The following is a 70,931-nucleotide window of genomic DNA, read 5'->3' on the forward strand; positions in this document are numbered from 1 at the left end:
TCTCATTCCCTCAGGCCACACCGCTGGCCACATGCCAGGCAGACAGTGCCAGCTTCCTAGAGGAGGCCGCTGATAGCAGGCCTGGTGGAATAGTGAGTCCTGACGGTCCGTGGAGAAATGAACCTGTAGCTTGTGCTCCAGGAGGGCTGAGATTAGCTGGAACCTGCACCCAGGGGATGAGGGAAAATTTGATTCAGAAAGAGTGGTGTCCTTAGGGGGACAGCTGGGGAGTAGCGTGCCAGTGCCCTGGGTTTCTTGAGCAATGTAGTGGGGATGGAGGGTGAGGTAGCATTGATTGTGCTTGTTAGCTTGCTGGCCAGATTCCCATCTTTGGCCTCTACCTATAACAATATAAAGGTCCATATCAGGGTTCTGGCTCCTTGCAGTCCCCATGGGCTGATCCCTGGTCCGAAGCCACCCACATCTTGTTTCTAAATCCTAGTGAGGGAAACTGTCTAGGGATGTATGATCTGCGGCCTTGACTTGGGTTCTTGTGTAGGACATGAGGTTTCCATCCCAGAGAATTATTTGGTTTGGTATTTGAGATACTCCCCTGCTTCATCTCTCTCCATAGAGAAGGGACTAATTTGGGGATGGAGCTATGCCTTATCATCTCCGATGTTAGAGTTTTCCTGAGCTGTCATAAGGGGCTTTCAGGATGCAGAATTAACAGAGGGCATATAGACTTTCTGGATGTGATCCATGTCTCCTGAAAGGCTGGCACAACCCATACTCTGTTGGTTGAATCTGAAAGGTCTCCCACAGGCTATTGTGTTTTAACACGTGGTTGCAGCAACTGGTACTGTTTGATGAGGTTGTGGGATACAAGGTTTGAGGCACGAGGCCTCGCAAATCAAAACAAGCTACTAGGGACAGGCCTCAGAGGTTATACATGACTCTGTTTCTGTCCTGCTCTGATGCTTGCTTGCTTGATGTAACCAACCACCCACGCTCCCGCATGGACGGAGATGCTCTAGCCGGAATGCCCTGTGCACCACGGTAGACTGCACCCTCTCAAACCATGACCATGCTCCCGCATGGATGGAGATGCTCTAGCTGGAATGCCCTGCGCACCACAGTAGACTGCACCCTCTCAAACCATGAGCCCAAACGTTTTCTTCCTCTCTCGTTACTTCTCTTAGGCATTTTTTTAAAAAAAAAATCACAACCGTGACAGAAGTAACAGATGAGAACATCGGTGTAGAGAAGAGGGGTCGTTAGTGTAACTAAATCTGACATTATGGCCCTTGTATCTCTAGAACCAGTTTGTTATAAAGACAGCCGTGGAAGGATTTGGAGGAGTCTGCGGATGCTGGAGGAGCCCCAGAAGGTGGAAACAGAGCACTCAGGACTAATGTGGTGGAAAATCGAAGGCCAAAATGCCACTAGAAATGTGGACAATGGAGACCGTACTTACGAGCTTTCAGGCAGGAACAAGGACTTGGGAACAGGGGTAAAGGCCATTTATGCTACATTCTGGCTAAGACTCTTACTCCGTGCTGCCCATGAACAGTTTAATTAGGCGAGGCTGAATCTAACAGGAACGGAGTGATTCGTTTGGTAGAGGGATTATCACTGGCTGGCTCTAGTCAGGCATGTGGCGGGAAGGGAGCGAGGAAGTAGGAACCACATGCAGGTTGGGGCTCGAGAACATTTGAAGCCTCAGACAAGGTGAGAGCGAATAGAACAGATGGAATTATTTTAAAAACCAGGGAAGCTTCGCACATAGGAAAGGCACCCCAGGGAAGAGGCTCAGCCAGACACGGAGCAAGAAGGAAAGAGAAGGTATACAGGGACAGAGGAAGATAAAAGCCCCAAGCCCAAAGCTAGATGGGATAATATAAGCTAAGAAAAGCTGGCAGAAACAAGCCAAGCCAAGACTGGGCGTTCATAACTAAGAATAAGCCTCTGTGTGTGATTTATCTGGGAGCTGGACAGTGGGCCCCTCAAAAAGCTAAAACAGTAAAACCTCAAACAATGGTCCTGATTACCTGGGCCACATCTTGAGTTGGCAGAACCTGGCATCTTGCATGCGGTGCTGCTTTGGCCATGATGCATGAAGGCCGCAGTAGTGATGTGGTCATGGAAGCTTGCACAAGGCTCCAGGGGAAGAAAAAAACTTCTATCAGGCACGGTCTATGTGGCAGAGATGGAATCCATGTAGGGCAGCCCTCCCAGGTCAGTGCCTGAGGTAGTAGAACTAAGGTCCAAGTTACCATGGGAACTCAAGAATGGTGGTGGTGCCAGAAGCATTGCATGTATGTCAAGGAAAGCCACAGGCACTGACTGGAGCCAGAGTGAAAGGTCATGAGTGTTGCAATGGCGAGGCCACAGGGGTAAGGATGACCAAGCCCTTAAGAACCCAGATGGTGCCAATTGTGTGATCTGAGTTCTGGGCTCTAGTGGTAATGTTTAAGATTTGCCCTCTGGTTTGGGATATGACTTTGCTCCAGTCCTTCCTTACCCCCCTCCTCTGAACAGGAATGTTTAATCTGGGCCACTGGGTGTTGGAAGAATGTTAATGTTTTGTTTTTTTAAGGGCTCATAGCTAACAGTGCCTTGAGTCTCAGAAGAGATCGTTGGACTTGTGGCTAACACTGAAACTCTGGGGACCCTTGAAGTTGGATTAATCACTTTGCATGATCAGGTGGCCACGGGTCTACTAGGACCAGCGGTGGACTTCTAGGGTTTGAAACTGAAATGCCCCAAAGGATGTGTTTGAACGCCTCTGTGTAAGGAGTGTTTCACTGCTGTGACGAAAGTGGCAGCCTGAGGAGGGAGCTGAAGGTGTGTTCAGCTCACAGGAGTGCTGACTTCAGTCCATGCTCACCTGGGTCCATTGATTTTTCAGCTAGTGGCAAGTCACCAGTGTCACGGCAGTGGGACAGGGCAGAAGGAAACATTAGTGGGGGCTTTCAAGGGTATGTCCTCAGTGACCTCGTTTCCTCAACCAGGCTCTGCCCCTTAGTCTCCGTCACCTACCAATAACTCCATAAAATCATAAATGCGCTAACAGACTAACCCAGTGATAAAGTCATAAATTGCTTGGGGAACTGAGGCCAGGAAGGCAGATGTGAAGCGAAGAAAATGATGGCGGTATCCTAGCCTTGTCTCCGACCGAAGGCAGTTATGAGGAGCTGCTGCAGTTGAACTCTCTCTGCGGTATCGGGAGCTGAGGGGCCAGGGACCGTTCTCATTGCTGCACATGCACACCCATGAGGGATCTGCCTCCAACAGAGAGCCCGGCTTACTTATCATACCTCCTGCGTTGTGGTTGACCCTATCTTGTGGGCTCTTCAAGAGGATCATGGGAAGAAAAGCTCTAAAAGGGAGATCCAGTCTGCTATGACTTGAGAGGGGAAAGGCCACCTTATTTCCAAGACAATCCTATCCGACTAATGTGTGTTTAAATGTGTCAAAACCCTCTTCTATAAATATCAAACCTAAGATTTCATACTACTGTCTTCTCATTTGGGTCAGCCTGTCCCATGCTCTCATGAGGGCTGTCCTTTTGCCTGGCTTTGCTTAACAAACTTCTTAAGCTCTCCTTTCTGAGTAGAAAGATTTCTTTCAAGAACAGAGAACAGAGGAAAAGCTCCAGCCCAGCCATAGCTCCGGTAGCACGCAGTGTGAGCACGGAGCCATGCTTTCTGTGAGGTCTTGGGTTCCACGTGCACTCTCCATCCTGGCTTGTTTTGCAATCCTTTCCTGTAGGGTTTTCAAGGACCGCACGCTTCATGTGAGTTGGCCGTCCTTGTGGAGAGGAGAATCTTCTGGGGTACCGGCAGCAGCAATGCTGAGCCCCATCTCCCCACTGTCACAGAGAACCACCCAGTACTTAGCGAAGGCCTCTATGCTGAATATAGGGAACTCTGGGGAGATTTCCATTCCCCAGTCCTGAGTTAGATGGGATAGTAGTGTCTTGCTTGAGAGGATATGGCCAGTGGAGGTTCGTCTTCCCCGCAATGCCCTGAGTTACTCTCTTGTGCTGATAAAAGTGAGGCCAGCCACGCGAGACCCTGCGGAGATGAGACAGCTCTGAAATGATGCCACAGTGATGCTCTGATCAGCGCAGGGTGGTGGCCAGGCTTGCTCTCCAGAGCCTGCCTGCAATCCTTTGCCGGCAACCCTCTCTGCCTCGCTTTTGACACTGTGTACAGCCCTGCTTATCTCTGCTCCCACCAGGCTGTATCATTGATTTGCCTGCTCTCACAGGCATACAAACCCAGATGCTCAGCATTTTACCAAAGCCTCGTGTAAAATGTGTGTGTGCACATATGCACAAGCCATGTGAGCAGTTTGGCTATAGTCCTCCTTGAAGCAGGTCCAGGATCTCAGCTCATCCCTTCCTCTCATGCTGAGTCGGATGCCTGATGCCCTGATGTCGGGGAGTTATCTGTGCTGAGGAGGAGTGGGTGTGGCTCTGTTCAGCCTGGATGGACTCTATCTGTGCTTTCCCTAGGCTGTTAAGTCTCTGACCCCAGGGGAGCATATTGTGTTATATTTTTCTCTTTTTGCTTGTTTTGGGGTGGAGGAGGGTCACCACCCAGCTCCCAAATAAATTACACACAGAGACTTATTCTTAGTTATGAATGCCTGGCCTTAGCTTGGCTTGTTTCTTACCAGCTTTTCTTAATGTAGATTATCCCAATTACCTTTTTCCTCTGGGCTTTTTATCTTTCCCTATTTCTGTACCTTTCTTTCTTCTTACTCCATGCCTGGCTGGGTGACTGGCCCCTGATGTCCTCCTCTCCTTGTTCTTTTGTTCCTCATTCTCTCTCCTCCCAGAGTTTCTCCTTCTATTTATCCTCTCTGCCTGCCAGCCCCACCTATCCTTGCTTCTGCCTTGCTATTGGCCATTCATCTCTTTGTTAGGACCATCAGGTGTTTTAGACAGGCACAGCAGCACAGCTTCACAGAGCTAAACAAATGCAGCGTAAACAAAAGTCACACACCTGAAGATAATATTCCCCAACATGCACACTCTCATGTCTTGCCATTTTAAGGGACCTTGGGATAACAAAAGGGGACAGAGCCGGCAGGATGCCCAATCTCAGGGATCTTAGGCAGCCCAGTTAGTTGTTGCATGCACAGGTGGAAGCATAAGGGAGCAGATGACTAAATCTGGGGCTACCCAGGGAAGAGGCTGCTCTCACCTCTGCTCTGGGAACAAGGCCTGAGTAAGGGACACCTTTCTCCTTACAGTATTCTGTTTGTCTCTTCTGTGTGAGGAACCGTTCATCCCCCAGGACTTTATTCCTGGTAGCAAGCCTACTCCATTACTTACATATCACTGGACAGACATTTGGTGGAGAATGACATTAAGTATAATCTCAGTTTACAAAGGTCCACTTTGAAAAGCATTACAGGGTCCCTATAAGACCAACCCCCCAGTTCCTGATAGTGTTTCACTATTCCTGGTTGGAAAGGAAGATCATCCAGGTGGGAGAATGGGGGGATGAACAATTAGATAGATGCTAAGTCCTGAGATCGACATCCCAAAAATACTGCAGATGCCGGGACCAGGGGACCAATTCCAAGACACCGGAATTCACAAGTTCATGGGCTACCACTAGCTAGTTCTTGGTTAAGTGGAAGATACTGTATAAAGGGCAAATGTTCTGGGATCATCTTTCCATCACGACCCTGGCAGTGAGGTTCCGATCCAGCTTGGATCACAGTATTCTCCTTCCCCTAAGTCTTCATGAAAACAATAGCCATTTGCTGTGTCCTCCAGCTCCACAGAGGAACCTGCTGTATCCTAAGCTGCAGTTATAGGGGTAATGCGCAATCCCCCCTTTTTTCCTTGTGTATTTTCTCTTCCTTCTGCTCTTCCTTGCTGGTAGTTGGGAGGTAGTTGGTAGGTAGTAAGTGACTATTACAGTTTGGTGTCCTTTGTCCTTTGGAAGTTTTGTTGTCACGGGAAGTTTTTGCTGGACGTCAACGTGCTAGATAGATTAGCCCATAGCTTAGACTCTGAAGAGGAGGATTCTGCTCAAGGCCCACAGCAGGCAAGAATATATACTCTAAAGTGTTAGTGGACAGCTGACTGTCATTTATTGTATTCTGACTTCAACTTCCCTCTTTCATATTCAAGTTCATAAACTATGGATATTTTCACAAACTTGTGTGTCATCCTCCTGCAGGGAGCATGGTAATCTTCTGTGTATTGTTCCAATTTTAGTATATATGTTGCCGAAGCGAGCCCTTGGCTTCCTTTGAATAGGTTGGTGAACTTTGTGGTGTTGCTCTGTCTCACTAAGGAAAAGGGTACAAAGTAGGAAGGAGCCAAGCAGGGGAAGGGTGTAGAGAAGGATATAGGAGGTGTTTGGGTAAGAAAAAGCAAAAAGAGCTGGACAGTGATGGTGCATGCCTTTAATCCCAGCACTCGGGAGGCAGAGGCAGGCGGATCTCTGTGAGTTCGAGGCCAACCTGGTCTACAGAGTGAGTTCCAGGACAGCCAGGGCTGTTAACAGAGAAACCCTGTCTAGGAAAACCAACCAACCAAACAAACAAACAAACAAAGGAGAGGGTAAAAAGAAAAGACAATATTTTTCATCAAAGAAGGATTTTGTACGGTAAAGTAAGATTTCTGTTAAAATGAAATGCCTGGATTCTTTCCAGAATGGAAAAGGTGAAGGCAAACCAGAAGCCATAGCAAGCTGCAGAAGGTCCAGGTGGTAGACAACGAAGCTTCACACACACACACACACACACACACACACCACACTCTTAAAGGATTCAGATTTCTTGCTGGGCAATAGTGGCGCACACCTTTAATCCCAGCATTGGAGAGACAGAGGCAGACAGATCTCTGTGAGTTTGAGGCCAGCCTGGTCTACAGAGTGAGTTCCAGAACAGACAGGGCTAAGCAGAGAAAAAAAGGTTTAAATTTCATAATGTCAAAATGCAGCATATTGACATAAAACAGGAACCTGGTTCTTTATTTAGAACAAGGAGGTTTTCTTAAGATATTGATCTGTTCTTGGTAACATTTATAAGAACTGGCTTAAAGAACAAGTGTTTCATGCTTATCAAGATAATTACTTGTGTTTTCTGTTGCTTATCAGCCTTTTTAACTGTGAAGGAACCCGAGTCTTAATAAAATCAGGACTCGTTTCCAAACACGTTCACTGCGAGCTGTAAGAGGAGCTGGAACGAAGGCCGCTGCCTCCTCCTCAGGATGAGCGCACGTTTCCTGGGGGCGGGGGAGGGGGTCAACCAAAGCTTGGGGGTCAAAGCTGAAGAGGGTAAGGGACCACGAAGACAGCCAGTGTTTTGGCCCTTGCCCTGAAAGGTCATCCAGGACCTAGGAGGACACGACGTCTCTAAAATGGTCCTAAAACTCTGATGTCACCTGTCCTATTGATCAGAGAGGCCGTGGAGTCACCAGGGCTTAGATGTCAAGGGTGTCCATCCTGGAAAAAGGAGAGTCACCAAGGGAAGAAATGTCCCCTAGGTGTCCAAGAGAAGCCACAAGGTCAGCAAGACCCTGGCACACCAGCACAGCTGAAAGAAGAAAAGCCATGGGTCTAATTAGGGGGCACCCCTGAGAGTAACCCTACTGGGTCTCTATTCTCCTAACAGTAAAAGGTGGATTGTCGCCAGCTGCATGGACTCCAGCACCCAGCAGGAAAGGACAACTCCAGAGGGCAGCGAGGGCCAGTGAGGGGCAGGGGCAGTGCTTCCCACCAGCCCAGACTTCCTGAGCAACCCAAAGGGTGAAAGGGAGAACCAACTCCCACAAGTGCTCGCTCCCTTTCTTTCTCTCTCTCTCTTTCTTATGTAACAGAAAGTAAAATTAACTGATAATAGTAAGGGATCTACAAGTACCTGACCAAGATTCTGACCTTGGCCTGGTTGAGCAGAGTGCCCCAGGCCCTCCGAGGATGGCACTCAGACCAGGGGTTCCAGCACGCTAAGTCCTCCAATGGCGGTCAAGCATTCAGGACATTACTAATTTGGTTCTTCTGTCCTTCAGAAAACCCTAGCTTTTAGAAAGTGATCATGGTGAGTGCTCTTCAGAGCAGGAAACCAATTGAGAACTTATATATCTTCTTTAAAAGGAACCTCAAGGGCCAACGTCAAATGAAAACCTATTGGCTCATATCCTAACTCCTGAGTTGTAGTGACATCTTGTTTGTAATCTAACAAATAAAGCTTGCCTGAGAGATCAGAGAAGCAGTGCAGTTAGCCACTAGAGAGACATTATGCCTCTACTAACACTCAGACCAAAGGGGTGATCCTGCCTCTAGGAATCCTCTCTGTGAAACCTCAGACTGCGTGCCCAGACTGAATCCTTAGACTGTATCTGAGCTCCTGTCTCCTCCCGCCTTATATTCCTCTCTCTGCCCAGACATATCCCTTCCTGTCTCCACCTCCCTAGTGCTGGGATTAAAGGCATGTGACTCCCAAGTACTGGGAATAAAGGTGTGAACCATTGCTACCTGGCTCTCTTGCTGTCTTAGACTGGATCAATTTTGTGTAGCCCAGGGTGGCACTGACCTCACAGAGAGCCGTCTGCCTTTGTCTCCTGAGTGCTGGAATTAAAGGTGTGTGCTACCACTGCCTGGCCTCTGACCTTGAGGCAAGCTTTATTTGTTAAAGCACAAAAAAGACATCACTATACCACGTTTGGGGCTTCTCTTCCAGGGTGTGTCTGGACAATATTTGTGCCTACATGTACCCACGCCTCACTAAACAAATGCTGCCTAGACTTCTTTGAGCATGCTTTTAAGATACTGTATTTCTTTTCTGTGAAAAACTAATTTATCTGGCTCCGAGTGAATGCAGCCCACGCTCTGTTTAGGATCTCCTCGGCTGGGGATATTCTCTGGGGGGAATGTCACCCCAGCTAGGTCTGCCATCCTCATCCTCACACTCAATCTACAATCTCCATTTTATTCCAGTCTTCAAAATATATCCATTAACTTTCAGTCCAGGGACCCTCCGGGTTTAACTGCGTAGCTAGCAATACTGAGTAGCTATACTCAATGGCCATAGATCAGTCTATCTCCTATCCTGGTTCCTTTTGCTTTATGAGGGCTTACAGAAAAACAAAACAAAACAAGAACTAAACATTTGGCTACTCCTTGTGGTACAGCAGACTTTTAATTCCTGTTATCTTCCCTCCTGGGTATTCCTATCCCCGGGTCCCTTTTTCTCAGTGCTAGAATTTCCCAATCACTCCGTGGATGGATATGGCCACGGCTGGCCTTTCTATTGTAAAATATATTTTACTCTGCATGCAGTTCTGGTCCCTGCTTCCTGTAATGGCTACCCTGGTTTGGTTCTTCCAGAACTCAGTAGATTCAACTTCAAATGGTCATACGACGAAGATATTGCTGCATCTTTCCTGGGCCAGATCTCAAAGCATCATCTTCTACACTAGATCAAACGGGACAGCATTTCTGTGGGACTTGCCGGCCAACAAAACAAGGCAGGTATTTTATATCAATGACTTCCGCAGCTGCCTTGCTTCCTGATGTAGCTAGCGTTAAGACTGGGGCCCTAGGCAGGGTCTATGTCTTAGCAAGTGCTGAAGGGAGAGGTCTCTACTTTGCCCTCCTAGAAGAATATGAGCCTCCATATTGGCTGAGAGAGGAATGAGACCAGGTAGGCAGGGGTTAGACATGGTGGGAGAAATCGCAGCTGTGGCTTTTGATTGTCAAAAATATCCCTTGATGATTGAACATCCTTGATGCTACAATTAGGTCTTCCCACTGTATCAAAAACAGAGACTTTCGGGAATTTCCCAGTTGCCACATATGCACGCCAGGGGAGGGTTTGCATGGTCAAAAGATCCTGACTTCATTATAATATCATTTGCATTGCAACTTTGTCTTCGTGCCTCCCCAGACGTTTCAAGGGAATCGTGGGAAGAAATACTTTAAAAGGGTGAACTGGTGCACCATGATTTGGGAGAGAAAAAAGGTCATCTTATTCTCATAAATCTATCTCCTACATATTCCTATCTCATATCACTTATCTCCAACATATTCATAAAAAACAGCCAATCCGCCGTCTCTTGCTGCTGCTCGCCCTCCCCGGGTCCGCCCACTCTAAGCTCTCAAATATGTGCTCACTTTGCTTTGCCCGATATACTTCAGCTTAAAGAGTTAATGTTTCTCAGCTGAATTCTTCCCTTCGCGGGGAAGAAATGAACTCTGCAGTGCAGTAACAGAGTCGCTGCCCGCAGGCCACCTCTGAACATGTGTTCCAGGTTGAGCCATGAGCATGCCACAGTTTGAGTGGCATTTCCTGCCCAAACAGTAACACCATCTGCAGCTTCTTTTCTCTCTGCTGCTCTAAACAGCCCCTGCTCTCCTTTGTAGAGGACTTTCCAGTCTGCCATGCCCAGCAGTAACAAAGTACCCAACAATGTACCCAGGTAGAACAGATAAGACTCCTAGCCCTTGCTCTTCCTGGCATGCTGGCATCCTTCCTCCATGGTCCCTTAGTCACAGGCATCCAGAAAGATCTACTCCCATCCTTATGATTAGCATACTAACCCCCAAGCTTTCCCAACACACTCCTCCAATCATGATGCTTCTTCGAATTCCAGTAGGTCCCCTGAACACTGTGGCTTCTCAGTGCCTGGCTTTCCTCTCGTCCAGTGATCATGTCCTCAAGCCAAGCTGTCAATCACATTATTACACTTATGCTTTATGGTGGGAATCCAGTGGTGGGGATAACCCTAGAGGTCCCAGCCTGTTCATCTCTAGGCGGCATCAGTTCCTGAACTACAGACGGCCCAGAGACTCAGCTCCAGGCACCTCACTTTCTGACCCCCAGCTTCTGCATCTCCACCTTATTCTCTTTAGTACCAGTACTCCAAACAACCTTCCGTCCCAACCTCCATTAGCTGGCTGTAAACTTATGGTCCTGCACCTCCTTCTGACTGAGCTGCCCTCAGCACTCATCCAGATCCCCACCCCAAATCACACACCTTCACTCACCTCCTCAAACTGTAAACTGACTCCAGCTCTCGGACTCTGCCAGCCCTCTAGAAGCCCGATGTAGACGGATAAAATACAGGGCCACTCTGGCTACTTTGTAGCAAAGCTCCTTGAAAGGAACTTTTGTACTTCCTGTCTTTGTTTCATAGCTGCTTCTGGGACTCTTTCCAACCAAGCTTTCCCGCCTATCAACTGACCAAAACTCACAAAAGACCTCCATGTTACCCAAACCACAGAGGCCTTTCCTGCTATCTTAAAGCAGCAGCCTTTGCCATGCTCTTCTGCTTAGCCTTCTTGTTTTCCTCCTAGCTTTCAATGGCCTCCATCAGCTTCTCTGTTCATTTGCCTTGTTGACTGAACTCGGGAACTAAATCATCACTCCAACTCTGAGAAAATCCAAGCCTTTGTTCTATTTACAGGTGATGGAACCAAGTCAGGGAGGAAGCAGTCGACTCACCAGGATTGTCAATGGTAAAGCCAGAATCTCTCTCTCTGTCTCCCTCCCTCCCTCCCTCCCCCCCCCCCTCCCTCCCTCCCTCCCTCCCTCCCTCCCTCCCTCCCCCCACCCTCCACCTCTTCCCCCATCCTGTCCTCCATCATTTCACCATCCACTCCTCTAGTCCCCTGTCTCTATGACTCCCGATCTCCCCAGTGCTTCCCCACTCTGGCCATCTGCTCCTTCACCTGCCGAGCCCCACATATGAGCCCCCTTCCTCTCCTAGTAGACGCCCGCCATAGACGCCACCATCATCCATGTCTCCACTGTGGGGAGGAAGCTGGGGAGACAGCAGGAGGCAGACACACTGGCACACAGCTTGGGTCAAGACATTTACTCAATGCTTTCAGATGTGGCCTCAGTGGCTCAGCAAGGGGGAGGGACAGGGAAGGGGCACACAGGGCACCCTTCAATCACTGTAGCTTCTGGAAGATGCAGCTCTTGAAGTGTCCATTGCCGGTGCTGGCTGATTAGCTGGAACTGCAAGAGACAGACACTTGGCACTTCATGCTGCAGACTAAGTACCCACCCGCCCACACTGCCTCCTCCCCCAGTCCCCTAAAGTCTGGCGTCCACTCTCCAGCCTCACCATGGGGAGAAGTCCTGTGCTTCCCATTTCTCCATTGATGTGTTCTCCTGAGAGCCAAACTTATCATTGTTCTGGTCCCCATCGAAGTTTCCACAGGCCCCACACAGGATGCCCGCATGGTCATCACCGACCATCACATCCAGATGCCCATCTATTCCAAGCCGGACCTGGACCCCTCCCTCCTGGTGGATGAGCATGGAGCCATCAGGGAGCCTCTTCACAGACACAGATGTTAACACGCTAGCTGGGAGATCCACTCGGAGACCGTTCACCTGGTGGGGGGGAGGGGAGATGGAGAAGTGAGACCTGAGTGACAGAAGAGCCGAGGGACCACCACGCTGGCGTCCTCATCACAGTAATGATTCAAGCAAAGGGACAGGCAGGCGCGGGAAGGGATGGGGGCCTGGAGAGGAGCCGTACATGAGGGATGGACAGGTGGGAAGACAGCTGGAGCTGTGCTGCTCTAATATAAAATTAATTAATGTGTACGCTCATGCGCTGATACAAACGTGGAGGTCGGTTGGCAGCTTATGGGAGTTAGTTGTGGGTTCCAGGGATCAAATTCAGGTCCCATTAGGCTTGGTGGCTCATTTCCTCACTAAACCATTTCACCTGCCCAATAGCAACTTACGAGTTTGGGGAGGATATCTTTCTGATACACTGATCAGAATAGAAAGAGGAGGAGAGGGGAATGGATCAAAATTTCTCCACAGCTTTCCAAGGTCTGGTGCAAAACATTCTGTACCAGACAGAGAAGCAAACCAGGAATTCCAGATGTGAAATATTAAATCATAATGTTCAAAGGGAACGACCCTACGGGTTGTCTGCAAGTAACTGGGTCTCCAGCAAATGCAACCACATCAGCTCCTCTTCTGGGCTTGTGTCTGAATGAAGGTGACGATCCTGGCAGTGTAATGACCATGCGGGAAATTTCCAGTTTCTTGTCAGAGGTTGCAGACTCAGCAGCCTTGTGACTGTCTCCCAGCATCTGTCTGTTCTCCCCGATGGGTTTAGCTTTCTTATGTTAGATTCCTCGGTGAAACTCTTTGGAAAGAGATGTTCCCACTCTTTCTCAAATGTTAATCCCTTGAGTCTCCCCCATGTAATCAGGGATGTAGGTACATAGGTGGGAAAGACAGATCTCAGAAAACAGAAGGGTGGTGGGAGGGAGGGAGGGAGGGAGGAAGGGGCAAAGAATGAGTAGGTGCAGACGCTGGAAGCGAGGAGGGGAACAAGGGATGACTGCAGCAGAGGACACACAGACGCAGCGGATGGACAGACTTGCTGGCTACAAACTCTGCAGTAAGAATTGGCTGAGTTGTTTCAGTGACCCAGCATGGTGCCTTGAGAAGGCTGAGCTTATTCACAAAAGTCAGGATTTCCTGGTACCTCCAGGCTGTCAGGCTGTGGTCTAGGTACTGGCAGGAAGTGATGATCTGGACTGGCCTCTCATGATGGTAACAGTGGGAGCCATTGTTGTCCATGACAGGCAGACAGTGCCAATGTAACCAGCATCACTGGAAACTTGAAGTGATGCTCATATGAACTTCCCTGAAGATACTTCCCAGGCTTTGTCATGACTGTTTTTGGAGGATTTAAGGACTCCGTGATTCCAGTAGGGGACCCTTGGGAGCGAGTGCCTGGGTCTTTAAGATTGCACTAGGTGGCTCCTTCCTCTTGCTGGTTTGGCCTCATGTCCTTTTCACTGTGATCTTTCTTAGTTATTAGCATAACTATATGCCGAGTCCTCTGAGGGAATCATGGTGCCTCTCTAAAAATGGCTCAGGGGGAATCCTGATATATGACCCCAGCCTGGCCAATTATAGCATGCTATGCTTAAGATCACATTAACTAATTCCAGTATTGGGCACACGGCATAAACCAGCCTCGTGAGATGCACCACAGGGACTTTCGTTAGATCACTTTGTACTAAGGTAGCAAAGGTAGCAGACTAAGGCCTGAGGCAGACACTGGTCATCTTTGCTCTCTGGGAATGAAGCCGAACAATTGGTCAGCAAGTCTGAAACCTAGAGGTGTGAACTGACAGGGTAGCTGGGGTTTCCCACATATGGACCCAGTCCATTCATTTCCCCTAGGGCAGTTTGTCTTTGTTTCCTGCCACTGGTAACCAGCGGAGGCTTGATTAAGACCAACAACAAAGCTATGCAGTTAGTGTAAGAACTCAGGCCAAGGAGAGGGGCCCAGGCTGACCTCTGGAGACAGGTAAAAATCCAGAAAAAAGTGCAGAGACCTAGATGAGGGAAACACCACAAAACCACTGGATAGCCAGGATGTAGGATACCGTGATAGGAAGAAGGAAAGCCCAGGGAAAACGTCCGTGCCCTCTGTACCCAGGCTTACCCACACGCCGTTGTTTCGGGTCACAGTCACAAGTCCATCCTCGAAGAAGATGTGGACTTTGTCCACGATCTTGTCATTGCCATCGCAAGACTGGACATCAGCAACCACACGGTACCAGGGCACAGGCTTCTGGATTCCCGGGCAGCGAGAAGAAAGCTCATAGACACCAGGGGAGCTGATGGCATTGTAAGCCCCATCGAAGGTGGTGAGGTTGGCCCCCACAGTGATGGAGCAAACACCTTGGGCAGGCTGGCAGCTCCGGACTCCGTCTTGGAGCTTACAGACTTGGCCAGATGGGCAGCTGGTTGGGTGGCATGACAGGCCGGTGTTTCCGGAGCAGCAACAGAGCTGGCTGCAGTCTGAGGTCAACAGTGAGGAGTTCACCTGTGCACAGAAAAGGGTGGATGGTGTGCATTCACATGGGCGAGAGATGCTGTGTGTCCTCTCCCCAACGGTAGTCTCAATGGCCCTCAGAGGTCAGGCAGTTCATCCGGTCACCACTCTGTCTCTGCCTCAGATTGTGCCCAGTTATTGTGGGAACAAGCCGGAGTTAGACCAACCAGAGAATGAGAGACCACATGGCGATAATGCTACAGACTCTAGGCTATTTGTTACGGCTTGAATATGGCTTGTCTGCCTGAACCCATGCAGGAGTTTATTCCTCAAAGTGGTATGTATGAAGAGATTGGAAACTTCATTTTTAGAAGTGAGGACTCCACGGGGTGATTAGATTAACAGAGTCACCAAAGTAGAACTCCCAGGATTGATACGTGGTGGCCTTTAAAGGCTAGGGAGGGCCTACACCTTGACAGAGGCAGACACATGCTCCTGCCATAACCTCATGCAGAGGGGGCTTCATGAGCGCCCGCATCACGAGTGCTCTTTAGACTTCTAGCCTCCAAAACTGTGAGCTTTATAAGCCCATTTCCTCCATGAAGTAGCTTGCATTAGCTGTTTTCTTGCAGCGACAGAGTAAATTCATGAGCCTAGAAACCAAGCAAACGTCACGGGACCCATCAAGTGAGTATAACGCCCAAAAGCTAAGTGAGGAGACAGCATCCTTGGCTCAGACTGGAAACACACGGCTATAAAGAACCAAATAAAACAGGCCTAAGTGACCCATTAGACGTGATCTGTAACGCTGTAAGAGCTAACGATATGTGTAAGGGTGGGCAGTGCACCCCACAGGGTACAGGTAGACAGCACAGATGCATTCCCATGTGTACCAGGCCCCCATGTAAGAGAAACCATTCTGACCTTAGAGCCTAGCATGTAGGTCCTGAAACCTGCCGAAATGGAAACAAAGACCTAATCCATTGAAGTCCTGGTCCATAGTTCCAGAAAATTCCCTATATGTACTGACCTTGCTTTCTAACTTCTGCAGTTCTGCTTCTTGCTAACTGAAGTGGGACAACCAGGATGTGGTTTTAGTACACAAAAGAGACGAAGGACTGCAAGACTCGGGGCTACATGATTTGGACAAGTTCCCCATGCAGATGCCGGCTGACAGTAAAGACTCTGATTTCAGCTTTGTGCATGTCTGCATGGTGGCCCCTGCAGGACTCACCCCAGTCACACATCGACCTCCCCTGTGTCTCGTCCCTCACCAGCTGCTCCTTCTCCATGCCCCTCTCAGGCTCCCTTGGCTCCCAGAGCCCCGACTCTGGTCCTAGGCTATGCAGACAGTTTCTCTTCTACCTTCTTTCACTCTCTGGTGAGGTCATCAGACCCAGAGAGAAGTAACTGCTACAGCCGGCTTTCCTGGAACAGCCAGTGAACTATGGTTAAGATCTACAGATTAGATAACAGTGTGGAGTCAACAGTACTTTCCTGGTTTTGATAATAGTAGTCTGTCATATAAAAAAATTTCCTTATTTTTAAATGTGAGATTAGGAGGTGCAGGTAGATGCTCTGGAATAAGGCAAAAGGTAAAAGAAGGGGATCAGCACTGGGCTGGGGTGCACAGCTGATTGTGAGAGCACTGGGAGGCTGCCGAGCTAACCTGGGGGACCCTGGACGACTTCCAGGAAACAGTAAGACCCGAAGGAAGAAGAGCTTGGCTCCTTTTGCAAATGGCAGACATTGTCTGGGAAGTCTCTGTAAAAAGGGGGAACAGCCAGCATATCTACCTTGCTGGACTGCTACAACTAAGACGAATTAATATTTCAAACAAACTTGGCCACACAAGGAGCTTTCGAGAAGCATCAACAAGGAAAAATTAACTATTAAATCCCAGGTCACGCTGTTGAATGTTGGCAGCTGAGCCACCCATCGCACTGCTATAGATTCTATTCTTGCTGAATGTGATGTACGGGAGGATGATCCTGTGCTCACTGGGTACCAACTGTCCCGAGCATCCAATGTGTATGGAGCCAGGATGCTGATCCAACCATTCTGCAGGTGAAGAAGCTCAGAGAGGGAAGGGTAGTGGAGGAATGTCCCACACCAAAAGATAGCAATTGCCAATTCCCGGGACCAAGCATGCTACCTTAAATGGAAATGTGTGTTTGCGGTGTGATTAATGTTGTTTAGATTGTCTAGGTGGGGAATCCCATGGGCACTCATAAAAGGACTATGCAGGGAGATGTCAGGTCACCCGGAGAAGCGATGGCAGGACTGGAGTGGTGTGGCCAAGCCCAGGAATGACCAAAGCCACCAGAGGGTGGGAGAACAAGGAGTAGATTTTCCTCCAGAACCTCTTAAGACGGTGTCAGCCTTGCATCGCATTGACTTTAGTGCAGTGAGCCTGACCCCAGAACTGTGGGGCATTACGTTCTCTTGCTCTGACCTGCTGAGTCTGGGGTGACTCAGTACAGCAGACCCAGCTGGGGACAGGTGATGGTCCCCATGTCCCCATCCTTGAACAAAGACCCAGAGCACAGTAACTCTGAACATCCCTCCAGCTTCTCCACCCGCACCGCCTGCTTGGAGTCCCTGCTCACCGGCATATAGTGGCCGTTGTAGGTGCAGCCGCATTGTTGGGCAGGAACGCACACACCCTGGGAGAGCAGGAAGTGATCGTCACACTCACATCCTTCAAAGCAGCGAGTGCTGCATTGGGTGAGGCCAGCGAGAGCAGCGCAGGAGCCCTTGCAGGAGTTTGTGCAGACAGAGTAGTGGCTGTGGGCCGGACACTGGAGAGCTGTAGAGAGAGGAGGCAAGGGGGTCACACCTGCTGTAGGATGCTGATGACCTGCATCTACTGAATCTTAGGTCTGGGATGAGTGATAATTGTAATCTGGATGTGAGGTGCCCCTCTCCTCATTCACAGAAAAAAGAGTGGGTCTCCAGCTGCTGTATGCGATGAGTGAGAGGCCTCTGACTTGGTCAATAGATTCATGATTTGCACAGCATACCCACAGACTCGACAGCCTTAGGTGAGACACATACTTAGTTGTATGTAGTTTACTAGGGTTCTATCTTGTCTCTGGTTTTCCTTTTCTTTCTGATTCTTGGCTACCATGAAATGGGCAACTCTGCTGGTCATTGCTGTGGGACCGTGATCTTTACCCTGTCACTTGTAGTTTAAATAAACGCTGATTGGCCAGTAGCCAGGCAGGAAGTAGAGGCGGGGCAACCAGGCAGGAAGTAGAGGCGGGGCAAGGAGAATTCTGGGAAGAGAAAGATTCAGTCTGAAGTCGTCACCCAGACACAGAGGAAGCCAGACACAGAGCAAGCAAGATGTGACTGCCTCGCCGATAAAGGTACCATGCCATCTGGCTAACACAGACAAGTATTATAGACTAATATAATTTATAAGAGTTAATAAGAAGCCTGAGATACTAGCTAATCAGTTTATAATTAATGTAGACCTCTGTGTGATTTCTTTGGGATTTAACGACTACGGGAACTGGGTAGGACAGAAACCTCAGTCAACAGGTCATGCCCTCTCTTCCATGATCAGCCTCAGCACAGGCCCCCTTGACAGACAAGTCACTCCCACACAGAAACCTGTGATCCCACAAACCAGAGCAAAGCCACCCTCCTCTTCAGATGTCCAGGTACTTCTCATGGCCACGAGGAACTAACACAAAAATTGCTAAGGAGATGTAAGGCTGATTTGCAACTCTGGCAATGTGACTCACATGGAAAGTGTTTGGAGAAGTGGGCTAGAGAAACCTGGAGCCCTGTGAGTGGAGTTCATAGGAATTCTGGTGTGAGCTCAGAACAGACAGTATGTTTGAGAGGTGTCGGGTGGAAAGCTCCACCTGACAGAGGACATACCAAGGCTGCAGAGTCTTCCGCCTATAGCATAGTGTTCCTGGCCGGTTTTGTCAGGTTTATAGTCAGTATCGAGAACAAAATCAGAGCATAAATATTTGACAAATAGTTTCTAATGAGATCAGAGGTTCTAGAATGAAACCAGGAACATTGAACTTGGAGAACAAGGACCATGATCTGAGGATGTCTGGGAGTCATCAAGACCGGGCTATCATAATCTGAAAAGGGGGAAGTGTGAACTTGAAAGACCTTTCCCTTGAGGAAAGAGAGCAACTGGGACACCTTATTCACTCAGGGCCACCTAGATGCTTGTTTACCCAGAGTTAAGTTCACTATGCTTACCCTCCCAGGCACTCCGAGACAACTCAGACAACTGTCTGAGCTGGTGATAGACACTGAAGTCATCTGCATGGAGGTGAGTTTGTGAAAACGTAGAGTGCAAGAGTTATGGGGGTCAGTGGCTTCCACCCAGATTTTAAAAATATCCTTGAGAGGCCGGGCCATGGGTAGCGAGGATAGGATCTGTATGTGGACCCCTGAGCGGGTGAGGCAAGAGCTATGAGGATGAAGCTGAAGATGCCAGAGAGTTAGAGAAAGCAGGGATGTGGGGCACGTAGAGGAAAACAGCAGGAGAGAAAACTGGGCAGGAGCAAAGGCACTCAGGAGGCAGAGGCAGGCAGATCTCTGAGTTTGAGGCCAGGATGGTCTACAGAATGACAGCCAGAGCTATAGAAAAACCCTGCCTTAAAAAAAAACAAAAAATGAGGAGGAAGAAGGAGGAAGGAGAAAGAAAAGAAGGAGGAGGAAGAAAAAGAGGAAGAGAAAGAGGAAGAAGAAGAGGAAGAGGAAGGAGAAGAAGAAGAAGAAGAAGAAGAAGAAGAAGAAGAAGAAGAAGAAGAAGAAGAAGAAGAAGAAGAAGAAGAAGAAGAAGAAGAAGAAGAAAACAGAAGCCATGAGGCCTGTAGCTGACAAGGCCTACAGACTAGGGGCTCCCACACTCTTTGGAGCTCACACAGTGTCAATATTTCCCCTGCTAGATTTTGATCTTACTTTGGTTCAATTTTCCCCTTATATGCGTCCAATCTTCCTTTTTAGTACAGGAATGTGCACCCCATTATACCAATGGATGTTGGAAATGTGTAATTGTATTTTGTTTGTTTGCTTGCAGAGGCTCACATCTAAGGGTCTACATTGAGTCTTGTTTAGACTCTGGATTCGGGCATTTAAGCAATGTGGGAACTATAAAGACTTTGGGGCGTTTTGGAGATGAATTGGACACAGTTTTTGTTATGACATGGATATGAGTCTGCTGGTAACAGGGGTAGAATGTTTGGAGATGAACTGTTCCCGCAAAGACTCATACCCTGAAGACTTGGTCTTCTTGGTGGTCTAGTGATTGACTGGTACTTGAGTCACAAACGCTCTGACTTTACCAATGGCCAATCCACTGATGGATATATGGTTTTATGTGTTACTGAGGAATAATGGAGATTTTTGGAGGTTGGGCTTGGTTGAAGAAAGTATATCAGCTAGACCGAGCCTTTCAAGAATATCTGTTGCCTGATCCCGGCTTTGATCTCTGTGCTGTCTCTGTCACCTCTGTCTGCTTCTGCCATAACCCCATCCTACCTCAGGCTCAAGCATGCATTCAGTCATCCTGAACACAAATGACTGACACCTTGAGCCAATGTAAATCCTCAAAAACGGTTGCTTTCAAGCATTTGCCACAGTACAAAACCTACCACAATGCTGCAGGGGGCACAGCGCTGAGGACCCTGTGCTAAAGAGCGTGTGTCCAGTGGGATCGACAGCTCGAGTGGCCATGGCTGGTGGCTGGTTGAGAACATCAGATACAGGCTTGAATGGGATGGGGAGTCATGGGCCGAGGCTTGAAGCAAGGAGAGTAGAAAGATGGGCATAACTCTGGGCTCTAACTAAGCAATATCAGAGTGGTGTGGCTGTCATCGGATGGGCATTGGGATAGAGAAGAAAGATCGGGTTTGGCATAAAATGCTGTACTCAGATTTAAGGATCACCAGGAAATAACCCAGGAGGCCATGGAAGTCCAGAGCTGGAGATGGTGTCTAGTATTATCACCGGGACAGTTGCTATGCTGTGGAGGGGTTGATGGTGCTGTGTTTAGTTCCTGCCCTTAGGAGACTGAGGAGAAATGACTCTGCCATGAAACAAACATCAGCCTTGTCATACAGAGTCTGGCATGGCTTGTCCCTGTCCTGCAAACTGGAAAGAGGTGTGTGGTCCAGGATTGGGGTCTATCGGTTGCCAACGTGTATGAGGGAGGGGTCAGTGAGCCACAGCTCAGGACTCTTGTGGGCTCTCAATCCATCCAACTCCCTTCCAGGTCACTGCAGAAAGCTGAAAACAGCCCTGGGAAGAGGTGAGTGTGAGGTCTGGGGAGAGTAAACTCTTCACTAGAGTCTGAGAAACTGGGTCAGAAGTAAAGGGGAAAGCCACAGAGGATGCTGGGGCAGGACTGGAGGAGGCCCTGTCACAGGCGGGGATTTCTCCATAGCCCAGAAGGTTCCAAGAGGGGTTCCCAGACACTCACGGCAGAAGTCTTCTGTCCTCCAGGGCTGCACGGTTGCACCAGCTGCCTGACAGGCTGCGGTATAGGCTGCCAGGCTTTGACAAAGGTATGTTTTGTTGCCCTTATTGGCACACAGGTCATACACACATTGGCGGAAGTATTCCAAGGGACTCAGAACCTGGTGGCAGGCCGCGAAGGGGCCTTTGGGGTCCTGCATCTTCCCACAGGCTTCGTTTTTCTCATATTCTTTTGTCTCCTCTGCCAAGCACACAGGACAGCCTTGGTCCCCACAGCCCTCACCACAGTCCGCGGAGGAGCCGGGAGCTCGCCAGGCTTCTCCAAAGGCCTCAGTACTGGGGGCTAAGTCTCCATTGGGCAACGCAAAGTCGTCACTCCAGTTCCCATTGAAGTTCCCACAGAGGCCACAGATCTGTCCACGGAAGGAACTAGGGATGGACATGAGGACATGGGCATCACCATCGAAGAGAACCTTCAGCCCATTCTTGGTCTGCAGAATCATATTCCGGCCTTCAGCAGTCACGGTCACACGGTCTACAGTCACGGGTAGGACCACAGCTTCGTCATCCACTGTCACCTGGGTGGAAGGGTCAGTTAGGATGAGGGGACAGCAACTCAGTTTAAGGCACGTCCTCACAGTTCCTGCACAGAGCGTTGTCTGTCTCAGATCTTCTTTGAAGAGCTAAGTCCCTTTGGGGCTAAAATCAGGTCCTGTTAAACTCCCAGGATGGGGCCATGACTACAATTGACTCTGAGGTGGAACCCTTTACCCACAAACCCAGAACTGTCAGGGTAGGGCTGTGCTATTCCCATACTTTGGAACTCTCCAAGCTCTACTGAAACTCTAGAGGGTGAGACTAAGGTGGGGTCCTATCCCTACCAGAACTCTGGAAAGGTTTGTGTCTACTCACCTGTGGGCCATGAGCCAGGGCCACAACATGGCCTGCCACGGTAACCACCACTCGCTGGGGTTCACCTGCCAAGTTCTTCTCAAGCACAATGGAGAACACCTCATCTCCAGGTTTCGGGTCACAGACACTGGCCAAGATATAGGAGCAAGAGCCATGAAGATCATACACCCGTCCATCAAGAGTGACGTAATGGATGCCCCCATTGGCCAGGCATTGGCCACAACCAGAGGGATAGCAGGCCTGAACACCGTTCTCTATCCGGCACTCCTCATAGGGCTTGCAGTCTGAGCCTTCCTTGCAGGTGACCTGCCCATCTGCCCCACACTCACAGAGCCGCTCGCACTCAGGGCCTGGGTAGAATGTGGCACCCAGCTGGTAGTAGCGTCCATTGTAGAGGCAGCCACACTGGCCCACGGGCACACAGGTGTCACCACTGAGCACAAAGCCAGAATCACAGGCACAGCCCTCCAGGCAGGAAGTTTCACAGCCCAAAGGGGCAAAGAGGCTTGGGCAGCTCACAGGGCAGGAGTCACCACAGAGCTGGTAGTGACTGTTGGCAGGACACTGGAGGGCTGTGGGGACAGAGCAAGGGAGAGTCAGGCAGAGGCCGTGGTGGCAGCAGAAGGGCTAGTGTGTAAGAGCCTGCCTGGGACAAGCCGGTGCCCCTGGATTGCTATGGGATGTGACGTAGGACATATGACAGGGGCACTGATTTGGGAGCTCAGGTGTGGGGGTGTGACCTCGTCTTCCTGAGGAGGGTGTGCCATCCTGACATCTAAGGCAAATGCCATCTAAGGCAAGGGACTGTCTGGGGGATGCAACCACATGCATCTGACCAGAACAGACCAGAACCGACCATGGCTGCATAGGGGTGCATGACTAGGGACCCATGTGTGTGGGACCCCAGTCACCCTGACTGAAGAGAAGGAAGCTGGAGCTGACATGACTGGAGCACCTGCTGGTCTCTCAGACATCCTCCGTCTCAGGGTGCGACCCTGCCAGTGAGTATGTGATTGGGTGCCATTGACAGGGTGCCCCCGACTCAGCAGATCTGCCTGAATGTGCTGCCCCCACCTCCTGACTCAGTCTGCTTGGATCTGCCCAGGACAGGTCCTGATTTCAGCTGAGGGGTCTGATGTCTGACCAGTGTGGCAGGCAGTGTAGGGTCTCACTGGGCTCTCTGACTACTCTTGTGTGTGTGTGGCAGTGGTCCAGTGTGGGAGATGGTCCAGGGGCTTCCGACTGAGCATAACTCCCTTGGCCTCTGACACGCACTCCTTGCTGAGTAACTGTCACTGGTCATATCCAAGTCCACTAGCAAAATGTCCCTTCCAGAGTGGTCTGCACCCAGGCTGTGTGACTTCGAGTGTGTAGCTGGGTCCTTCCCTACCCCACTGGTGGTTTTCAGTATCAGTGTCAGGATGTATCTCTGACAGGAGGTGGTGGGGCTGGGTCTTGGGCTTCACTGGCCCAACAGGGCTTTTGTCTTAGAGCCCCTGGAAAGAGTTGGGGGAGACCCTGTCTGTGTGGCGCTGCAAGGGTCAGTACTCACGACAGAAGTCTGGCTTTCTCCATTCTCCAATTTGGGCTCCAGCAGCCTGACAAGCTGCCACATAGGCGGCCACGGCAGGACAGAGACCTCCTGGATGGCCCTCAGCTTGACAGGCATCCAGCAAGCAAGCCTCGAAGTACTGCGCGGGTGGCAGGAGGCTGTGGCAGGGTGCTAGTGGACCTGCGGGGTCTGAGATGATGCCGCAAGCGTTGGGGCCACTGAAGGATTCCTGTTCCTTAGGTGTGCAGGTCTCTGGGCAAGGCTCAGACTCGCATTGGTCGTCACAGCCTGGGGCTCCGCCCACTTTCCAGCCCTCAGGTTTTCCCTCTACAGCTGTCAGGTCATCACTGGGATTTTTGTTGTAGTTCCCACACAAGCCACAGAGGGCGCCTGCATAGGCTGCAGGCACGTGCAGGCGTACAAAACTGTTGCCATCGAAAGTCAGGGAGAGCCCTGCTGCGGTTTTCACCACCACATCTGCTCCACTTAGGTAAATGCTCAGTCGCTCGTCCAGGTAGAAGGGCAGAGCAACGAACTCTCCGTTCACCTGCGGGGCGGAGAGAGGTGAGAGGCGCCGAGAGTTTTGCATGTTTCCACCACTTATAAGATAAGGGATTCAAAGTAGGTTACTGCCCCTGCTATTTTAAGAGTAAAGACACGTGGAGTCATGGACTCTTTTTGTTTGTGTTTATATTGTTTGTTGCCTCCTGTAACAAGGAATGACTATTGTAGGCTAGGCTTCTGCAACCCTCCTACCGCAGTCTCTGAGAGCTGAGTTAACAAAAGTGAACCACCCCATCAGACCATGTCTCTGGTTCTTTGTGCTACCATGAAGCAGGACTTTCAGCACTCCTCCCTACAGAGGAATAACGGAAGGCTGAGTCTGGGGAAGCCTTTACTTCCAGCCTTCCTGGTCTCACAGTGTAGGCTGAACCCAGCATCATGGTCCTGCCAAGCTGGGAATGGTCTATCCCTCATCTCTCCTGTCCAGCAGAGGCTTCGTGTCCCACAGCCCACTCACCTGTAGCTGCCTTGGCCAGCTGGCACTAAGGGTCAGGCTGAGGCCGTAGATATTCAGAGTGACACTGCGGGTGTAGCTGACCGCCTGGCTGCCCCTGTGCTCATTGACCACAGTGACATTGAAGTTTTCAGTCCCTGCGGGCGGCGTTTGGCAGGGTGCGCTCAGCAGGTACTCGCAGGTGCCTTGGAAGTCAAACCGGTGCCCATCGAGGGTGATGTAATGGGGATCGCCCCAGGCTTGGCACTCAGCTATGCTTGCTGGTTGGCAGCCGAGCTGGCCGGAAGGCAACAAGGCACACTCCTCACCCAGCCCACAGCTGGCAGACGTGCAATTCAGAGATTCACTTCCAGGTTCACAGCGGCACCTCTCAGAGCAGCTGGCATCAGTCCAAAACTCGGTGCCTGCTTCATAGTATGTGCCATTGACCCAGCAGCCACAGCCACTCTCCAGGGGAACGCACTGCCCAGCACTCAGCACGAAGCCCTGGTCACACTGGCACCCCTCCACACAGGGCCCACCACATGCAGCTGGGGTTGTGTGGCGTGCAGGGGACGGGCAGCTGGCTGGGCAGGGTGGGCCACAGAGCTCGTAGTGGCTGTTGTCAGGGCAGGCCATCTCTGTGGGTGGAAGAAGGGCGGGAGAGAAATGAGGGATGGTGTTGGAGTGGCCTCTGGGCACGGAGTGGCAAGAGTCATCAGCAGAGACAGAAGGGGACAGGGAGACTACCAGATCCAGTGATGCGGTCGGGGAGGGAAGCCGAGACAAAGTAGAGCAGATGGCGTGAGAAGCAGACAGAGATGATGAACTGGGGACACATGGAGACGGCCAGGAGACAGCGACAAACAGAAGCCAGCAGAAAGACCCAAAGGGTGGGAGTGGAGCCAGCCCAGCCCTTGCCCTGGTCCCCACCACTCACCACAGCCAGCCTGAGTCCTCCAGTCCTTTATTTGGATGCCAGCAGCCTGGCAGGCAGCAGCATAGGCAGCCAGTGACTGGCATAGAATGTCTTTGATGCCACCGCCCATGCAGACATCCAGCACGCAGCCCTTGAAGAAGTTCTCAGGAGGCACATGTGCATGGCAGCTGGAAAAAGGGCCCCCTGCACCAGGAGCCAGAGGTCCACAGTAGCCAGGGCCCTCATACTCCTCCAGTTTGTTCTCTGGGCACACTGGACAGGAACCCTGACATTCATTCCAGCAAAGAGGGTCCCACCCTGGAATCTGCCAGCTGCCACCCCAGGTGGGTATCGAGGGTGCCGTTGTGCCATTAGGGAAGACTTGGTCATTTTGGGGGTTTTTGTCCATGTTTCCACAGAGCCCACATACTGCATCATGGTAGCTACTGGGCAGTGTGACCTCTACCCTCATGTTCCAGTCATAGGTGACCTGAAGCCCGAAGTCTGTCACCAGAATAGCCTTGAAGCCCCCGTGGACCACTGAAACCCGTCCACCAGCCAGGTAGACAGGCAAGGCCATCAAAACTCCATTCACCTGGAGAGAGAGGGAGACCAGTGGAGTCAATTTCCTTTCCCTCTGCTCTTCTCTCTGAGTCTCTGTTCTAGATGTTTCCTTCCCCAGAAACGTGCCTGGGATCGAATCTAGGCCCACCCCATTGGGGGTCCAACGACCTTTCCACAGGGTCGCCTAAGACCATCAGAAAACACAGATATTCACATTATGATTCATAACAGTATCAAAATTACAGTTATGAAGTAGCAACAAAAATAATCTTATGGTTGGGGTCACCACCCCTTCAGGGACCGTATGAATGTGTCACAGCAGTGGGAAGGGTGAGAACCACCGCTCTACGTGACGGCCAGCATCATGAGTCTACTGTGAACGTTAGCAAGAGGGCTACACTTAATTCCCAGGAAAAGGCTGCCCTCTCTTGTAATTTCCCCCATGTGGTTTCATGTCTGTGTGAAAACAGACTTTCCAGCTCCTAACTGCTCTTAGTTACACCAGGGTTCATTTGGCCTCATGCCCCTGGGTGTTCCTGGGACCATCATCTTTAACATACCCGAACTTTGCCAATCTCGTTTTTGTGGATGGTGATGTTGGTGTTGTAGATAGTCACGGTGACCAGTCTCACATAGGACACAGCCGGGTTGCCCCGGTTCTCATTCTTGGTTGTGACAGTGAAGGGAGTCAGGCCCTCGGCACTGACCCCAGGACAGGCAGTTCCTGCTAGCAGGTAGCTGCAGGTGCCCATGAAGTCAAAGTTCCAGCCATCGAAGGAGTGGTAGTGAGGGTCACCCCACAGCCAACATGTGGAATTATAGTTGGGCACACACACGGCCTGACCACCTTGATCCTTGCAGGTCTCCTGAGGCCGGCAAGTGACATTGAGGCATGGGTCTGTGGGGAGAGGAGAGAAACACTGAGGTTCGCCACAAGCATGGCTGCTCCCAGCATCCCCCTAGGTCTCTGCTAGGGACACCAGCTCTTGCCTGTTGATGCGGGTGTGACCAGTGTCCTGATACCTGAGCCCTAGGTCCTGAAGTTGCTGTGTAAGACCAGACCATGAGAAGCCAGCACTAGGAGTCCAGAAATTTCATGTTATGCCTGTGGTCCTCACGTTAAGTCTCTGGGCTTGGATATCCCACAGTGTGAAACTCCATTCCTGGGTGTTCCATCGAGCGCCAGGATCTCACTCCTGGAGCTTGTCCTCAAGGCCTCCCCCTCCCAAGCCTCCACTAGTGCCCCTCTCTCTGTGACTCCAGCTTGGTGTCCAGGTGTCCAGCCTTCACACTCGCTCCTCTGTCTTGTTGCCTGTTTGAAATCAGCCTGGAAGCCTTGTCAGCAGAGGGCGCTATGGAGTCTGTGGGGAGAGAGGCCCCCTGTCCTGACAACCTGCTCTGCTGAGCCACTGGCCTGTGACCGATGGGACCCTGGCTCTCTAGCTGGTCGCCTGGAAGCACTAGGTGGCTGCTTCCAGCTGATTTCTCCAGCACTCCAGGGGGTGGGGTGGGGTGGGGTTCACTCCTGCATCTCCACCCTGCAGGATCCTCTGCCACCCAGTGGCCGCAGGGTGCCTTCTCCAGTGAGGTCCCTGTGCAGATCTCCACCATCAAAATCTTGCCCTGAGGGTCCTGCAATCTTAAATCCCTTAAGGTTCCTTGACACCCAGACTGGGTAACCTCTGCCCTTGGCTCCTAGAATCCCCTCCCAAAGTCTGACACCTCAACCCACAGGTCTTTGAACCTCTCACCATGAAGTCATGTCCCCTTCAGCTCCCAGCCCCTATCCTATGTCCCCCCCCCCCACACACCAGCCCGGCTCCACTGTACAGCACCTTTGGGGACGCAGGTCAGGATGCCTCCAGAGGGCTCGCACACCTCTCCTGGATTGCAGCTGTGATTCTTGCACACCATGCCTTCTCCTGAATGGCACACACACTGTTGCTGGCACCTTTCAATGAGAACCGACTCCTCTGGCTGTGGGGACAGAGAGCATGCCATCAGTAACCAGAGGGGTGCGGACTCTGGCATGCCCAGCATCCCGGGCAAAGAGAGCACTGGGATAACAAAGTGGCGACTCTGCAGCGTGGTCCGTTGTCAGTGAAGCTGAGGTGCAGGTGACCGCGAGGCCCAGCTCATTCAGCTGCTCATTCACTATTCGTGTAGTAGCCCATTCATTCCACAGTGGACACTTAATTAATTGTCGCTGCTCAGGAGGAGCGGAGTTAAGGAGCCAGAGCAAAGGTTCCGGAGCTCCGCTGTTCCTGAGCTGGACGACTGCACAGCACTGCTTAGCTTCTTTGTGCCTCAGCTTCTTCACCTGTAAGTGACAGCTAGACACAGGACCAGTCCAAGGAAGGAGAACTGTCACCGGAGAAGGAGCTCTTCAGTAATGCAGGCTGCTTTGGGAAGGTGAGGAAAGATGAAGCTAGGCTTGCGGGGAGCTCGGTTTTGAAGCCAAGTGATGAACAGAAATATAGTGACTCAAGCCAGTGTTCCATCAACAAATGCACATTTGAGAATTTCCATAATATGAAGGCAGGCTATATATACACACGTGTGTGTGTGCACATGTGTATGTACATGATAAGATGGGTTCATGATAATAGCATGTACAACATCTGCTTCCAGGAGCCCTCACTCCTGCAAAGGAGCCGGACTTAGGCAAACACACACTCAACTCAGGGCTCCAAGTGGGAGAGAACAGGGAAAGCGGAGGGAGTGAGCACCTGGTGTCACAACAAAATCTCAGCCTCCAGTCCTGGAAGAACACCTCTGCTCAGATCTGGGATTCAAAGTTAAGTCTTGATCTGGGGAGGCAGAGAAGGATTTAAAACTTCAGTACCCATGATCATATTTCAAAAGATCTCTCCACAGTTGTGGGGAGGGTATAGCAAAGGAGGCAAAAGTGGGGGCTGGGAAAGGACAACATGGACCAAAGTAGGGTTGCGGGGGGGGGGGCGGGGGATGATGGGGAACAGAGGGGAGCAGAGAGATGTTAAAGAGGCTGCACGGTGGGAAGGCTATGGTGCTAACGAGCAGTGGGAGGGGGTGTCCAGGAAGATGCCCTGGGTTCTGCACAGATGGATGGATTCTTACCTCATAGTAGACCCCATTGTGGTAGCAGCCACATTCCTGGATGGGCACACAGGCTTTTCCATTGTACAGGAAGCCGGAGTCACATTCACAGCCCTCAGCACACACTTCTGGGCACTTGGGCGGGGCACTGAGAGCCCAGCAGCCCAGGGAGCAGGTGTCTGCACAGACCTCATAGTGGCTGTGAGGGGGGCACTCCAATGCTGTAAGAAGAAAACGCAGGGTGGGTGGGGATTCTACTCCTTTTCTGCCCCCGCCTCCCTGTTCGCTACTCCTCCATGTCCTGTAACTCACGACAGAAAGTTTCCGTCCTCCACGGCTCCACTTGCCCTCCAGCTGCCTGGCAGGCGGTCACATAGGCATGGATGTTGTTGCAGAGAATGCTCAGGTTCCCCTCACTCTGGCAGAGATCAAAGACACAGTCTTCCAAGAGACCCTTGGGGTCTATCAGCTTGTGGCAGGCAGCCAGTGGCCCTGAGGTGCTGGTGAGCAGCCCGCAGAACTCCACCCCATAATACTTGTCCTCCAACTCAGGGCTACAGCCAGTGCCACAGCTGTCCCCTGTGCAGGGAGGAGTCGCTGGCGCACAGGGGGAGTCAGGCACAACTTCCTCCCAAGAGTTCCCGAAGTCAGTGGGGTCGGATGCCAGTGAGCCATTTGGCTTCTGGAAGTCATCCTTGGGGTCCCCGTTGTAGTCTCCACACAGACCACACATCTGCTGGTAGTAGTTGGCTGGGATAGTGACCTGCACGTAGTACATGAGGTCATAGAGCACACGCAGGCCAAAATCAGTTTCAATCACAACATCAGACCCGTGCTGGGAGACACGGATCTTGCCCCCATCCAGTTCCACTGGGAGCTTCATGTCCACACCGTCCACCTGGGAGACAGAGAATGCCAAGCTTCAGAGGACACGCTTTGAGGCAGCTGTCCCTAAATGTTCCTACCTAACACTGAAATCCTGTGTGATCTCATTTCTCTAGACCTCAGTTTTCATATTTGTAAACTATATATAGTAATAGTGTCTTGTAGTGGGTGGAAAGGTGGTTTCCAAAAGGTAAGTCCACCCAGCAGTTAAGAACGTTTATTGCTGCTCTACCGAAGGACCAGGGTTCAAGCCTCAGCACCCACATCCAGCAGCTCACAACTCCTGTCACTCCAGCTCCAGTGGACCTGACACCCCTTTCTGTCCTCTGCAGTCACCCACAGCACATGCGCATACTCACAGAGACATACATAAATAAAAAGATATGTCTGCCAAGAACCTCAGAAAGATCAGCAGGTGTAATTAGAGTTACTGTCTTGAAGTGAGATAATCCTAGATTAGGCTGGACCGACAAGTGTCCTATGAAGGGAGAAGAGAAGAGAAAAGAAGAGGAGGGGCGGGAGAGGGAAGACAGGGGCATGGGAAGAGGGAAGATCCAAGCAGAGACGTGGATGTTGAGGACACTCCAAGCAAAGGGACAGCTGAGCCACCCAAAGCTAGAGGAGCAAGAAGGTCCCCCTTCCGCCTCTAGAGGGGGCGTGGCCTTGCTGCTGCCTTGATTCGGGACTTTTGACATCTAGAATGGTGAGAATATAAGTGTGTTATTTTAAGTCAGCAAACTTGTGGCGTTTTGTCACAGCAGCCACCAGGGAACTGTTACAGGTCTCAGAGGGGTAGTGACCTCACCAGCCTGGGTGAGGGGATCCTTCCTTACCAGGTGACATGGTGACTGATAATATAGGGACTGAGCCTGGAGGCACACACTGGTCTGAAGCTCAACGCACCCTTTACCCTTCTGAGCCCTTGGGCAGGGATTCACCTGTGTTTCTGCTTCCTGTCTGTCTAGGGGGATCGGGCGCTTTGTCTGCAGAGTGTCATCTAAGGAATCTGATACACAAAGTGTGCGAAGGCTTGGGCTGTGGACTGCACCCCAGGGAGCCCCTCCCGTGGCCGGGGCTGTGTTTGCAAGTGGACAGTCAAGGGCACTCAGAGTTGCTGCTGTCCCTGTGACTGGATGCAGTCAGGCTCCATCCCTCACCTGAAGATCGCCTGAGGGCTCTGGTTCCAGCCAGGCCTGGAGGCGCACACCCGGTCACCACATATGTGCCCTTCCTCACACACACACACCCTGCACACTGGGTTTACAGAGCTGTGAGGAGTCAGGGAGGGGGGCAGGGGAAAGACATGCTCAGGCATGTCTAGAGTGTCCTAGACATCAACAGCCATTCCTCCCTAGCAGGCTGTCCATGAATAAGGACAAGTCATTTAACGTCTGGGCTCATTTTCTCCCTCTGCAGTGAGGGACAGTCACAGGGATGCTAGGGTTTGGTGAGACGTGAATAATGGACAGAGACTGTCCCTACGTGTCTGGAGCTGCTTACTTGTCAGGTGCTAATCTGAGAGCTTGGGGCTCGTTAGGGAAGATGCTCCACTCTGTAGCCCATGCCCAGGGCATGCAACAGCTCTTGTACCTAGTGCTACCAGAACAACAGCTGTGTGCTGCATGTCAGCGGGGGATACTCCCATGTATCTCAAATGCTGGTGTCTGTGTGAGATCCTGTTCTTCCTATTCAGAAAAGTATGTAGTAAGGGTCTAGTTCATGGATTCTGGGCTCAAATCCTACTGTTGCATGAACGATCTCCGCAAGGGTCATATTATTTGACTCCCAGCCAGAGGCACTATTTTGGGAGGTTCTGGAAATTCTAGAAGGTGGGACCTAGCTGAAGGATGTAGGTCATTGGAGGTAAGACTTCATGGCATCCTGCCCCTGGTCCTTTCATTTCTCCCTCTGCTGTGTCCTGGACGCAGCTCTCCTCCCCCACACGTCTGCACAGCCATTATGTCCTTCTCAAGCTCAGGGACAAACATGCACTAAACTCTTGGAAACCCTGAACGACAATGAGTATCACCTCCCTGAAGCAGCTCTTTCAGGCCTCTGCAACAGAAAAAAAAAAAAAAAACTAACACTGGATTCTCTCAGGGACCTTGGGACAGTGGTGGGAACTCTCCCTCTTAAAAAGGAAGCAAATTGCCGGGCAATGGTGGCGCACGCCTTTAATCCCAGCACTTGAGAAGGCAGAGGCAGGAGGATCTCTGTGAGTTCGAGGCCAGCCTGGTCTACAAGAGCTAGTTCCAGGACAGGAACCAAAAAGCTACAGAGAAACCCTGTCTCGAAAAATCAAAAAAAAAAAAAAAGGAAGCAAATTATGGTGCCTCCAACTCCACAAGGCTAAAAGGAGTGTGTGGTATGTCTCTGCCAACAGCTATAGATGGCAGAATCACAGACTGGCCTATTTGAACTTTCTTCTGTGTGATTGTACCATGTTCTGTCTATGGTGAGAGCCCAGCAAGGAGCCTGGGGCAGGCACCACACTGAAGGAAGATGGAGGACAGGGGAGATGAGGAAAGAGTCCGTAGGATGAGGCAGAAGAGCTGTAGCTATATGGTGAAAGGTCCCAGTGCCTGCCTCACTCTGGACTTTCCATCAATACCTCCTCTAATTGGTACCCCCATTTCCCATTTTCTCCAGGGGTTCTGCATGCTCTCCTTGTGCTGCCCACACGGGGCTCTAAGGGATCCCCCTCCCATCCCCGGCCCCTGCTCTCACCTGGACCTTCCACTGACTCTGCTCCAGTCGCAGGGTGTGGTTGGCCACCAGGACCGTGATCGCCTTAGTGGCACTAGCATACCCATTGCCCCAGGGCGCATTCTCCTGCAGGACGGTGAACTCGTGTAGGCCGGGCAGGGTTCCACAAGTTTGTGTTAGCACATACACACAGGTACCCATGAAGTCAAAGCGTTGGCCATCATAGGTGACGTAATGAGGATCTCCTGATGCCTGGCAGGTGGTAGTGCCCGCAGGCACACAGCCCAGGACTCCATTGGACGGCTGGCAAGTCTCATGTGAGCCACAGGATGAGGGCTCACAAGAAACCAGGCCACCTTCATGGCAGTGGCAAAGAGAGTCGCAACCAGGTCCAGGGTAGAAGGTTTCTCCTGGTGGGTAGTAGGTGCCCTGGTGTACACAGCCGCAGGAGGCCAGAGGCACACAAGACTCACCACTGAGGGCAAAGCCGTCATCACAAACACAGCTCTCTTGGCATTCTGAGCCACAGCCTTGGGACACTTTCAGGTCTCCACAGGATATTGGGCATCCATAGGAACATTGCTCATAGTGACTGTTAGGTGGGCAGGTTGGTGCTGCAGAGAGAGGTCATCATAATCAATAACTCTTTCAGAGGACACAGTGGATGCCCCCAATATACATGTTTATACATGCATGCAAGTTACCCAGCTGCAAGATGCCTGTATTTTTAATGGGGCCAGGAGAACAACTCCTGTAACATTTTATTTGATCCTATCAATTAATATTTGTTTCTAATACCCAGTGAGATTTGTGATTATCTCTAGCGGCTCTTCAGGTTTGGTATAAATTTGGTGCAATGCATGTTTTAACATGTACACACATGTAATTTACACAGTGCATCTGTGGATATTGTCTTTCTTTCTCACCATTCTCCCTCCCGCCCACCTTTCCTCCTGCTCCTTGCATTTTTTTTTAACTCAGAACCTTTGACAGTCAAGCAAAGCAGCACGCACACATACACACACACACACACATGCACACACGCACACATACACACACACATGCACACACGCACACATACACACACACACACACACACACGGCCGTAATAGCAGTTTTAAATGACAATACCATGTTGATCTTTGTGGAATGGATGATGGACATAAAGGATCCGCTGTCCTAGCATGCTTTGTGGTAGGTTCAACTTTTCCCACAACGAAAGGTTCTTAAAAGTCAAAGATTACCACTTTCTGGGAGCTTTGTGGAGCAGCTAGAGGGGCATGTTCCACTCGCAGAGCTCAAATTTCCCTCCAAGGGCAGGGAACCCGGCACCATCTACACAGCTTGGCCTCATGCTGAAGCTAGTCGAGCTGTGTGTTTATGTGTGCAGTTAAAACATGTGCCGTACAGGGCATACCCAAGCAAAGTTTAAAACTCCGGAGATGTGTGCACGGCTTTCCAAATCTCCGCGAAAGACAAGCAAAACTGCTTGCCCGCCCTTCCTGCACCCACATCTGAAGCAGAGAGATGTATGTGGGTTAAATGGTGAGATGGGACCAAGGAGAAATGCAGAGGGTCCAGGCTCCATCTGACTTGGGGTCACCATAAATTTTCAGTCACCAGTGTCACTGTATGCTGTTGTGACTTCCTGGTTGTCATGGAGTGTTGGCATGTAACTATGAGTTGGTACTCTTCCAAGGTATAAACAATCCCTGCCTCACCAGACATCCAAAGGATTAAGCAATGCTACTTGTATATTAATGAACAAACATCAGACCCAATCCCAGGTTGCCACTCTTGGTACTCACGGCAAAGTTCCTCGCTCCTCCAGGGATGCACAGTGCCCCCAGCAGCCTGGCATGCAGCAGCATACGCAGCCAGAGCATCACACAGTGGCTTAGACTGACCGGGCAGCAGGCAGAGGTCATAGACACAGTCACGTAGCGCACCCTGGGGGTTCAGCAACTTGTGACACTCCCTGAAGGGACCCGAAGAATCAGTAAGAATCCCACATTCCTTTTTGCTTTGTTGTTGCTCGGCCACAAGTGAATCTAGTTGGGAACAGTCACCAGGATTAGTTGCTCCACACCCAGGGATTATCTCCTCCTGCCAGCTATTTCCAAAGTCCAGAGTGCTGTTGGCTTGGCCTCCGTCCTTCAGAGCCAGATCATCATCTGGGTCCCCATTGAAGTTCCCACAGAGCCCACACACAGCCTTGGCGTAGCTGCTGGGCACCTTGGCAGTCACACGAGCATCCCAGTTGTAGGTAACGGTCAAGCCAAAGTCTGTGCGTATGACAGCATCGTTGCCCTGGCGGAACACCTCAATTTTCCCGTCTGCAGCCTGGAAGGGCAGGTACTGAAGGATGCCGTCCACCTGGGCAGAGATTCGGGCAGAGCAGCAGGTCAGTGTGTCCACGTTTTCGCTCAGCTGACTCCAGTCACCCCACCCTCCTGGGTTCCGCCTCAGGGCTTCACACCCGCTACTCCCTCTACCTAACACATCACCCATCACTCCTTATCCTCTCCACTGGGATCCAGATCTCTCCTGCCTTTCCAAGCCTGTCCCACCTGTCTCCCTGGTACTCGCTTGAGAATGTCCCCACGGGCTCACATGTTTAAACGCCACCCATAGCTGATGACGCTGCATTAGGAGGCTTTGGAACCTTTAAGAAGTGGGCCGAGTTTGGAGAAGGACAAAGCTGAGAGGAAGATTTGGCAGAAACTAGCCAACTGACCTCTCTCTTTGCTTTCTGGTTCACTGAGATGTGAGCAAACCTCTCTTCATATTCCAGTTACTATGGAGCCAATAGCCACAGCTTCCTACCCCAGCGTACTGTATCCCTCAAATCTTCCTACCCTAGCGTACTGCATCCCCTCAAATCTTCCTACTCCAGCCTACTGTATCCCCTCAAACCTTCCTACCCCAGCCTACTGTATCCCCTCAAACCTTCCTACCCCAGCCTACTGTATCCCCTCAAATCTTCCTATCCCAGCGTACTGTATCCCCTCAAACCTTCCTACCCCAGCCTACTGTATCCCCTCAAACCTTCCTACCCCAGCCTACTGTATCCCCTCAAACCTTCCTATCCCAGCGTACTGTATCCCCTCAAACCTTCCTACCCCAGCGTACTGTATCCCCTCAAATCTTCCTACCCCAGCGTACTGTATCCCTCAAACCTTCTTACCCAAGCTTACTGTATCCCCTCAAATCTTCCTACCCCAGCTTACTGTATCCCTCAAATCTTCCTACCCCAGCGCACTGTATCCCCTCAAACCATGACCCCTCTCACCAGGCATTGGGTAACCCATCAGCAAGTTTTCCCGTTACTCTAGCCTCAAGAGCTTTGCACTCCACCTGACCACCATCCACCAACGCTGCTGCTTCTGCTTTATCCTCCGGGGCTTGCCTACAGTTCAAGTGTCTCACACAGAATGCCCTGCTACCCCTTGGCTCTGCCAGCATCTTACCCATCATTCCTCAGCCTCTGCTGTCTCTGACTTTCCAGCCCTTGCCCGCTCTGAGCGCCTCCTCTTCCACAGCACTTGGCAACCGCACCCTGCTCTCAGCATGCCAACGTCCCTGCCAAACCTCTCATTGCAGCCCCCAATGATCTAGGTCTGCATCCCACTCTCCCCTAGCCAATACCCCAGCACAGCACTGCCCCTGCACCTCCACCCATGCATGGACTTGAACTCTTGAACTCACGCTCAGTCCAGACTTGGGGCTCTTGTACTTGCTGTACCCCTGCTTGTAAGATTTTCACTCACGTCCACACTCCAGCTCTCAAATAGCTGCTGATATCTCCTTTATATTCTACTTCAGGTCAAGCTGCTCTACCCAGCTGGCACTATTCATGCCCACTTTTCTGACCCACAATTCCTCCTGCTTCTGCATGCCACCTCCCAGTGTTACTCTCGTAGGAGTGTTCTCTTCCTCTCAGCGCTATTCTAGTCTCTGTGAGGCTACCCAGTCTCAGGCTTCATCTCTGCTGTTGCCTCTGCCTGGAAGATGCTGCCATTTACCTGGTGGCATCTTCTTTGTTCTCCAGGCTGCACCTGAGTTCAGGAGCTTGGTTCCAGCTAGCCCCTGCCTCGTGTCTTTGCACACCGGCTCCAGCCCCTGCCTAGTATCTCTGCTCACCAGCTCCGGCCCCTGCACTCAAGCTCCATCAGCATCCTTGCTGCTTGCTGCAAGCTCGAGCTCATCCCTGCCTCAGGACCTCCTTCCTCCTGGAACTCCTGTCTGTCCACTTTCCTCACCATCTGTTGACTGGCTCGCCTTGGGACAGGCGATAGACTATAATGGACTCCTGCAGGTTGGAGAACTACTCTCACAGAGAACGCAAGGACTGAGTTCATTCCCAGAACACACGGTGGGCAGCATATTGCCTGTAACTCCAGCCCAGAGGGGTCCCTTACCTGTGGGTTCCTCTGGCGCTATGTTCACAACCCATGTCCTCCAGTTAAAAATAATAAAAATCATTTTTTAAAGTATGAACTCCGGAGCAAAACATCAGAGTTCCAAAATCTAGCTCATGGGCATCTCAAACTCACTGTAGTCCTCTCAGTAACCCACACCTGTGTCTCTGTAGGCGATTTCACCTCTCTATGTTCCCGCTTTTTTTTTTTTTTTTTTTTTTTTTTTGGCCAGCTAGATCCTGGCATTCCACATGTTATCTTGCTCTAGGAACCACCATCTTTCAGAAGATACCCAAGTCTACAACTCTGAGGTTTCAGAAGAAAGGCAACCACCGACGTCTACTGGGCACCAGGGCATCTTTGAAAGAGCAGGCAGGCATGAGTTCATCACAGCTCCACAACCACCCAGCCGATGACTGCTGCTGCCCCAGAATGAAGCCTCTCTTACTCCGTCCTTTCTCAGAGGAAAATACAAAGGCAACAAACAGTCCAAGCTGAGAAAAGATGGCGCTGCCTGGCTTCCGGGCTTCCCCCTTAATCACAAGGTTTTTAAATAAGCCCCTCCCACCGCAACTACAGCCACTAACCTTTCTGGGGATTCAGAGTGTCCGCTCCCCGCCCCCACCAGTTCCCTGCCCAGTGGTGCTCACCATCACTCTTGCTGGGTACTCTCTGCGCACGGCCACCTCTACACCGTGGGCCACCACCCGCACAGCTCTGGTGTAGCTCACGGTCTGGCTGCCTCGATGTTCATTTTCCACCAGCACCTTAAACTCGGGCAGTGCAGCATCCTGGCCGCACGAGCCCACCAGCAGGTATGCGCAGGTGCCCATAAAGTCAAAGCGCTTTCCATCAAAGCTCACGTAGTGCGGGTCTCCAGACGCCTCGCAGCTGGCGTAGTTGTCGGGATAGCAACCCAGGAGGCCATTCAGCACACGGCAGCGCTCACCAGAAGGACATCCTGATGTGTCATTGCAGAACACCTTTTAGGTGGCTGCATCACAGGTGCAGCGTTTCCGACATAGGTCATCAGCAAACACTTCCTGACCTGGGGCCAGGGGGCGGCCCTGGTAGATGCAGCCGCAGGATGACTCGGGCACACACTCGCCACCACTGGCCACAAAGCCTGGAAGGCACACGCAGCCCTCCACACATGGGCGCCCAGAGCAGTTGGTCGGTACAGCTTCTGAGTTACAGGAGGCTGGGCAGGCAGGGCTGCAAGTATCATAGCGGCTGTTGGCTGGGCAGGACAGGGCTGTGGAAGGACAGAAGTTGTGTTGGACAAGGGTGGGGCTCCCCCAGACAATGCTGCTTCTTCAGAGCTCCCCACCCTTCAGTTAATGGCACTCAAACCTTCTTGATGCAACCAATCAGCAGGCAGATACTGTGACTTTCACTGTCCGAGCCCACCCAGAATCTGTTTCCACAGCCCACGAGCCCCAGCAGTCTCTGCCTGGTGCCCTGGTGACCACCCTGTACCAAATCTGTTCCTCACAGCAGCCAGAGGGACTAGGAATGCAGGATCAGACCATGTACCTCATCCCCAACCTCCCATGGCTCCATCAGAGGTGGGGGAGCAGAGTCCGCCCCAGGCTCATGGGTTTCCCTCATGGTCTCCCTGTTCTCACCCCTCTCACTCCCCTACCTGTGCCTTCTCCTTCACAGCCTCCAATCACTCTGAACTCTCCCTATCCAGTGATGTGTCTGTCCCAACCTTGGGCTAACTTGGGCAAAGCTTGGATGTCTTGGCCAACCTACGTCTCTGGCATTGTCCAGCATCAGGCTGAATCACAATCACTACTCAGATACTGAGCAAATGCAAGGGGATTCCCAGGCCCTCACCATGGGCTTCCCATCCTGGGTGCTACTTACGGCAGCCGGCGTGTGACCTCCAGTTCCCATCAGGGACGCCCAGTTCCGCACAGGCCTGGGCATAGGCGGCAAGGCTCCGACACAGGCTGAGGCGCTCCCCTCCAGTCACACACAGGTCAAACACACAGGCCTCCAGGAAAGGCTTGGGGTCCAGGAATTCATGGCAGGCAGAGAAGGGGCCTGTGGACAGAGTTAGCAGACCACAGAGCCGGTCTCCCTCATAGTGCTGGGTCTGGCCTGCAGTGCAGGTGGGACAATTGTCGTGGCAGCCATCATCACACAGGTAGTCCCCATCATCCAGCTTCCAGCTATTTGCAAATTCTAAGGCATCTGGAGCCTGGACCCCATCAGGTGTGAGGAAGTCATCAGCAGGGTCTCCATTATAGTTGCCACACAGCCCCCACACCTGGTTTTGGAAGCGCGTGGGCAGGCTCACTGTCAGCTGACTATCCCAGTTATAGGTGACCACCAGCCCAAAGTCCAGCTCGATCACGCCTTGTGTTCCACTCTGGTACACAAGCAGCTGACCCTCACTCAGGGAGGCCGGCAGGCGGAAGCGCTGATTGTCAATCTGCAGAGAGAACGCAGAGGTCAGACCCCTGTGTAGTGTCCCCTTCAGCCCTCACCTCCTCCACTCAAGTCCCCAGCTCTAGGCACACAGGGCGCCTTCCTTCCCTGCCCTTCCTTCCTTCCCTAGGGATGCTGACCCTAGGGAGGCTTGCTCTTGCACCTCTAGTGGCCCGAAGTGTTCTTCCCCAAGATGAAGGTGTGCATGAAGACCCTGCCTCCCAGCCAATGTCTTCCAGGGGTCACTGACTCAGTGAGGCCATCCCTGAGCCCCTTCCTGTTGTCTCTTCTCCTCTACTTCCCAGTCTCATGGAGTCTAGCCTGCACCAGCAGTGTGCCGGTTCCCTACACTCTCCATCCGTCAGAGCCACTACAAGGCCACTTCATGGTTTCATGTCCAGTGCCTCCAACAGTGCCTGGCAGGACAGCAGACTCACTACTAGTGTGAAACCAATGTGAGGAAGGGACCTGGCAGGCCTGGTGGCAGCAAGGGGCAGCTGCAGGGAAGCAGTGAAACAAATTCATGTTCATGCGACAGGGAGCGAGACACGGGACGTTGCAGGTAGTCAAGACCAGCAACCGCCATGATGATGATAAATCTCCCGAGGCTGCCAGCTTCATTAAACCCTCACTGTGGCATGTCAATCAGCACGGTAAGATCTCTGCCCAGGGGCAGCTATAACACAGGCACTGGCACGTTCTGAGTGGTGTACAAAGTGGCACACGGTCCTGAATGCCTTCTGTTTGCATCATTCTTCTCTGGAACACACCTTAGCTTCAGAAGTGTCTCATTTCTGTCCTGCACCTAGCCTCTGCCAACTACTATGAAATAAACTCATTCCCCACCCTGCCCTGTGCTGGAAGACCCCTGGAGATGGCGCAGAGAGATTAGCATCAGCAGACAATGCAAGCCAGGAGTCAGGCTGTGACCAAGGAGGCTCTGGCAGAGGGTTGGGGCTGGAATTCTGCCAGCTAAGGGAGGCTCCCCAGAGAGGGGACAGTCGAGTCAAGCCTGGAAGGACCAATGAGAGCCCCAGCTATTCTGGAGGAGGTAGAAGGCTTGCAAGTGTAAGGCCAGCGGGGCAGCCCAGTGAGCCCCATCTCAAAAGGAAATGAAGAGAGCTGAATGTTGCCCACAGCACACAGCTAGCATTTGTAAGGGACCGAGTTCAGTAACAACATTTCAAAACTTCAATATATTTTTTGAAAAAAAAAAATGACTGACAGAAGTAGTTTCTTGTATGGAGGAGAAAAAAACCACCAACAGATAATGTCATATGCAGAAGTGGGAAGTTTCATAGTTTGCCCTTTGATGAAATTCTTTGTGAATCTCTACACCCCTGTAGATGAGGCTGGCCTCAAGCTCACAGAGGCACCTGTCTCTGCCTCCCAATCACCGGGAGGCACAACTAATCTAGGAGGGAAACATCAAGCCAGTGATATGCAGAGACAATCACATGAAGACACGGACAGACCGCCCAAGGTGATGAAAAGTCCTCCATCTTAAGGAGATTTTGGTGACACGTCTGTGAAGACACAGTGAAGTGCATACTTACAGTGTGTGGTTTGGTTTGGAGGGGAGATGTGGGTTACTGTGGATTGAACTGGGGCTCTCTGGCTGTGGAGGTGTACTTGGCAGGCAGAGGCAGGAGAACCTCTCCGTGAGGTTCAGGCCATCCTGGTCTACACAGTGACCAGGGTTATAGAGCAAGATTCTGACTAAATAAAAGTTAAACCGGAATAGGGCATTGCACACGCCGGGCAAGTGCTGTGCACGCAGTTCCTCATTTGTCCACCTGGGCACTGGACCACTGGGCTGCGGTCCCATCTCTCCTTTGCTTTTCATCCATTAAACTGCCCAGGCAGGCCTTGAACTTAGGACCCGCTCCTTGAGTAGCTCGGATTTATCCCATCCCATCAGGCTCAGCTATGAGTTTTAATATACAAAAATTTATCTGGAAATTAAACAAAACTCATTTATACATCACATTCTAGCTAACAATGTATATGTTGAAGTTTTGGTGACGGGATCTGATGTCTAGAATTGACTTTCAAGGACATAAAAAATGAGGCTGTCAATCTAACGGGAATGTACAGATGGGTATCTGAGGTAAGCAAAGAATAGTTAAAATGTTTAGAGTCTATTCAGGGGGCTGGTATATAAGTGTTCACTGCCTAGACTAAATACCCTGGCTCAAACATCTGAAATCTGAAATAATAAAAGGAATCTGGCACTGTCTGAGAATTAACACATGGGTTCAGTCCCCACTGCCAGAAAGATTAATAAGATAAAAAACTGTGTGTGCTGAACATAGTGTGGAAAATCATCCTCAGGCTTTGTGCAAGGAATGTGACGGAACCTAAATCAACTTGTGTTTGCCATCACGATATGTATATGCAAATATTCCAGAAACTTAAAAAGTTCAAAATCTGAAGAATTTTTGGCTCAAACCGGGGACTCTCAACCTGAACAGTGACTAAGGCTTGTTTAGAGACCTAATCGTCTCCATGGAGACGGTAGGGTAGGTAGATAGCTGCTGCTTGCTTTCGCTGCACAGCAAATCATTCACCAGACCCAGCACAGAGACCCTGCAGCCAGCCTGCATGTGCCCCTTCCAGGTGGGACCAGAAGACCTAGCCCTCGGGCCCTGGGAAATCACTGCTGTCCTTCAACCTCCTTCCTCACTTGTCGCTGCTCACCTTACAACGCCACCTCAAGGAGGTCCTACAAGCGTTAAAGTCACAATGTACAAGGAAATGGATCCGGAACTATCACAGGATCACCAGTGGAGATTATGTCAAGCCAGACATCCCTACTGTTGGACAACTAGATCGTTTCTTTTTCCGGTTCTTTGTTCCCTTTTGTTTTTCCCAATAGCACCCAACTGTTTTCCTCCTGAGCCTTCGCCAAGCGACCCTGATGTTTCTGGCAGTGGCGCTGGTGAGGGGAGGGTTTTAAGGAACCACTACTGGTTCTCAAGTCTCACCAGTTCCCTACCGCCTCACCCAGCAAAGGCCTTGAGTTTGGGGCCTGACAGGACATGGCCTCCTGGTTTTGGTTGGTGGCTCATGGGTATTGAACTCTGAACACTCACCCGGGCGAAGCCAGTTTCTCCTCGAACCAGTGACACAGAGTGGCTGTAGGCGTAGACGGTCACCAAGCCCACGTAGGAGACTAGGAGGCTGCCCCGGTGCTCATTCTTGGCCTCCACACTGAAGGCCGGCAGGCTCATGTCCTCTCCAGTCAGCTCAGCCATGGTGTAGGAGCAGGTGCCCATCATGTCATAGCGGCGGCCATCGAAGGTGGTGTAATGGGGATCACCCTGGGCACGGCAGACAGCTGTGGACTCTGCCACACAGCTGGCCTTTCCACTCACCATCTGGCAGCGCTGCCCAGATGTACACCGCATGCCTTGGCAGGAAGTCTCTGCTGCGGAGAGCCGAGCTGGGGAGGGAAGAGTCAGAAACAGAGTTGGAGACGTTCATGAGGTCAGAACCCCAGAGCCCTCCTTCAATGTGGACTATGGGCAGTTGGCTCATGACAGCCCATTTTACAGGCATGGAAACAGAGGTTTGAGGTCTCATGGAGAGGGATTCTCTGGGTTTCCTGACACCCCAGGGCTTCCTATTTCACTGTTTTTCACAGCTTGGCCCAGAGGAATGGCAGGCGGTGGAGAGGGATCAGGAGCAGCCATTGGAACATTCAACCATTCTCAGTTCCATTTCCCTCATCCTGGTCTTCCCATCCGGCTGGAATGGCCGAAGGATAGGAACTGGAAGACAGGGCAGGACGATGTGGAAAGTGCCTTCTGTGTAAGCAGGAGGACCTGAGTTCTGGTTCCAGACCCATGAAGAGCTGGGGTGATGGCACTGGGTTAGCTCAGTGAGCGGGAGGGAGCAGGACAGTCAGATCCCAGGGCAAACCTAAATGCACACATGCATGCCTGAGTGTTTATACCTGCTCTCACAGATACACACATGCATGCCTGGGTGTGTATACATATAGATACACACATGTTGTAAGTACCCCTTGAAGTGTGGTGGCGTTTTACCAGCATAAGGAACCCCAGATCTAGGTTCCCAGTCTGAGGAAGACCATCTGGGAAGAAACAGCCCTTCCTGGTCAGCTTCCAGCCCTCAAGAGCTCTCCCCTCTGACCCTCCGGGCAACAGCTCACCCTGCACCACCCCGATCTTTCACCACAAGCTGATCTAAGGAATTTACACACTTTCATTTGTTCCACTCCCACCACAGGCCTGTTGGGGTGTGTGTGTGTGTGTGTGTGTGTGTGTGTGTGTGTGTGTGTGTCACAGAAACTGAAGCCTAGAGAGGTGGAGTGACAGACAGAAGGTCACACAGGCACAGCTGGAGTTTTAACACCAGGCCCTCTGCCTCTGGCCCTGCATCCTCACAACACCTGAGCTACCTGGTGGCATCTTTGGAATGGGCTGAGCCTGACGTCTCACACAGGACCAGATCCTGTCCCTTCACTCTGCCAAAGCACACGAAGCACCCATGGGGCTGGAACAGAGACGCCCCACCCGGGTCCTCAGTGTTACTACTTTGGAGCCCCTGGCTTTGGGCATCAGCGCTCCTACGTGAGGTGCAGCACTGCAGTTAGCAGCAGGTGCAACTGCAGCAGTCGCTAAGGTAGCAAATTACTGAGCAGCCCCTTCCCAAAGAGCCCTCCACCCTGGCTCCCTCTGTCTCCCTAGGACCCGCTATAACCTCCCCACACACCAATGGAGTTCACAGTAGGGGCTTCCCGATACAGTGTTGTGGATAGTGGTGCCTCGGGGCGCTCGTGTCGGTAAATATCTAGGATCATTTTCTGTGGGGGTCGGGAAAGGACGGAGAGGAATTAAGGAAGTGTGCCATGAAGAATAGACATGAGATAGAAAGGTTAACTAAGCAGGGAAGCCAAAGAGGAATAGGTAGAGAAGGCATGGCTAGAAGGCCAAGGTCAGGGGTCATTTCCCATCACTCACTCTTTCCACAGGCAGCTGCTGTCCCATAGCCCACAGCCTGGGCCAGCCCGAAGGCGAGCAGCCCAAAGCTGGTGGAAGCCTCAGCTGTGTGCATCTTGTCGGTAGTGCCAAGGTCCACTTCCGCATAGGAGAACTCACTGCCTGGCACAGCCGCCCAGGTGAGCTTGGCCCCCAAGGCCTGCCCATCCATGGTTAGCTCACTGGTAGCCTTTGTCTGTGCAACCACCAGGGCCACACCCTCAGTGCCTGGCATACTCTTGATCACATAGGCAGAGCAGTAGGCTGCCACATCTGGGATCAGGACCATGTAAGGGTCATAGGTCATTTGACCCTTTATGGCCCCTGTGCCAAACAGCACAACCTGGATACCAACATCTGCAGACAGGTAGAGTGGCCGGGTTGGCCGGATCTCGAACTCAGCCACATCGCCCCTCTGGAGGCCTCGGGAACCAATGGTTCCCCCGTGGTTGTACGTCAGTTTTGTGGTCTGGCTGGCTACAACATAGGCTAGATCATAGCGGGACTGGAAGGTCAGAGGGGGAACCACATACTGGGTTCCCCAAGCAGATGTGGGGAGCAGTTGATCCACCACATGGTTGCAGTTTGTGTGCTTCTGGGCACAACTGTGACCAGAAAGAACAGCCACTGGGCTGCTGGCTGTGACCCTTGACCCAGAGAGATCTGCTGTGCTCTGTAGCTGGGCTGCTCCATATGGTTCCAGAGTCACGTTTACAATACTACCAGCTGGGTGGAAAGTATTGCGGAATGTCACTGCTGCCTTCAAGCTGATCGTAACTGAGGCACCGGCTCTGCCAGCCACCACAGCAAACTCTTTTACATGTTGGGCAGAGATGCCTGGGGGTGTGAGTACAAAGTACTCTGTACCCAGGGCTCCAACAGGCCAGAGCAATGTTAGCTCCGCTGTTCCAGGCTTAGCATTTAAAGCCTGCACAGAGATGCGGTGGTCAGAGTGGACCACCACGGCACGCTGGAAAGTGCTGCTGCCAATCATCTCTGCGTTGGCATTGATGTTGACCATGACTGACTCTCCAGGCTTCACTGTGACCTTCTGGGAGCTGCCATCGGCCTGGCTGAGGATGGTGACAGAGGTGGTGTTCTCTGACAGACTGGAGATGAAGACGCAGAGAGAGGCCGTGCTGTACCCGGGCTCGGAATTCTGCAGGAAGGCCGTGAGGAATTCTTCCCCACCAGTGTTCCTGGGGTCCACTGTGGCCTCCTGGGTCAACCCTTAAGAAAACGCAGTTGTGGGTCCACTTTGCTATTCCTCCCCATTTCAAACCCAGCTCGTTGCACTGTGCCTGAGACCGTAATTCTCTCCCTCTGCTCCTATTTCCTTCCTTACCCATGCAGCATTTGTTCATCTGTAATCCTTCCATGCTTTTGCTGCCCCGATGCCTGAGAACTTTGCACAGGGCTCTTGAACTCGAATGCCTCAGGGCCAGACGAGGACTAGAAGCGTGTGAGATAGTCCAGGTAGCGGGACTGGGAACTGGAGCACCATGCTCCACCTGACACAGCTTTTGCTGGTTGTTAATGTGGAAGATTGGAGCCTTTCGCCTGTTTTAAGGGAAGCTATCTGGCTAGCTGAGGTTCTTAATGAACCCGCCACCCAACCTGTGTGGATTCTGTGTGAATATGACTGGGGGATTTATGTGAAGTGGGTGAAGGGGGAGAGGGATTGTAGAAGTGTGGACAGAGCGTCTGAGAACTAGAGGGTAGTGGGCTTCTCAGTGTCCATGTGTGCCTATGTGAGAAAGAGAGAGAGAGAGAGAGAGAGAGAGAGAGAGAGAGAGAGAGAGAGAGAGAGAGAGAGAGAGGAATTCTATCATATCTCTTTCACCACCTAAGGGCTTCTCCCATTTCCGCTAGCCTCTGTTTCATTTAAGTTAGCCTTGGAGTGGCACTGGGAAGCGGTTTGTGGAGGGGCCAAAGCTTGAGGGTGCTGACCCGGGCAAGTAGACTTTCCCCAGATATAAATGGGGGCTTGATCTGACTTACCCCACAGGAGAGTCGCTCCGGCCCAGAGGGCCCACCAGCTCCGCAGGGATCCCATGCCTGCAGCTGGGAGAGAGGGAAGGGAGATGATGCTGTCCAGTTGGAGACCATTCCAGATAGGACAGAAGGGGACAGTCTCTGGAGAAGGGTTACCAGGGCGTAAGGAGGGCTCAAATGGGAAAAGAAGTTGAATAGATAGGACCAGATGGGTCTGGAGTGGGGGACAAGGCTGAGAATGAGGAGAGGAAGTCAGGATCAAGTGCAATAGGTAGGGTATTGAATATCCAGGGGTCAGAAGGTAGAGGTAAAAGAGGCAGTCTAGAATTCAGATCCAGAATAGGGCGCTAGTTGTCCCTCTTCTGCAGGAAATCCCAGCCCTTCTCACCTGCGGGTCCCGGAGCTGCAGGACCAGATTGCAAGCTAGGCTATATAGTGGAGATTCCTGGCCCCGTGGGTCACACCCTGGATCACCTGACAAGCTCATTATGCCAACTTCCTGGAGGAGGATGCTGATCTCAGACCAGGTGGAATGGGGAGCCCTGAAGACCTGCCAAGGGTGGAGGACGAGGCTGTAGCCTGTGTTCTGAGAGTGGTGTGAGAACAGCTGGCGGCTACACCCTGGGAGCTTATGGATCAATTCAGTCCTGGAAGGGCGTTGTCCTCATGGAGACAGCTGGGGAGCAGCATGTTGAGATCCTGGCTGCCTGGGCAGGGCTAGGGTGGTGGGCAGGGTCTGAAATCGAGATGGGAGGTGGTGACTGGTCATATTTGCTGGCTCACTGGCCAGATTACTTTCTTTGACCCCTGCCAGAAACAACAGTAAAGGATCCATATCCGGGTCCTAGTTCCTTGCAATTCCGAGCTGAGCCTTGATTCCTCACCGTCTTCTTTCCAGTCACCAGAGGAGGACAGGGGTCTGGGAGTGAGCAGGGGGCTGAGGCCTCACCTAGACCTGTGATATGCATCATCACATCCTTGCCCCATTAGGGTCCCCTGGGCTTTGGCTTCCCCCCTATGATGTGGAAGCATGGAGACTCGCTTTGCTGGGCTCCTTGATGTTCTGAGGTGCTCTTTATCAGCTTGTGGCAGGGAGGGGGTGGAGTGGGGGCCCTGGAACTCAGGCTCTGTGCAACAGATGCCAGAGGTCTCTATTTCCTGGTTCCACAAGACCATGAGGGTTTCACTTCCTGGAGAATTATTTGGTTTGGGATTTTTTACTTTCTGTGGTTTTGCCATCCCCTCTCCTTTCTTCTTTCTTTCTTGCTTTCTTCTTTCTTTTGTACCCTGAGAAGGGACTGGCTGGACAGGTTTTGAGTGCCTCTCCATTACCCTGCAGTTGGTCTGAGATGAGGCATGGGGGCCAGATGGCATAGTGAGAGTCAAGGTGGTGTGGATTTTCTGGGCTGGAGCCAGATGTCTCATACTGGCCTGGCACATGTCATCCTCTCCTGATCCCTACTTTGCAGATCAATGTTTGCTGAGGAGTCTCCTCAGGAAACAGCAGCTGCGAAGCCTAGTGTCCTCTGTCAACACCCCCTCCCAACTCCTTCTCCCTTATCACTGAGGCCTGGGCTTCTGTGCAGCCTGGCTGGGTGGGGGATCTTCTCTGTCCAGGGCTGTGACTTTCCATCTAACCGCCCGTGGCAGGTTTTCAGAGGGGAAGATAAAGCCTAGGTACTGATGATAGGGCCCTCAGAGTCAACAGAAGTGGAGAGAGTAGGTGGGAGGCTGGATGGAAGGCGGAGAGAACCAGAAACAAGTGCGTGCAGGGCCAGGAGTGGGAGACTGAGAGTGAGGACTTTGGGAGGACAGAGGCATAGTGCCCTCGGGAAGCCCCCGAGAGCTGGGAGAGAACACGACAGAGTCCCCGAGGGAGCAGTGGAGCGGGAAGAGATGACACCAGGACTCCCAAGGGAGGACGTGATAGCAAACCAAGATGTCACCCACTCTGTGTGGTCACCTCTTTTCTTCCTTGAGACACTCAGAGAAATAAGATGAGGAGGAAAACAGGGTGAGATTTCAGAGATAATGCTGACCTCCTTTCTGCACACTCCTCTAAGCCTTAACCTATCCCCTGGCTGAAACCGCAGAGAAACCTGCCCCTTTGGGCACTGCTCTCTGCAGGTGGAACCTGGAAATGGGTGGTGGAGCAAGTCTTTATGAACACTGTAACTTGAAACCACTTAGGACCTTGTCTCTTTCCCCTTCCGGAGTGTGTGTGCACACTTACATGTATGTGTATTATGACACACTCCTGTGCCCTGCCCCAGATTATTCATGTTCTCATGAATCTTACTAACAACCCCGGAAATAACCCACAAGAACACTTCCTTATGGTCAAAGAAATCATATTCATCCTGCCAACTGTAGCTTTCTTCTGACCCCAAGCAAAGGGCTCATCTGAACCTTTGGGCCTCTCCATATCTATGAAGCAGGCCACACCATTCCAGACCCTGGGGACCCCTGACTGGTCTGGGCTCTACAAGCCAGGCCACAGGGCAAATGATTTTCTGTCCAGCTAAGATCAGGTTTTGCCGGAAGTTTCTAACTCTACTCCTTCGCACTCTGGTCCCAATGACTTGCACCTGCACAGAAACTGCTCTATGTTCTCAAATGATTTGTTACTTGACGCATGGTTCTAGTTCCTTCTCCGTAATGCCAAACATCAGTGTTTCTTCATTGGAACTGTCTTGGCTTCCATAGCACTTTCTGGATTTTGTGATACTTTGGTCTGTTTCCTACATGGACACCTTCAACGCTGGTGACTTGTAGATTCTTTTTATGATCTTTCTAGAATTCTCCAGAATATAACCCTGCTCCCCCATGTCATTCAACAGAGCGTCCTGTGTGGATGAACACTTTCCCTCCTTTGCCTGTGGTAGACAACTGAGCTATTGAGCTCACGAAGCTACTGAGCCTTTGAGATGTGACGAGTGTGATGGAGGAGCTGGATTTTTTTTTTTTGTTTGCCCGGCCAGGTGCCTACACCAGCTACCACACAGCCCTAGAGCCGTTACTAGCACAGGCTCCGTGCCATCTACGCATCAGGATGCTTATCTGCTCGGCCATCCACACACCTAATCAGTTACTCCCATACTCCCTTTTCATTCCTTTAGTTTCCTTATAGACAGCCAGTCTGATGTGATCCATGAGTCTATTTTTCAAACATCTGATTAAAATAATAGACTGTTAATAAGTAAACAAACCATAAATGTATATAGCTCATTAAATCACCTCAAATAAATACACCCTTATAATCTTTAGGTGAAGTCTAATAAGCCAGGCAAAGTCTTCAGCAAGAGCGTTCCAGCATTCCAGAGACTCTCTCCATGCTCCCTTCCAAATGCTTCTTACTCCTTACCTCTTGAAAGTAGTGACGGCTTCTAAGATCATAGGTTATTTCGTTCTTGAGTTCTGTGTAAAGGAAATCATGTTTGTCTTGTTTTGTGATTGTTTACTTTCAATCAATGACTTCTTTGCCCAAGTAACTATAGTTCATTTTCAATGTGACATGCTAGCCAGTTATATGAAAACATACTTACTTATCTATGAGCACTTGGGTTGTTTTTATTTCGCTAATGTATTTGTGCACGGGCACAATTTCTTTGGAAAGTAGCATGAAGTTCCTAGTTGTAATTTTCCCAGGTCACTAAATTAAGGTTTAGATGCTGTCAATATTTTTCAAAACTAAGGGACTAATTTCAACTTGCACAATATGTATGACCTTTAGGGCTGCTCAGAGCTACAGCACTACTTTCTAAAAGTGCACTGGTATGGATCTGAGATTCTAAAAATTTATTTTTTGCACATATGTGTCTGAGTATATGTCCGTACACCACATGTAGGCAAGAGTCCCCAGCATTCAGAAGAAGACATCAGATGCCCTGGAAATGGAGTCACAGTGAGCCACCACTGGGTATCAGGAGCCAAACCTGGCTCCTCTGGAAGAGCAGTCACTGCTCTCAGGAACTGAGCCATCTCTCCAGACCCTCACCTGTGGTTTTAGTTTGTATTCCTTTGTCAGGAAGCTGAACACATTTTCATGTGTTCACTGACCATTTGTATCTCTTTCTTGTGATTTCAGACTTATTAAGTTTTTTCCCCAATATTTTTAATTGTCTGACTGATTAGTATGGACTCTTTATATATTCTGAACTTAAACTGTTGGTTATTTATTCTGCAAATATTCCCACTTCTCTGTGACTTGTGGCTTTAATAGTCTTAAGAATGAAAAAGAATCTTAATTTTAATATAGTCCATTTTGGAAATGGCCTTTTCTCGTGACAATATTGAGTCCCAATCATGAACATTATTTTCTCATTTATTTAGATCTTGATTTTATCAGTACTTTGAAATTTCTTAGAATACAAATCTTCTGCTTATTCTGTTAGATTTACTAATGAATTTTAACTTTTACTGGTGCAATTATAAATGATAGTATGCTTTAAATTTCAGATTCCAGTGACACAGTTTTTGTCAAGTTGGGCCTTCTTGTTTTTTCTCGAAGCCTAATACCTCTTCCTTTTTTCATATCTTGCTGCCTTCTGAAGGTTCAGAGCTCAGAGAGCTGGCTCTCTCTTTTCACCTTTTCCCATGGCTCCTGGGGATCGAACCCAGGTCATCAGGCCTATGTGGCAAAGGTATTTGCCCCTGAAACCATCTCACTAGTCCTTGCTCAGTCTGTCCTTTCCCATGGACTGTCAAATGCCTTTCTGCAGCTATTGAAATGACTTATGGTGCTGCCATTCATTCTGCCAATGGGTTTGCCATGTTTACAGTGTTACATATGTTAAAACAACCTTGCATCTCTGAAATCCCATGTGGTCACACTATTTAGAATAATTCATTCAACTGATGTCTGATTCTGTTTGCTAATCTTCTGTTTAGAATTTTTTTGCATCTATGTTCATCAGGGATATTAGTATTCCTTTCTCTTTTCCACTTTTCCTTCTGTTTGTTTGAGACAAGCTCTTCCTACATAGCCCCAGCTGAACTGGAACTCACTACGTAGACCAGGCTGGCCTCAAATTCACAGAGCTTTGATCCCCAAGTGCTGGAATTAAAGGCGTGTGCCACCGCAGCAGGCTGTGCTGCCTTGCTTTTCATTGTGATCTGTGAAGATCAGTTTTCACTGCCAACTGGACTGGACTTAGAATCACCTAGAAAATAGAACTCTGGGCATATGTTGGTGCTTTGCCATGAATGTTGGATCCCCTGGAACTGGAATTATAGACAGTTGTGAGCTGCTTTGTGGATGCTGGGAGCTGAACCTGGGTCCTCTGGAAGAACAGTCAGTGCTCTTAACCACTGGATCATCTCTCCAGCCCACTAAACAGTGTTTTAACTATTCCTTTTTATTCAGTCTGGGACCCCACTGATGTAGGATACTCCTCTGTATGCTGTAAATATGTTTTATTACTATTGGTTAATAAAGAAGCTGTTTTGGCCTATGCAAGGCAGAATATAGCTAAGCAGGAAATCCAAGCAGATAGGGAGAAAGAAGGTGGCATTGGGGAAGATGCCAGAACATTATCAGTAAGCCACGGGGCATGTGGCGATATACAGATCGGGTTCATTTATATGTAGCTAACCAGGAAGAAGCCTGAGCCATCAGCCAAATAATGGTCATTAATATTATGCCTCTGAGTGATTATTTTATAAGCAGCTGTGGGAACTGGTGCAGTGGGACCGGATGCGACAGAGAAGGGACTTCCAGGTACACTGCACCATAAATGCTGATGGCACCATGAACTGATTAGAAAGAAACAGAGAAAGTAAGCTGGACACCAGCACTCACGTCCCTATGTGTTGACTGGGGCTGCAATGTGACGAGCCACCTCATGGTGCCAATAACATGCCTCCACACTACGACAAACTATTCCCTTAAACTGTGAGCTAAAATAAACTCCTTTATGAGTTGCTCTTATCACAGCAATGAAAAAAGTAACTAGCACACATTTGGAACCTAGAATCGGGGCTGGTGGTTTTCTGGAGGAATGCGGAAGAGTTTAGAAGGCCTAAAGAAACCTTAGACGGAGCCGGGCGGTGGTGGTGCACACCTTTAATCCCAGGAGGCAGAGGTAGGCAGATCTTTGAATTATAGGCTAGCCTGGTCTACAGAGTGAGTTCTAGGACAGCCAGGGCTGTTACACAGAGAAACCCTTTTCCAAAAATAAAGACACCTAAAGCTAGAAAAAGAGCTTAACAGGATATCCGGTAGGTGTTGGAATGACGACAAAGGCAAGCAGTGGACCCTGTGCTCGAGAGACTTTAGAGGGAGAACAAAGACTCGGCCAGAGCTGGAACAGAGGCCATGTATTACAGTCTGTCAAAAAAAAAAATCTGTGTCTGGGGAACTTCAGTGAGGCTGAACTCAAAAGGGAACTTCGAGACAGCATTCAGTCTGTGGTACGATTACTGCGCTCTGCTCTTAGCCAAGCCGACAGTGAGAAAGATGAGCAGAGGGAGCACAATGGCATGAAAAGTGTGCTCTTGGCGAGCGAAGGGCATGGGCACGCTGGGAGGTGCAGACGAGGCGATGAAGGGAAAGCAGCCATGATAGGGAAATTTGCACGACTAAAGAGAAACCTCGAACGTTTCACTGTGGTAATAGGAAGGCCGCTTTTAGGGCAAGAACTAACTTATGAACAAGCTCCTGCTTGTAAAAGTGAAAATTCATTTGACAGACTGAACTGAGACCATAGCCGAAGAGGTCCTCTGCTCAAAAGTAGCCAGCTGAGGAAGTGTTCTCCCAGGTTCAGCTGCCAAGATACACAGACTACAGTTGCAGTGGAAAAGAGCCAGATATTATCTCAAGGTAGCAGTGGAACTTGGCAACACTGTCCAAATGGTACTGGCTTGGCATGCATTCAAAACACGAGATCAGAGTGGAGAGATGGCTCAGCCTTTAAAGGCTAGGCTCACAACCAATATGTGTGTGTGTGCGCGCGCGCGCGCGCGTGTGTGTGTGTGTGTGTGTGTGTGTGTGTGTGTGTGTGTGTATGATGGGATCATAGAACCTTGCCTCAAGGTTCCAGAAAGCTGCTAAGTTCAGGCTGTAAGTGTTGCAGATCTGAGGGGAAAATTTTTTCCTAATGCAAGTGTTGCAGCTTTGAGGGGAAAGGTATCCTGGCAGTCAGAAGCCAAGGAATATCGGAGTCACAAAGCACAACAAACCTCACAGGAGAAATAAATTGGGAAAGACACAGAGGGTGGCTGCCTCTGCTTGGCTGAGAAGCAGCAGAGAATTGAGTGGGAGGCAGCCTTATATAGGATTTCTTAGGAGTGGAGTTTTCCAGGGTGGGAATTGGTGATATTTCAAGTCCTAAGTTTGGGGTGAGCTCAGGGATTGGTGGGTTTTCAAAACCCAGAAGTGAGCTCGGGCTTTTTACCCTACACAAGCAGTGTGTGACAGTGTCTGATTCAATGCAAAAGTTTCATTATGGAGGGTTGTGAATGTGAAACCTAAGTTGCAATGTGGACGTTGGAGATGCTAGGACCATGGAAGGTCTCTCAAGGAAAGCCGTAGGCATGGGATGAAACTAGCCCAATAGAGGGGGTGGGTATCACATTGGCTACAAGTATAGGAGCTTAAGAACAGGGTCATCACCTACAACTGTTGGAACTGAGATGATGCTAAGAGCCCAAGAAGGCAAGCATGAAGCTGTAAGATTTGGCATTTGCTCTACTGGATTTCTACTTTGCTAGCCCCAAGCCCCTCTTTTAGGACAGGACTATTTACCATGTTGTTGTATACTGAAAGTGGAGAAATTTCTCTAAAACAATGTTCAGAGTTGAGGAATTACCTAGTCTTAGCATACGCCCTGTCTTTTTACTATTCTGAGTCAATGTCAGAGATTGCTCAGCTTTTGGAGACTTTTATTGGCAATCTAAATTTATTTGCATTGTGAGATAAACATGAGATTTTAGGAGCTAACATAAAATGTTATGATTTAATGGTGATGGTTTTGGGGTGAAAGTTGACAAGGAAAGGACTTGTGACAATTGTCTTCACTGTCAGATGGACTGAACTCAGAATCAACTAAAGATGCGCTCCTGGACATGTCTGTGAGGGTGTTTCTAGAGAGTTTTATTCGATCAAAGACCCAACCACCCACTAAATGGGATGGCACCATTCCACGGCCTGAGATCCCGGGCTGAATAAAGGTGAACAGAGGAGAAAGTGAAGTGAGTCTCCGATTCACCTCTTCCTGCTTCCTAACTGTGGCTCCACGGTGGCCAGACACCTCATTGCACCACCATGCTTTCTCCACAACAGGACGCACTCCCTCAGGCCTACACTACTTGATAATTATACATTCAGAAATCATCAAGTGTCAACCAAAGTCCCAACAAGTCCATGTCAGCTTTGCTTTAACAGTGAACAATCAATACAATGTTGATTTATTAATTTATTTACTTAGGTTTTTGTTTTTTGAGGCAGGGTTTCTCTGTGTAACAGTTCTGGCTGTCCTGGAACTAGCTTTGTAGATCCGACTACCTTCGCCTCCCAAGTGCTGGGATTAAAGGCATGCACTACCACCACCTGGCCACCACAGTGTCAGTTTATACTAAACAATAAAAGGAATGAACTGTTAACACACAACAATATAGGCAAATCCCAGAATAATTCTACTGAGTGAAAGAACACATGCTATTTAGTTATATAATTTCTTCGGTGTAGTTTCAAAGACAGAGGAAGAACAGAAGTTAATATAAACATTATATATATATACATATATATAATTAAAGAACATTAAAGTGTAGAAGAGACATTTATTATCTTAATTCTGGTGATGATTTTATGAATGTATAAAAACACCAAACCATATCAAATTGTACACTTTAAATACGTGGCAGTATATTGGGCCAGTAAGACAGACATGCCAGCAAGTCTGACAACCTGGCTTCTTCCACCCCTAAGTCCCATATGGTGGAAGGCGAGAACAGACTCCCAAGAGCTCTCTTTAGGCCTGCACACACAATCCAACTGGTTCCTTAATAAAAAGCAGCAGAATCTGAAATATGTGCTATTTATTATAGATTGGGTCTAGCTACTTCATAAAGGCATTGTTTAAGAAAATGAGTAGGTATAAGCATACTGAGTTATATGGACAGTCTGAGTCGAAATGGGGGGAAGAACAAAGAAAGCCTGTCACAGGGTACAGATCAGCAGTGTCAATACTGCGACAGTGTCGGGCCTTCCTGAGTGCAATCCCATGGAAATTCTAGCAGGGATTTGGTATACCATGGAAACATGTATATTGTACACATATGTGTGGGGAAAACCCAGGCTAAGAGTGTGAGCAGTTCTTAGAAGTTTTCTTTAACTTTGAAACTTTAAACTAAAAAGATTTCTGAAAAAGATTTATCCTTTTTCATTTTGTTAATTTTTTTTTTTTGAGACAGGGTCTCACAACCTGCTATGTAGATCACACATGTGCCTGCCTCTGCTTCCCGAGTGCTGGGATTGAAGGTGTGCTCCATACCCCCTGGCCTTAGTTTTCCTTTCTAAAGTATTATTTGTGAATACTTCACTAAATCCTTTAAATTATAGGATAGCCCATAACGAAGGTCTCAAAGTTTATTGACCTAGGCTGAACAGATGGCTTGGTGTTAAAATACTACCTATTCTTCCAGAGGACCCGGGTTCTGTGGTAGCCCACATGTGACTCAGTTTCCACCTGGAGTCCATTCTAGCTTACAAGTTGGCTACTACAGGGTTCAACTCCCAGGACCCACATGGTGGCTCACAACCAACTGTAACTCCAGTCCCAGGTGGTCAGACACCATCTTCTGAACTCCTTGGGCACTGTGTGCACACAGTGTACAGACATACATACATACAGGGAAAACACACACTCATGAAATGAAAAAATAAAATGGAAAAAAGTGCTTAAGTTTACTTAATCTTAACTACTCAGTTGTTTTCCTCAAGTTTAACATTTCTTCCTTTTGCTGTTATTCTTGCTCTCTTCTGAGAGGTCAAACCCTTCTTCCATCTCTCTCCTAGCACTGGGAAGTCCTTCCTTCCTTCCTTGACCTTTAGAGCAATACTGAGGACAAGATGAGTACACACCAGGACTCATGACACCTGACTGAAGCACAGAGATGCTTCTCTCTTAAACTGCATGGTGTTGGTTAAGTTTTACACAGTTTAAAATGTCAACATTTTAAAGTTCAAAGATTTTAATTAGGAGTCTGGGTTCCCCGACATTTTGAAGGTGTGCTGGGTATCAACACAGGTAGGCAACCACTCTACCCCCAAACTTCCAGCACTCCGCTTTGGACTTCTCTTGCAACATCAGACCTGGGAACAATGAACCAACATTCTGGCATGTTAAGACAGCCTTAACGGGAGCTGGGTGCTGAGTGCTTCCTGTTGATGAGAACTGCCTTCTCAATCAGCCTGGCAATCTTCATTTACTTGCTTGCCTGCTCCTGTCCACTGAGCCTCTCCCAGAGCCCCAAGTCCCAGCTATGAGACTATGAGACTGGTCAAGGTTTCTTTCTTTCTTTCTTTCTTTCTTTCTTTCTTTCTTTCTTTCTTTCTTTCTTTCTTTCCTTCCTTCCTTCCTTCCTTCCTTCCTTCCTTCCTTCCATTTTTGTTTTGGAGCTTTAGGGCTTGTCCTGGAACTTGCTTTGTAGACCAGGCTGGCCTTGAACTCACAGAGATCTGCCTGTCTCTGTGCACCACCACAGCCCGGCTCCCGGTCAGGGTTTTAGATGGTGGCAGAACAGAGAGAAATCTTTAAGAGATGAAGCTAAATGAGTTTTCTTGATTCTCATTTCCCGATGTGTTAAACAGCCCCCAAAGGCGTCTCTGGTGAGTGGAATGAAGGATCCTAATAATACAGTACAGGGAAAGGAGGTCTAGCTTGAAAACCTCCTGAGAACACTGAATCTCCTAAACCTTGAGGAAGACTGCCTTACCTGTGTAAGACGTCCACACACCAATATAACTACCAGATGGTGGTAAGGCTCTGGGCACTGGCCCTTAGTGCTATCTCTGTTATTTACTTGCTGAGTGCTTGGCAAGTAACTTCACTTCCTGCACCTGGTTTCTCACGCAGGACCTGAGGGCATAGGAAAACTAGAGTTTTCACTTCAAGTACCACTCTGAGGATTAAATCTGATGGGATGTATAAAGCAATCCTTAGTGTAAGCAGTGTGGTAGTGCACGCCTTTAATCCCAGCACTCACGAAGCAGAGGCTGATGGATCTCTGAGTTTGAGGCCAGCCTGGTCTACAGAGTGAGCTCCAAGCCAGTCAACAGACACATGGAGTGATCTCAAAAGACAAAACCAACTACTGCTTACTTCTGCCATCAACTTTCTAAGGTTGCTGTGAAAGATAAGAAAATGAGGTAAAGTATGTAACAGGATCCCCAACCTTAGCACAACTGACTCCATGATGGAAGTGCCATTCAGGCTGTAAAACCTAGCACACAGACAGCACCACCTGCCAAAACTGAAACTAAGACCTAATCCATCTAAGCCCATAGTTCTGGAGAAATCTCTAAATGTATAACCTTTCTTTTTTTGGCCTCTGAGTTCTGCTTCTGACTGACGGTTCTTTTAACTGAAGTGAACCAAGCAGGAAATGGAGTTGCACTTGAAAGCTCACCCTGAGAAAAGTGCGGAGCTACACTGGGGTGTCGAACACCCAGTGTGAAGACTTCCTATTGGCTTAAGCCCATATCCAAGCATTCTTCTCTGGTGGATATGCCACAACAGTACTGGTCAAGAGCCACACAGAACTGGGCAAGATGGTTGGAAACTGGAGTGACTTGAATCAAATGGCAGATCATGGGTTTTGTTTTAGGTCATAGATTTTTTTTTTAATGACAACAATCATTTATTGGTTTATTTCATCTCTACTAACACATCGGTCATCCACCATTTAAATACCTGACTTCATTAGAAACCGTTTGAACACTTCTTTCTTCCTCCGGCCATAAAAATACAGTAATTTGCTTTAAAAAAAAAAAAAAAAAACAAAAGAACTGAACAAGCATCCTGGTTCTGCCTACTTTCCTAATGCTTCTGAGACAGACGTTTACAGCAAGTCAGCAGGCTGAAGCCGGAAAGCCAGTCTTCTACTTGAAAGTGCTGCCCTCTGGATCTCTTCTCTACACCCTTCTTCTTCATGGCCTAAAGTATGTACAGCTGAAACCACCAACTTCCAACTACCACCTAGTGTTCATTCTCTCCGCTGTTAAAGTAAACACAACTTACCTCTAACATATTCAGAAAAATACTTAAGCCTCAAGGTCCCCAATAATTTGGAGCACTGAACTAGATTCACCCTGACACTTCTGACAGAAGTAACGCATTACTCAATGAGAGGTCTCCACACCCTGCTGTTAGAACCTACGCATACACAACACTGAGAGCCAGTCACTGTTCACGCGGTTTACTCTTCAGGCCGTCCTTCGCCATTAGTCAGCTCTAACTAGGCCAGAGTCCAGCAGGAAAGTGCATGGTGCACCAGATCCACCATCTCTTAGGTTGCTACTGTTTTCTCTTCTTTACTGAAAGGTTGTACTGAGCCAGGCTTTACCCATGACAGGCCAGCAACATGAACACTTTTATTGTGCTGTTCGTCAGGCTTCTTCTGAGTGAGCATCTTCTCTCTGGCCTCATCGTGTACAGAAGGGTTCCATGGAGAAAAGCTAATTGCGTAGGGGTCTTCTATTTTGGGCTGGTCAAACAAACGAGCAGTGCACACTTTAACACTGTCGACCACTTTACTTTTAAAAAGCTGAATGTCTTTTTCATACAGTACTGCAGCCTCTGGGTTCAGGGGACTTGTGGTGTCGATCTTGTAGAAGACTCTCCGTGCGTACATTAAGACCTGCCAGATGTGATTATGGTTCCGCCTCCACTTTGCAAATGCTCTCTTCACGTCCAGTTCACCTGCGGTGGAATCAGCTAGCGGATGAAAGACGGGAATATCGAACAGCAGGCGTGGACAGTCGCCATCTGGATAGTTATCAGGAATATACACGGTAAACTTGAACACGCCATCCTGATACAGTCCGTGTCGTATGAATATTACTCCAAACCACACTAATGCAGAGCGATACGATGGCTGTACATAGACACCTGGTAGCTTCTGCTTCACCACCAATGTACATTCATCCATGAAGGACTCACAATTCTGCAAGAAGCGAGTACTCCAGGTAGAAGGGCCCATAAGAGGCATGGGTGCCATTTGCTGACCGCGCTGCTGGGGCTGGAGATGCAGGCTTCGTTATGGGCAGGGCGCTTTTGGGAACAGATGGCAGCTGCTTTTTCGGTGCAGTCCATGGAGGACTGGTTTTCACGTCCCCTGCTAGTGTCCTCTCTTCAGCTTCAGCTCGCTGGACGTCCTTGATGTGGAGCTCAGGCGGCCGAGCGCCACCGCGGCCCGAGAGCATCTCCGGCCGCAGCGCAGGCCGCTCCCCTCTAGGTCATAGATTTTAAGTCATAAGGAAAGTTATGGAATGTCTTTTAGACGTAAGATGAAAGGTGGAATTAAAAAGTTATCCATTTTATTCTTGTTCTTTTCCTTTTGTGGAAAATCAAAAATGTTTGCCCTATAAACAGGGAGGCTGGGCCAGGTATGACTAACCTGAGTTCCCTGAGCATAGAGCTGGCACTGGGCAGGAACCACTGGTGTTGTGTACTATCACCTTAACTACGTAAAGACGTGTTACATTTGTTTATGCTGCATTTGCTCAACTATATAAAGAGGTGGTGCTGTTTTACCTTGCCTGGCTTAGGCACCTGGTTAGTAATAAAAAGCAGAATGGCCAATAGCTAGGCAGTAGAGGGAAAGACAGGGCTGCTGGGCAGAGAGAAAAAAACAGGAGGAGGAATCTATGCTGGAGAGAGAGATTATGAAGGACAAAGAGAGGGAGATGCCTGGGGGTTAGCCAGACAGGCAGCTGCCAGACAGACAGACACAGAGTAGGACACACACAAAGAAAGAAATGTAAAATCCCGAAGGCAAAACGTAGATGTAGAGTTAAATTAAGTTACAAGAGCTAGGGGGACAGGCATAAGATAAGGCTGAACATTCATAATGAAGTCTCCGAGTCATGATTCGGGGGCTGGCTGGCAGCCACACTGGTTCTCTTTGTGAACCAGTGGAAGGGATTTCTCACCACACTCTAGTTTCCTCATTTGTAAATGTTTATGAAGATCAGGAGATCATGGGTTGGAATTTGTCTGGCCAAAAGTAAGTGTTCAGTGTTCAGTGAGACAGTCTACATGACAGTCTACATGCTAAGCAGGAAAGCATTCTGGTCAGTGTGCAAAGCTGGTTACTGGTATGACAACAAAGCTACAAACAGTTCTGTGCCCTATGACCTCCAATTCTGCTCATTTAAAAATTCCGTGCTGTGTATGTGAACATGTCCATCGTGCATGGGTGTGTGTAGAGGCTAAAGGGCAACCTCGGGTGTCATCCTCAGGAATGCCATCTGCCTCCTTTAGGTCTCTAATTGGCCTGGGCACACTAATTAGGCTGCACAGGCAGGCCAGTGAGCTGTAAGGATTCTCCTTCTCCATCTCCTCAGCACAGGGACCATGTGGGTTCCAAGGAACAAATTTAGGTCTTCGTGCTTGTGTTCTACTGACCGAGCCAGCCCTTCAGCCACCAATTCCACTCTTGGGTATATTCCTCAAATAAAAGTGTATGTTTACTGAAAGAAATGTCCTTGGATATACCCCACTGGAAACCACTCAAAAGTAAAAAGAACTATTTTTACACACAACAGAATCTCACCAACATAATGATAAGTTTATAAACGGGTAAACACAATATACTGGGGAGGTCTGAAGAAAATTCAAATCAATGTCATCTTTGTCAGGGCGAGTGAATGCTTTTACTGGGGGAAAGGGAGTATGGGGTGCCTGCTAATGCTAGGTTGCATGATCTGGGTAATACCATACGATGCAATGTGCATTGTATTGGTGAACGGCCATATGATGCATGAGCTCACTGAGAAGTGGCCAAATGGAGTTGGCCCTCTGTCTCAATTTGTCCTCCTCAAAGCCATGTCTGAGGGGAAGTTGACCCCTCTAACTCTGTAACGAGGTGAAAGGAAAACAGCAAGATGTAGGAGGAGAGAGACACTTGTTGGTTCCCGGCTGCTCAACCCTGAAATAATCACACAAAAACTATATTATTTAAAACACTGCTTGGTCCATTAGCTCTAGCTTCTTACTGGCTAACACTTATATCTTAATTTAACCCATTCTAGTAATCTGTGTATCACCATGTGGTTGTGACTTACCGTGTAAGGTTCTATCTGGCTCCAGCAGGGCTACATGGCTTCTCTCTGACTCCACCTCCTTTCTCCCAGCATTCTGTTTAGTTTTCCCCACCTAGATCTGTTCCCCTATAGCTCTGTTATAGGCCCAAAGCAGTTCCTTTATTAACCAACGATATTAACAGAATACAGAGGGGAATCCTACATCAGTAAGAAGTTAAGTGTACTTAAAAACATTGTGTCCAAGAGGAGGACTGGAAAGATGGCTCAGTGTTTAAGAGCACTTTCTGCTCTTCCAGAGGACCTGGGTTCAACTCCTGGTACCACCCAGTGGCTCACAACTACCTGTAACTCTAGTTCCAGAGTTTCCATCAGCTCTTCTGACCTCCAAGGGCTTCTGTACACACACAGTGCACACACATACACATAAATAAAAATAAAATTACAAGCACAGTGTGTATGGGCTAGTGAAGTGGCTCAATGGATAAAGGTGCTCACCTGAGTCTGATATCCAGGACTTAGGTGGTAGAAGGTGAGAGCTGACCTACAAGTTTAGTGTATGCACCCCACCCTCAGAATAAAGAAATGTAAAATAACAGCAGTGACAAACCCTTGTGTCCTTGTGAACAACTGGAAGGTACACAACTTCCATCAGAGGCCGCTGCTGGAAGCGTATGGATGGTATAAAAATGGCTGGAGCAGGAAGCAAGAGCCGACTCAAGGCCACGGTGAGAGCCCTCTACCCAGCTGGAACTCTCGATCAAGCAGCAGTGGCCCCTTCCACCAGCTTTGTTGTTATCTGCCTGCTGCCTGCATTTGTTCTTTTCCTTGGAAGCCTCACCCGAGAGGACACTTTTTTCCAGCCAGGTGTCTCCAGTGAGCTTGGCTGCCTCAGCGGGGCTTCCCGAATCATTTCTGACGGATGACTGTGAGTGTCCAATCTGATAGTATTATCTGTTGTATCCTGCTTGCATTTGTTCTTCTTGGAGGACACTCTGATCCACCCGGGACTTTCCAGGGGGGGGGATTCCAGCTGCCTTGATGCAGCGCCTTTAGTCATCACTGCTGAATGTTGGAAACTCACAATTTGATGATGTTTTGTTGTCTGTCTGCTACTTCCTATTTTTATTTTGATATATACAGATATATAGCTGATTTTTCTTTTGCCTCCAAAAAATGGTGAATTTCCATTTCTTGGTGGAGTCTGCACCCAGCACCCATTTCCCTGAAACATATATGTCTCTCCCTCATATAGTGTGGGTCTCTCTGTACCTGTAACACCACAAAACGGAGAGAACACTGGGGTGCCGCTCTTACCTCAGCCAATCTACAATTCAGTTATATCTGTACCAGTGGACCAAGACAGAAGTCTGCTTCCAGAAGGGACACATAAACACCACTAAACCAATAGGAAGGAGTGAAAATCACCTTGGGGGAGGGGGTGGGACGGGAGTACATCTTAAACCCAAATAAAAACCCAACCTCCCTTAATAGTCGGAGGTCTCTCTCCCTCAGATATCTGCGTTGCTTGCCAATAAACTTCACTTTCCCTTTGAGCTGAACTGGTTTCTTGCTTTTCAATTCCTCAGGTGATGGAGGAAAGGAAGCCACCTGCTAGCCAGGGTCACGGCTATCGTAGGTCATTCTCCATACCATACAGAACGTACAGGGAGTTCAATTTGTGACCTATGTAACCGCTACCCACTTATACGCTAATAAAAAGTTGACTCAACAAAACCTGTAGCCGTTGTGAAGAGCGGCAGTGTATGTCCCCGGGACCATGAGCACAGACAGATCTAGGCTCCAGCCACGCTTTGCCATTCCTGCCAGCTGCTCAAGAGACTTCAAGGCTTGACACCGCTTTCCTTCTCTGTGAAAGAAAACATAATGCATATCAAGACTTTTAGCTGGGCTTGCTTAGCGAATCAAAGATCCCAAGCTCCACTACCAAGCACCAGGAAGGCAAAGAGCACTAATAAAGACAGTGCCAGACTCCTCTGCCCTCTTCTGGCCTCCGCGTGTACTGCATCCATGTGCACGAACTCCCGCTCCGATATACACGTACACACGGAATTAAAAATAAAATCCTTTCCAGAAAGACTACTTTCTATTATTTTTAATTATGTGTAAATGTGTGATTCTGCAAGTGGGGATGTGTACTCGAGTGCAGGTGCCCTCAGAAGCCAGAGGAGTCGGTTCTATGTGCTAGCGAGCGGCCCCACGTGGGGGCTGGGACCCGAACTCGGATCTTCTAGAAGAGCATCAAGTTCTCTTAAGCGCTGAGCCACCTCTCCGCCCCGCGCCCCCAATGACGAAGAAAGAGAAGAAGATTCGACAGGACCCGCAGCTGCCTCACGTCTCCAGCTTTGGTGCGATCTGATTGGCTCCTCAGCGTTCTGGGGCCTTTGCGTCTCTCTGCAGGTGGCGGCCAGAGACAATTCTTCCGGAGAACCGAACTCGTGCTTTTCTGTCGACTTTCTTCAAGAGCGACGCAGCCGCGCCACCTACAGGAGAAAAATCCCTACGCCGCGCGAGCTGCCGCGGAGCGAGACGGCGCCGAGTGAGCGCAGCTGCGCACGCGCAGACCGTCTCGCGCGCCCGCGGGCAGCGCAAAGCGCAGGGAAGCACCTTGGGGGCGGAGCCCAGGACCCGGTCTTTCCCGCCCTTCCAGCTATTCCGCCCATCCTGCCAGGCCTCGGCCATGCATTAAACTACGTTTCCCAAGATGCTCTATGCGAAGTACTTCCGCTGGCGTCAGCGGAAGCCGTGACTAGCCGGGCTGCACGGAGGCCGGCTTGGTCACTATGGAGGAGATAGGCATTTTGGTGGAGAAGGTTCAGGTGCGGTGAGAATCTGGCTTTCTGTGCGCGAGCTAGGCCTGAGTGGCGGTGCTGAGCGCCTTCCAGGAACCAGGCTCGGGGCTGGGTGCTTTCAGAGGCCTCGGTATAGACCCTGGAGTGGTCCCGAGGCCTGGCTGGGTAGCCGAGTTGTCAGGAGGGCGGCGGAGCTCAACTAGCAAGAGTGGGAGAGGAAAGTGGCGTTAAGCTTAAAGACTTTCTTTAAAAGACAGATTTGTAGGCCTGGATAGCAGTGCTCAGTAGCTTTTCGGTCTGGGGGTTGGACCTGGTGGAGAATGATGTAATGGGACCCTGTGGCCTAGGTATGTCCGTGACCCAGTGGCTTTGCCGGGGAGGCGTTAAGTTTTATTTGTGGCTTGGCAGAGTGACCTTTGGCCTTAATGCAAGTTGGGAGTCTGGCATGAAAGCTTTTGGGGGGAAACTGGGTAATGAGACTCTGAATGCGACCTGACCTTAAAAACCATGTGGCTTTTAGAACCTCTTGGGGGGACCTGGATGCTGGGATCTGGTATGGAGTTGTAACACCTGCATCCTAGCTAGGGGCATTATAATAGCCGAGGGGAGGAGATGTTGACATAAAAAGTTTAAGGGGCCTGATACGAGAAACATGCATTGGGGATTGAGCAGTTCCCGTGTTTATTTCGAGAAATTGAATTACGTCGGGTACAAGAGGCAGAGTGAGTTGGCGAATGGGAATACAGCTCCAGCTGATTTCATGAGATGATTCTCTGCTTCCAACGCCAGGTTTTCCTTTTCTTTTACAGGATGACATCCCAGCACTGTCTGTGTCTCGGCCCCAGACTGGCCTGTCCTTTCTGGGGCCTGAGCCTGAGGACCTGGAGGACCTGTATAGCCGCTACAAGGTGTGTTCAAAACCCTAACCCTAACCCGGAACCTGCATACTGCATAGGGCCCGCATCGCATACTGCCCCCGTTCCTCCACGCTGCCTGGCAAGGCCTGCAGGCAGCCCTTTGCTCTGTGCTTCCAGAAGCTGCAGCAGGAGCTGGAGTTCCTGGAGGTCCAGGAGGAGTACATCAAAGACGAGCAGAAGAATCTGAAGAAAGAATTCCTCCACGCCCAAGAGGAAGTAAAGCGAATCCAGAGCATCCCATTGGTCATTGGCCAGTTTCTGGAAGCTGTGGATCAGAACACAGCCATTGTGGGCTCGACCACAGGTGAGTGGGTGGGCAGGTGGGAGAACCCCCCTGGTTCTTCCATGGGCCAGGAACTGGGAATTGTCACGTATTATAGCAAGATAGGGTGATGTAATGGCCAGAAGATTGATTAATCCAAATGTAGATACATATTTTATTTATGGAATGTCTTTTTTTGCCTCAATTCATGTGTGCATGTATGTAAAAAATTCACTAGCCAGGTGATGGTGTACACCTTTAATCTCAGCACTGAGGAGGCAGGGCAGGAGGATCTCTGTGAGTTTGAGGCCAGCCTGGTCTACCTAGTATGTTCTGGGACTACATAGAAAGACCTCATCTCCCACAAAGTCCAACTGTGGTTATCTACCCTGTGTGTAGTGTGCCTCTTTGTCGTCTGTTTGATTTAAACAAACTTAAGGCCACACCACGCTGATTTCACAACCGCTGCTGGGTCAGGAGCTGCAGCTTGAAAGCAGCGGGAGCAGGTCGGAAGACTTGGGCTATGTTGAGGACTCAGCGTTCAGTGGCTGCTGTTAATGAACATAAATCCATGCCCTGCCGTTACCCTGGCCTGCTTCTGGCCACTACTGCTCTGGCCTGAGCAGTGTGCCTAGCAAGGATCTGGATAAAGCTGTATGACCACTTGGGATTGAGCAGGCGGGCTGTGAGGGAGTAAAGGGAGTGTTGTGTAGGATGAAGCCCGTGTCTTCGAACGGGAGACTTAAGACAGCGGGCGCTCCCTGAGGGGCTGTGATTGGAGGGTAGGTTTGTAGGGAGGCAGCACGGGGAGTAGAGGTTGTTGTGAGAGTGGTCCAGCTTCATAGTCAGGTCTTGCTGTGCATTGTCAGTGTAACTGTAGGGAGTAGACTGGGGAAGAGGGACAGAGGCTGGTAAGGGTAGACTGTAGGTCCGAATGAGGGCAGGGTTTGGTTGTAGAATAGGTGAGGGCAGAGGAGGGACTGGGTGAATAGGTTTGGGAGGTTGGGTGGGAAGTCCTGACTGGGAACTCAAGGACAAGGGCACCCTTGACACAGATCCAGGAGGAACAGCACAGTTCAGAGAAAAATACAGGATAGTGTTGGGACACATTGAAAGATACCCAAGGACATCCTGAAGACAGCGTGTGGGACACCAGAGCTAGAACTCGAGGAGACCAGTACTGTAGACAAGGAAGTGTGAGCATGGGGCTAGGTTGGAGGAGGCAGAACTGGAGGCCAGGAAGGGCTGATCCAGACCGAAGTGTGAAAACTCAGGAAGTGCCATCTGTGGGATAAGGGGAGTGGGGAAGGAGCGATGTCATGTCTCAGCCTTTTCACCTTCTTTTTTTCCTTCCTGTCTCCTTTCCAAAGGTTCTAACTATTATGTGCGCATCCTAAGTACCATTGACCGGGAGCTACTCAAGCCCAATGCCTCTGTGGCCTTGCACAAACACAGCAACGCGCTGGTGGACGTGCTGCCTCCAGAGGCTGACAGCAGCATCATGATGCTCACCTCAGACCAGAAGCCAGATGTGATGTATGCAGATATCGGAGGCATGGACATCCAGAAGCAGGAGGTGCGGGAGGCTGTGGAGCTCCCGCTCACACACTTCGAGCTCTATAAGCAGGTGAGGCGGAGGAGGTGAGGGCAGGGAGAGGCCTAGCAGGCTTCGGCGTTGTTGACGGGATCCCGTGGCTCATCCTTTGCCTCTCTCAATCTCTCAGATCGGCATCGACCCTCCCCGGGGAGTCCTCATGTACGGCCCACCTGGCTGTGGGAAGACAATGTTGGCAAAGGCTGTGGCACATCACACGACAGGTGAGCCTCTCAGTGTATTCCCCCATGCTCATGTGTCCTGGTCTCCTCACCTTGGTTCCATGGGGAATGATATAGTGTGCTGTCTATAAATAGAGGCTCTGGGGGCAGGTGGTAGGGTTCTTATGGGATATCCAGTCCTAGGCAGGTGAATTGTGTTTTCTCCAAATTAAAAACACCGATGAGCCAGGTGTGGTGCCGCATGCCTTTAATCTCATCATCCAGGCAGTAGAAGCAGGCAGGTTGCTGTGTGTTCAAGGCCAGCCTGGTCTGTATAGAGAGTCCTGGCTGGCCAATGCTAAATAGTGAGGCCCTGACTCAATAAGGTCAAATAAATTTTAAAAAGTCTGTCTGGACATGTTAGCAAATAAATATACTCCTAACTCAGGAGACTGAGGCAGTAAGATAAGAATTTGATACTATCCTGGGCTACCTAGCAAGACACTTTTCACCAAAAAAAAAAAAAAAAAAAAAAAAACCAAGCAAATAACCAAAACTCTACCCTGATTCCGTAGGGCAATTCCAATTCCAAGGAGTTGGCGAAGTGATACAGTGTCTTTCTTTCTTTCATTCAAAAGATTTATTTATTATGTATACAGTGTTCTGCCTGCATTTATCCATGCAGGCCAGAAGAGGGGACCATATCTCATTATGGTCCACCTCTTATGATTATGAACCACCATGTGGTTGCTGGGAATTGAACTCAGGACCTCTGGGAGAGCAGCCAGTGCTCTTAACCTCTGAGCCATCTCTCCAGCCCATACAGTGTATTTCTTATGGTGGGTTCAGACTCAGTGGTTCTAAAGGTGGTTGCTGGGCTGAAGCCAAAGCGGCAAGTGGTTAGAGAGAAGACAGTCCGCAGGGTGCACACGAGCGTGTCCTGGATGTGCTGTCCATCTGCATGGACTCTCGGGAAGAGGTTCCCAGAGGAAACGGGGTGTGGGAGGAGTGTGTCAGGCACAGAGATCCGAAGAGAGAATTTAGGGCCAGAGGTGGAAAGGAACTCATTTAGTGACATCATGCCACTAGAGCAAATTCATGCTTTTGGTTTTTTCCTGAGAAGGGGCTGGCTGAGTAGGGGCTGTGTTTGGCGGCAAAGGAGGTGAGGCTGAAGCGATCGTGAAATTCCTGATTATAAATAGTTGAGAATAGTTTTAGTCCGAAAGAAATCCGACATCCAGTCAGAGGACTTGGTTAGGGAGCCCTATGATGATCCTTCTGCTGGGTGCTTAGGGATGGATAGCGAAGGGGCGGCACTGAGACTGAATTAGGTGTCGTTGGCAAGAGGTAATTCAGGAACAGTTCTCACCCTGGCTTGGGCCACCTGGAGGATAAAGGGATGAACTGGGGCAGGGGAACAGTGGATTCATTGTGGCACACCTGAGATTTCAGGACAGGGACCATTCAGCAGAGATGTAAAACAGAGCACTATGCCACTTTGATTTGGGCTGTGAGTGGATATTTGGATTCATCGGTGTTTGTCGTTTCTGTGGGTGTGAGCCAGGGTTTTGACAGGTGAGATAAAAATGTTAACAGCCGCGGTAAATAAAAATCACAGTGCAGGGCTGGAGAGATGGCTCAGTGGTTAAGAGCATTGCTTGCTCTTCCAAAGGTCCTGAGTTCAATTCCCAGCAACCACATGATGGCTCACAACCATCTATAATGAGGTCTGGTGCCCTCTTCTGGCCTACAGGCATACACACAGACAGAACATTGTATACATAATAAATAAATAAATTAAAAAAAAAATCACAGTGCACGCTAGATGTCTGCAGTGCTCTGCTCTTCTTGGGAAGCTGTGCACACCTTTCGGAAATTGGCACTGGAACCACACTGGCCATTCGCTGAGTGTAGCTCTAGTTACTGAGATACCGCAACAATCAAGAGTCCATTCCTGGGATCTGGGTCCTCAAGGGCAAGTTGGAGTTGGTTTAAGGTGGGGAAGATTCAAGGCAGGTGTACGCCTTTAATCCCAGCACTCAGAAGCCTGGTGCAGGCTGGTGAATCTTTGCGTTCAAGGCCAGCACGGTCTCCAGAGTAAGTTTCAGAACTTCGAGGGCTATACAGAGAAAAGAAACTCAAAAAAAAAAAAAAAATAGAGGGAAAAATTGTACTGTATTATAATTGCCTTGGGCAGGAGCTAGTTGGCTGGAAACATGATATAAACTTGAAGAAAGGTCATGGGTGGGAAGAGAGCCCTAGAGAGGTGGGGGTGCAGCATAGATGGAGGTCAGGAGGGTGGAGAGGGTGAAGGAAGGTCCTGTCCTGGCAAGGAGCAGTCACCTGAGCTTGCTGCTCTCTGTGGTGGGCTTAGGTGAGGACTTTTGACAGCAGAGAGGCAGATAGAAGAGGTGCTTCAGGACAGTGAAGATTTAAACTCTGAAAATGCAAGCTGTTCTGAGGGAGACTGCAAGGTAGTTCCTCAGCTGTGTTAAAGATCCAGGGCCAGGCAGTGGTGGCACATGCCTTTAATCCCAGCAAGCAGAAGCAAAAGAATCTCTTGAGTTTGAGGCCAGCCTGATCTATAGAGTGAGTTCCAGCACAGAAAAACCCTATCTTGAAAAACAAAACACACACAAACCTCCCAGGGCACCTTGATGAGGATTTGTGGTGGTACCATCTGTCCTTTTTTCTGATCTGCGTAACAGCTGACCCTTGGGTGGGCATGTTTGTGTGGCGATGGCCCTGAACCCCTTATGTCCTGTAATAGGGGTAGCTTTGGGCACTGAAGCAGGCATTGCCTGTAATCCTGACTGCTGGAGCCCTGTAGAAAAAGGAGTGTCTCACATAAGAACACAGTTATAACTTGTTCAGGGTCACCAGCAGACTTCTGTAGTACTAGGATTTGATGTTAAGACTTCTGTCCCCAAACCACAGGCTCTTGATACTCCACTGATCCTGGAGCTCAGTGAGACGGGAATGTGTAAGCAAGATAAACGGTTCCAGAAGATGGCTATTTAAGACGGTGATGATAAAATTATAAAGCTTTTAGAAAAAGTGATTTTAGGAAGTTCCAATGTGCCCCTCCCCCGGGTCCCTCCATGTTACTTCGTGTCCCTATAGTGTTACAGAGCAGGTACAAAAGGCAGGAAGTTGCCATTGCAGCCCACTGATGTTCTTGTTCTACCCAAGTTTCAATGTTTCAATCCAGACAGGTGACCTTAGCCAAGAGCAGTAAGAAGTTGAGGGCTTCTTCTG

General features: G+C 49.9%; 2 protein-coding genes, 1 non-coding gene and 1 pseudogene across 3 annotated transcripts in view; 1 reads left to right on the top strand and 3 right to left on the bottom strand.

Moving 5' to 3' along the window:
- Nucleotides 1–6,101: 6,101 nt before the first annotated feature.
- Nucleotides 6,102–6,208, bottom strand: LOC126492579 (U6 spliceosomal RNA). Its single transcript, XR_007589640.1, has one exon. It is a non-coding gene; the product is annotated as a U6 spliceosomal RNA (small nuclear RNA).
- Nucleotides 6,209–11,787: 5,579 nt separating this feature from the next.
- On the bottom strand, nucleotides 11,788–47,087 carry LOC126492558 (IgGFc-binding protein-like). The gene is given in 20 exon segments (XM_050129052.1): nucleotides 11,788–11,934; nucleotides 12,044–12,315; nucleotides 14,405–14,788; nucleotides 17,347–17,546; nucleotides 21,195–21,768; nucleotides 22,103–22,674; nucleotides 23,655–24,201; nucleotides 24,676–25,292; nucleotides 25,592–26,165; nucleotides 26,695–27,032; nucleotides 27,970–28,111; nucleotides 29,234–29,433; nucleotides 29,525–30,110; nucleotides 32,825–33,417; nucleotides 34,612–35,179; nucleotides 37,875–38,479; nucleotides 39,097–39,667; nucleotides 42,759–43,108; nucleotides 46,671–46,733; nucleotides 47,053–47,087. Coding segments are annotated over 19 exon segments (7,758 nt in total). The 5' UTR covers nucleotides 46,726–46,733; nucleotides 47,053–47,087; the 3' UTR covers nucleotides 11,788–11,924.
- Nucleotides 47,088–58,511: 11,424 nt separating this feature from the next.
- Nucleotides 58,512–60,102, bottom strand: LOC126492575 (AKT-interacting protein-like; annotated as a pseudogene).
- A 4,518-nt stretch (nucleotides 60,103–64,620) lies between these two features.
- Nucleotides 64,621–70,931, top strand: part of Psmc4 (proteasome 26S subunit, ATPase 4) — a 9,373-nt gene continuing 3,062 nt past the window's right edge. The window contains exons 1-5 of the mRNA XM_050129033.1: nucleotides 64,621–64,766; nucleotides 65,549–65,647; nucleotides 65,774–65,960; nucleotides 67,289–67,545; nucleotides 67,643–67,736. Of these exons, the coding sequence (XP_049984990.1) occupies nucleotides 64,731–64,766; nucleotides 65,549–65,647; nucleotides 65,774–65,960; nucleotides 67,289–67,545; nucleotides 67,643–67,736 (673 nt within the window). The 5' untranslated portion in view covers nucleotides 64,621–64,730. The remainder of the gene's footprint in view (nucleotides 64,767–65,548; nucleotides 65,648–65,773; nucleotides 65,961–67,288; nucleotides 67,546–67,642; nucleotides 67,737–70,931) is intronic.

This window comes from Alexandromys fortis, unplaced genomic scaffold, assembly GCF_014885135.2.
Source record: "Alexandromys fortis isolate MF-2015 unplaced genomic scaffold, M_Fortis_MF-2015_v1.1 scaffold_293, whole genome shotgun sequence".
Classification (NCBI taxonomy): Eukaryota; Metazoa; Chordata; class Mammalia; order Rodentia; family Cricetidae; genus Alexandromys; species Alexandromys fortis.